The sequence below is a fragment of the Theropithecus gelada genome, unplaced genomic scaffold (assembly GCF_003255815.1).
Source record: "Theropithecus gelada isolate Dixy unplaced genomic scaffold, Tgel_1.0 HiC_scaffold_15884, whole genome shotgun sequence".
Classification (NCBI taxonomy): Eukaryota; Metazoa; Chordata; class Mammalia; order Primates; family Cercopithecidae; genus Theropithecus; species Theropithecus gelada.
In genome coordinates, this window is record NW_020257641.1 from 5,721,877 (window position 1) to 5,793,965 (window position 72,089).

A 72,089-nucleotide genomic window follows, 5' to 3' on the forward strand; every position below is an offset into this window, starting at 1 on the left:
TCTGAGCCACCAAACCTTAAAGCTGGGCATGCACAACTGCACTCCATCATCACATTGAAGTGGTATAGACCAGACAGGACTCAAGCAAGCCCTGAAGGCACACGCAACTTACATGAATAAATGGCCCGAATACCCATGGTTTCTAATCCTGCTATGCTGCCCCTTCTCTCTCCTAGCCAGCACCCATGGCTTCAGGGGGAGCTCCCTAAAGTTAGGTGACAGAGGAAGTGAGAACTCATGCCTTGTTTACAGATGGTTCTGCACAATATGCAGGCACCATCTGGAATTGGACAGCTATAACACTGTAGTCCTCTTCTGAAATATCCCTGAAGGGCAATGGTGAAGGAAAATCCTCTGAGAAGGTAGAACTTTGAGCAATATACCTGGTTGTGAATTTTACTTGGAAGGAGAAGTGGCCAGACATGTGATTATATATTGATGCATGGTCATGGCCAATGGCTTGACTGCATGGTAGAGGATTTGGAGGGAACATGATTGAAAAATAGGTGATAGAGAAATTTAGAAAAGAGGTATATGAATATACCTCTCTGAATGGGCAAAAACATGAAGATATTTGGGTCCAGTGTGAATACTCATCAAAGGGTGACAGGAGAGGAGTATTTTTATTATCAAATGGATAGAATGACTCATTCTGTGGATACCAGTCAGCCTCTTTTCCTTGTCATTAAACCAATTCACCCCCGTCATTACCCAAAAAGCTCATGAAAAAGTGGCCATGGTGGCAGAAATGGAGGTTACACATGAGTTCGGCTACAGGCACTTCTACTTACCAAGGCCAACCTGACTCCAGCTGTTGCCAAGTGTCCAACCTGCCAGCGGCAGAGACCTACACTAAGTCCCTGGTATGGCACCATTCTCCACAGTGATATGTTAGCTACTTCGTGGCAGGTTACTCACATTGGACTACTTACATTACTGAAAGGGCAGCATTTTGTCCTTTCTGGAATAAAAGCTTTCTCTGCATACAGATTTCTTTTATTTGCTTCCAATGCTTATTCACAGTGCCCTAGAGGTTGCTATTATTAACTTTATTCTCTAAACAAAGAAAATAAGATACAGAGGGTATAAGTGAGCTGCCCTTTGCTACCTGGATATGGATAGCAATTTTTTCTTGTCAGCATCTCTCATTAATCTGTCTCTTCATGCAAGAACAGCACTCTTTTCAATTTTGAAAGTTTATATTGTGTTTAATATCACCTAGGATTAATCTTCCCTCTTTACCCTTATTTTTCAGAATTTTTCAAGCCATTCTTGTAGGGTTTCAGTAAGGATTCTGTAAGCATTTTGAAAACAAATTTTACTTCAGAAACATATTGGAAATGTATGAAGAAGCATAAAATTTGTATGTTAACAGAGATCGTTTAAATAGTTTTCTTCTTTAAATACAATAAGACTTCCCATTTGATGATGTCTTTGTTTTTGTGCATCTATGATCATCAATATCAGTTTCAATACCAACCCTATTTCAATACAGACCTCGTAGATAATTTATGTTTCCCACTACTTTCTTCTCATTGATACTCACGATGTGAATGTTGCCTTTTCTCCATTATTTCTTCTAACCATTTAATAAGAAAGTTATTAATTTCTATATGTTTCATATATAGCAACTGTCCTGAGTTTTTTGATCATTTGAATAAATTTGCTCAATTGAATCTAGCAGGTGTTTCATGTTTAAGATTATATCTCTACAAATGATGATTATTTTGCCATTGTTTTCTAATTTTTGTATTTCTGTCTTGTGTGATAGCATTTACTTGCAACTGCAGAAGCAGGTGAAATAATAGTGGTGATAATGAAAACTCTTGTCTTCTTCCTGCTTCTAATGAGAATAATTTTAATTCCTCCTTGTAAAGCCTGAGGGGAGCATTCGAGTTTGACATATTAAATGTGTTTATTCACACACGTGCATGTGTGGATAAAGAAGGGACAGTAATATCTACCTCATGGGGTGTTGGGAAGATTAAGAGACATAATGTATAGAAAGCACTTAGAACAGTGCCTACCTCATAGGAAACTCTTTACAATGATGAATTTCTATGTTCATATGCAAGAGGTATCCCCGTTTACTCTGTAAAACCGCAGCCATAAACAGGTGAGTTAATACACACAAGACATTTGGAATGGTTCCTGGAATATAGTAAGGGCTCAATAAATGTAAGCCATTAATATACTGCATTATGAAGGCATTTTGTCAAGAACTGATGCTGATTTTTATCAAAAGATTCTGCTGAGGTTTTTTCACTTTTGATCTATCAGTCAAATGAATTGGTCTGGCATATTTTCTAGTGTTAATTCGTTTGCTTTCATGGAATTAGCTCGTCTTGTACTTACATTAAATCAGCTGCCAGAGTTTGCAACTATTTCGTTTACAAAATTTTAAAATCAATATTAAAAAAAAAATTGATCTTAGGTTTTTTTCAGTTGAGTTTTAGTAGGAACATTTCAGTAACTTCACAGAAATTATTAGAATCTTTTCCTAAATAGAAAAAGAATGCCATGCAAGAGTATAAAAAATTGGATATATATATATATACACACACACACACACACATAAAATATTTGACTCCCTAAGTATTTAGAAAATCAATATCTTCCTTAAAGAGTTAGTGAAAATCCCCTGTGAAACATTCTGGCCTGCTTATTGTTTTTTGTCTTATTTTATTCTTTGGTTAAGCTTTTGACACTCTTAATGGTTTTAATTATTTTACTAGCTTTAATTGACAGTTTAGGTTTCTACCTCTTTAGATTCCCTGCCTCATCTGGAGTTAGTTTTAATCATTTATATATTCCACAATGAGCATATATTGTATTCTTTTCAGTTTATTTCTATGGAGCTGAACAAAGTGATGTCTTGTGAATTCAATATTTTCATCTGTATCTTCATTACCTTCCTCCCATAAATTTGTATTGTTTTATTTCACTTTGCTTTTTTTTCATTAACTTTGGTTAAATTAAGTAATGGTTTATTTTCCCAGAGTTTTATGTATTTTTTATTTTATTTTTAATTAATCAATATTATCTCCTTCATTATAATTTATACATTTTGTTTTTTCTTTTCCTGATTTTTTTGGGTGGGATGGTATGGAAACCAGTTATTTGCATTCTTTTCTATTTACTAAGTATAAGACTAGTCATGTTTCTCTGAATATTTTTCACTGAACCACTGAATTTGGTTACATACTATTTTATACTAATTGATTTTTGCATTTTCTGTAATTTTAGGTTTAATTTTCTCTTTGATCAAAAGTTGTTTATGAAAGAGTTTTCATTTATTGATTGGTTAGTTTGTTTAATATTCAAATTATAAATAATTTTTTATTAATTTATGTCTCACAGCAGATAAATCAGATAATGCTTTCTATATTATTTCTGCTTTTAATTTTATTTTTTTGCTTACAGAGGTTTTACTTTTGCAAATGTTTCAGACATGCATGAAAAGAATATATATTCTATGATTTCAGTCTTAGTGGTTGCTATGTACATAGTTAAATGTGCCTTAATAATTACTTTAATTGTAACTATCTCAAGTGTTTTACTAATTAGTTTTTTTTTTGTTTTATTCTATACTAAATCACTCACAAACTGTGAAGGATGAATTGAAGTCCCCCTCTACTAAAATAGTTGTATCTCTACTTGGTTTTCTTGCCATGTTACTCATTCCTTTCTTAGGTTATGTTAGTGTAGTTACCGATTTTTTTTAAGTTTAATATTCTACTTGGATTATCCTTCTTTGCTTTATATATTGCCTTTCTTTGTCTCATTTAACGTTTTATGTCCTGAAATATTTTCAAAACACTTTATTGAGATAAATTAATATACAAAGAACTGTACATATTTAAAGTATACAATTTACCAAAAAATAATAAAAGGAATCCAAATAGAAAATAAAGAAATAAAATTATACCTGTTTGCAGATGTCATGATTCTATCATCAGAAAACTAAAAACACCACACATGGACAAAAATACTGTTTGAGAGAATTCATAAATTCAGTTAAGTTTTGGGATACACAGCAAACATTTAAGAATTAGTGACATTACTATACACTAACAACAAGCCATCTGAAAAATAAATTGGGAAAACAATCCCACTTATAGAAGCATAAAATAGAGTCAAATTCTTAAAAGTAAAGCAAAGATGTAAAAGACTTCTATACTGAAAAATAGAGAACACTGATGAAAGAGATTAGAGGAAACACAAACAAATGGAGAAACAATTTTCTATTAATGGATTGGAAGACTTAATATTGTTAAAATGCCCATACTACTCTAAATAGTCTAGATATTCAATTCTATCTCCACCAATCTCAAATGCTTTTTCTATAGCAAAAGGAAATATAATTTTAAAATTTATAAGGAACCACAAAAGTCCCAGAATAGCCAAAACAATCTTTGGGAAAACGAATAAAGCTGGAGACATTACACTTCCTAATTTCAGAATATATTACAAAGCTGCAGTGATTAAAATAATATAATACTGGCATTAGGACAGACATCTAGATCAACGGAAGAGAACAGAAAGTTACAGAAATAAACCCACATATATATGGCCAACTGATCTTTGACAAGGCTGCCATTAATATACGGTGTTGGGGAAACTGGATATCAACATGCAAATAAAAAAAATCTGACTTTTTAATATTGAAATGCCCTTTCTTTCTTTTTTTGTTTCCCTTTAGAAACGAAAAGATTTTCTATCATGTTCCCTTCAATCTTAAACATTTTGCTTGTATTTTTAAAAATAATATTTAAGTTTTGATTTTGTGACCCAACCTTTTTATTTAAACTATTAATTGTCACTGATTAGCACATTTTCGTCTCTGGTTTGCAGATAGTTTTGAGTGTGATACCATTATATTAATTAAAGCTGTTCTTTCTGATTTTAGAGCATTTATTTTGTTTTATCTTTTACTGTGCTCTCTGTGATGGTTTTGCCAGGGAAGTTTACATATACTGAGCTAATTATTAGCTTTATGACAATGAGTTTGTATATATCACATTTGTTTCTCTTTCTTTACACATTTTCTAATGTATACTTGCCAGAGATAATAGAAAAACACATGTTGCCACTTTGCCTGCTTCTACCTTTGAAATTCTTCATCTCTGAAGTTTAGATGATTGTATTTTTTCTGTATGTTTCGGCTTATGCCCTTATGTACTCAATTACTTTATCTCTTTAAAGTAAATTTTTTGACCCCTGGCTATAAAATATGGGGAAATCTCATAAAAGCTTACACCTTCTGTTTCCCATCATACTCCCATTAGTTATAAAATTTTTAACACATCAGAGTTTATAATTTTCACATTTATATTGAAGACATAACACTGCATTTGTTTTAGCTTTTATTCTTGAGTTAAATGGCATCAACCCTCAGCACTAGCCCTTCATGATACTTTCTCCAACCATCTCTCTCTCTTTTTTTTGTTCAAGTTTATTCCATCATTGTTTCCTTAAGAAGGCATAATTAAAAATATTTTCTCTGTTCTTGGAAATTGTAAACAATATGTGTCTGTCATTTTCATTCTTAAACTACTATATGCCTTATATAAAATTCTTGGGACACTTCTGCTCACTAAGGAATTTAGGCATTGCTCTAGTGTTTTCTAGCAGTGCTGCAAAAGTTAGATTAAAATATTCCTTATTTAATTTAATGTTCAGTAACTTTATGAGGATATGTTTCAGAGTTAATCATTATGTGTCATTTTTTCCAGGTCTCAATATGCTTAGTGATATCTAAAAACAAGTTTTGTTTTTTTTATATCTGAGAAAAACATTGAATTACACCTTAATTTCCTTTGTTTCTTTTCTCCTCTTCAAAAATAACTATTTTCCTTCAAAAACAAGTTATACTTTCAGGTCAGATCATATTATCTCTTCAGGTCTTTTTAAACGTATTTTTCATTTTGCTTATTTTCTTTAATTAATTAATTAATTAATTTTTTCTTTCTTTGGCAAAGTCTTGCTCTGTCAACCAGGCTGGAGTGCAGTGGCTCAATTTTGGCTCACTGCAATCTCTGCCTCCCCGCAACCTCTGCCTCCCCAGTACAAGTGATTCTCATGCGTCAGCCTCCCGAACAACTGGGATTACAGGTGTGTGCCACCATACCCGGCTAATATTTTGTGTTTTTAGTTGAAAGGGGATTTTGTTATGTTGGCCAGGCTGGTCTTGAACTCCTGGCCTCAGGTGATCCACCCATCTCCACCTCCCAAAGTGCTGGGATTACAGGCATGAGCCACTGCAGCAGGCCACTTATTTTCTTCTTTTTTTTTTTAGAAACAAGGTCTCATTTTATCACCCAGGCTGGAGTTCAGTGGCGTGATCATAGTCCACTGCAGCACCAACTTCCTGGGATGAAATGATCCTCTCACCTTGGCCTTTGAAAATACTAGGACTACAGGCATGAGCCATCTTTGCTTACTTTTCTTAATCCTGTGCTCCATACGGCATCCTCTGTTTTTCCGCAATGTTTATTCTCCCTCATATTGTTTCCAAGGTTACCTTTATTCTTGCATTTTGTATTGATCTTATTTTTATTTCACTTTTTTTTGGTTCTGCCACTCATATTTCAAGCCCTTCTTCTGCTTCACCATTTCCCTCCTTAAATGTTGTTTGTTGGCTTTGACTCATGTTTTTTAGGAGATTACTCCATTAATGTTTTTCTTTTTCCTTTTATTTTATGGTATTTTATGGTAATGGCAACAGTTTTTACGTATTCAATGGGATCATTTTGGGGGGGAAGTGTGTGTGTGTGTAAATTACAATATATTTTTGTAGATCCAGTAATAATATATTTTTTTTCATTTTGAATCAGATGATGCTACAGGCTAACAGATTTTTATTGTCTCTATGCAAGGGAGTCCTTAGTTAACCGAGTAATATGGCTGTAGGCTCATCACATACACTGTGTTCTCACTCCCCCCACACCTTACCCAATGGCAGTTTGCTGTTAAGTCCAAGTGGAGTGTATGATGCCTCCTATGCCCCCACCTCCTGTGCTTATTGTTGGTACCAAACAGGTTCCCTGGAAGCTTTCACTTTTATTCTCATTCTTTCAAAATGAGCTTTTTAAGTGTGGCTCCTGAACATGGTCCATTGACTTTGTCTTCTACAAAGATGTGCTTTCTACAGACTCTGGACCACCTGGGTGGCCGTGACAGCACTTTCATCTTGCTCTTCACTGAATTACATACCTAGTGTTTTCCAGTTTTATGAAAAAGTGGCTTTCCACTGTTGCTTTCATTTTTCCTGTTGTTTCTATATCATATCTGTGAGAGAGTTAGGGAAAACTAACTTTAGAGTTTTAAAATCAGGTGGCCTGTTATTCTTGTAACTATGGTACCATAATCATATTTCAAAAAATTGGCATTTCCAAAATGACAATTGTTACTGCATAGCAGACATATGAACTTGTTGATCCTATAGCTAATTATGGCAAACCTAGTCAGGAGCAGTTTGTGGGCATTTGCCTAAGGCTCAGTGTTCTCTCATTATTGGGATGGACCCAGGGACAAGTCCAAATGGCCACTTAGCTCCAGTGAACTAAAGACTGTCTCTGCTGCCTTGCCTATCAATGGGACAGTGCCAACCTTTGGCACATAAGTCACTTGTGCATAGAAACAGTTTCTGGTTTTGAAAAACATTGTGGGTAAGTTTTATTTGTGCAACTGGGACCCCCTTTATCTTCTCCCTATTTCCTGGCCTCCTTGGATGTCTCGTGTCCTCTTCTGAGGTCTTGTGAATTCCTCGAATGTCTTGGGTCTCTTCTGATGTCTTGTGGCCTCCTTGGAGGTCTTGTGGATTCTCCTGTGGTTTTGACGACCCTCTTTAGTAATAGGAAGGACCTTGTTTGATGGAATTTCTCTTAAATTAAAAGGATTAAAAAGGTCACTGCTTAGGAGAAATACTCTTGATTTCTGAAATTTGGAACTTGAGTTTGAAAGTCCTTTTATTTGTCTTTGTCTTGTTATGTATGTTTGTTTGTGAAAGGCATCCCTGAAAGAATTGGTAGTGAAAGCTCAGCAGGCCTAACTCAGGGTTACCATCCACTTTTCCACCTTGCCACAAGACCACCTGCTGAACTCCTGGTTTGAGGTCCCCCTTACCTTGAGTAGGTCAAAGGTGCCAAGAGCTAGCCGAGGCAAATGTGAGCCTTGCTAGGTCACCCTTGGGCACTAAGTAGAGTGACTAGTGTGTACATTGTGTTGTGCATGCATTATTTAGACCAGAATAAAAAATGTTGATTTGGTTTCTCCAAGCAGCCCACTGGGCTCTATCTTGCAAAACTGGGAAGACAAGAGAGATCGTTATTAGGTAGTGCAATGGGTAACTTACCCACTAAGGGCAAGAACTCTTGTGAAAAAACCATGGGAAAGTACAAAGGCATGCCAGGTTTTCTAGGATTCCAGTTGGTTATATACCGTGGCTCAGTTTTGTGCACATTTGAAACTGATGGACAAATTACAGTAAAGTAAATTTCAGAGCTCAAATGAGTTTATCTGAAAACATAGAATTAAGAGTTCTCTGTCTCTTTATTTTCTTTTGTGCCTGCTTTGTATCTTTGATAAACCACTGAGTTTGTATTGCTATCTTATGACCAGAATTTCAAAGAAAAACCTATAGCATCTTTGTATGTGTCTGTATGTACATTTAGATAAATGTATATGTATGCACATGTATTGTGTTATATATCATGTCCATATGGTACTAAATTGGCTTATAATTAAAAGAACACTCATAAATAACTCATAAATAAAGTTCAAATATTTTCAAGTTCATGTGACTTAAATCTTTCATTAAAAAGCTGGCTTTAAAACTATTGATAAAATAAAAGTAGAAATGTCTACAGAATTGTCAGCATATATTTTTGTCTGGGCTTACCGATTATTGTATATGTGCCTCTTCTAGATATTTTAAGGTATCAGATTTTGGCACAAAGGTTATAAGACTATAAACCCATCCAAAAACTGAATGATGTTGGTTGGTGTAATTTTTTGACAAATAGGAGTAATTTAATGTTTTTTGTTCAATGAAAACAGCTAAATGATCTAAGTTATCGGCAAAAATACTCATCAGTTTAAGTTTCTTACTTAGGTGAACTAACACAGGCTATAAAAATGTCAAACGGAAATAACTTTAAATGATGACTAGCTTTGTCAAATATCTCAGTTTTCATAACTAGTCTAGATAAACTGTTAAAAATAAATGAGTAAACATGAATGGGCTAAGTACTTAAAGGTAAACTTTTTGTTAGTTTAAAATCTTAAAATTATTTTTAATGCTTGTTAGATATCTGGGTAATTTTCAGTTAAGAAATGGTTATGATATAGGGAAACAAGTTTCTAAACATTGTGAAATCATTTCAACTATAAAATGCTAACATCTAACAAACAGTTCAGGATTTCTTGCTTCCTAGGTTTTCACTAAAACTTAAGGTTACCTGAAATAAGATTTCTAGTAAATATATAGTTCTGCATGTAAAACGTGTCAAAAAAAGATGTGTTTCTCATGAGAAAAAAATTAAAAAGATATAAAGTTGGGTTTTTATTAAGAAAAAGATAATTTTGTCTAATTCAGAAGTTATCTGAAGAATGATTCAAATTATGAACTTGAAAAGATTATGAAACAAGGTTAAAAAGGCCAGTAAGCAGGGGGGAAAGATGTAAAAACAATTTTAAATATAAAAATACATTTTTCATAAGGAGGGTTATAAAAAGAAAGATAATGCTTTTATATGAAAAAATATCTTGTGTGATACATTTTTGTTCTAAAATAAAATGACTAGTTATTTAGAAAAAGGGAAAATTTAAGACAAAAATGAAAGTCAAGACATGTCATAGATGCCCTGTGTAAGGTGTAATAAGACTCATGAAAGGGAATTTATGAAAGAAATTTAGTAATTAATTAAGTTGACTATAATTGAAAATATTATTAATAATAGTCTTTCTAAAGATTGGTTCTCCTCTGATAAAACAAGATTTCCTTAAGGTATGAATTTACTCTTAATAAAATTACAAGAGGTCTACTTTTTAATTGTGTCACCTGTTTCATTTTGAAAACTCAGATTTATATCTTGGAAGTTCAACGTTTGCTGTTTCTCATTGCTTTCACCTTTTTTCTCCCTTTGAGAAGGCCAGAGATGAAAACTCTCTTCTTCACCTTTATTTTATTGCCAGCTCCTGTAACATCCTGTCTCTGTTTTTAACTTTACTGCTATGGCCTGACAATAAAATATTTATCTTAAAGCTCTAGAAAACCTATGTTTTCCTTTGGAATAATTTGATTCTGTATACTTGGCTTTTCTTGATATGTCTGGATTTTTCCAAGTAACAAGAAAACTTCTCAAGGTGTCACTAGGAGTCATGCATTACTAGTTTTGTAGTTTTGTGTTTCCTCTATAATATAGTTTATAACCGTAATCCTGGACACAGTTTTTCTGCTATATTGGATTAATTCAAGTGCCCTTTTCATCAGGGTTGACTTTAAGGTTCTCTAAATGGGCTTCCCATAAGAAGAAGCAATCACGCTTCACTCTGCAGGTGGTTTTCCTTGGTCTTTTTGATAACAGGCCTAAGAAGCAAGATTTTATGTTTTATCAAGATAATTCCTATCTCGTTAGTTTTTTGATTACTTAGGAACATTCAGCTTTAAGCAGGATAAGTTTTTACGTCTGTATAACTTTCTGTAAAGCTTTTAAAGTCTTTTGATTATCACTTTGGTTAAATAAATAACTATTATTTTACAATGACCTGTGGTTCTGTTTTGATCAAATGTTTTTGACCTTTTAACATCTTTGATATACATCCTCAAAATCAAATTCTAAATTAAGTATCTGACTTAGGCTTATTGCTGAGGCTTATCAAAGCTATAAAAACTGATCCCTGCAAGATTTTAGCATCTCTTTACAGCTTCCAGTCAAACCATGAACTCCAGCATCACCAACTCCAGTCTGGTAATTACATGTACTGGAAGAGATATCCATTGAAAGCCTCCCTCTGGCCCCCCCTTGAAAGGGCCTTTCATCAGGTGCTATTCACTAATCCTTATACTGTTAAGTTAAAGGACTTTGATTCCTGGGTGCACATATCTCATCTGAAAAAGGCACTGAGTCCTACTAATTCCTAAAACATTCATATTATTATCTGACACCAAACTCAAGTTAACCGAAGCCTTGTCTTCAGACCCAGAAGAAAGGAAGAATCAAAATGATCTGCTTTTGTGAGACATAAGACTAGAAATTGAAATTATTCAATCCCTCCAGGCCCAGTGACTACCGCAGGAGAGGTAGGCATGTGAGATTTTAAGGGCCGGTTTTGAGGGATACAATTAGTTCAGATGCTCCAAATCAAGAATGGCAGAGAGTTGCCTTAACAGCCAACAAGTTGAGGAATTTTGCCACTCTGAATTCCTTAACTCAAAAAGGTTTAACCAAATGCTTATGTTTCGTATTGCTAATTGCTACAAGTCAGTATCTAAGACCAGAGTTCACTTCTATAACCTTACTTTTCAGCTCTTACATTGCTGAAAAGGTTTTGTAAGCATTAATGAGTGTCTGCCCACCTCCCTTCCCTTCTGGCCTAGAATGTTTAATTGACTACCTGTCTTTTGACTGAAAGTCATTTAGCCATAGGGGTCTCACCAAGGGACAAGATGGACCCGAAGCAGGTGACCACACCAGCCTGGCGATGACACGGAACAAAATAAAAAAATTTGCAATTCATGCTGCCTCTGGCGTATCTTGACCACAATTACTGAACCCAGAACTTTTTGGGGAAATAGATTTGAGGGTCTCCTCCCATCTCCTCACTTGGCACCCTATGATCACGGAACTCTTTCTCTGCTGCAGATCCTGCTAACTCAGTGTAATTGATCAGTGGGCTACAAACCTGTTGGTCCTGTAACAGACACAAGTCCTGTGATGCAAATAAACCTTAGTTGGGGGGACAGGGTTAGTTTGTGTTTGGTGGTTTAAGAGGTTGTCTTCAAAGAGTGAGTAATTAAGATGGGCATTAAATGCTAAGAGAGAGGCAGTTATGTGCAGTTGTTGGGGAGGAACATTCTAAAAATAAGGCCCAGCAAATACAAAGTCCCAACCTTGGAAAGATAAAAGGTACTTGTTTTGCAGGATAAGATGATGAAAAAATACACACGATGAGAGAGATCTGCAGGAACCAGGTAGAGTCAGTCACGCAGGCCTGAGTCAAGGACTTGGGCTTCATTAAAGATTTTTGAGAAAAGAAAAACATTTCTTACAATGAAATCAGACAACTTCAACTGATATTCATAATGATATCCTGTGTATAAAAATATCGACATTCTTGATTGGTCAGGTACTCATAAAAGGTTTTCCATACATACAGTTTTGTTAATTTGAGTTACAACTGAAAACCTATGGATTCCCCTGACCTCACGTGCTTTTCCATCTAGAGAGTTTGAATTGTAAAGGAGAGGTCCAAAACCAGCATTGATGAAGACCTAAATGACCTATCACTCATGAAGGCTTAGGGCCATTGTCACAGGCAGACACGCTAGCCTGATGAAGTGCTTCCCTGAAAAAGTTCTTCCAAACATTGTCTGATTTAATTTTCACAACAATCCATTGGAAATAGGTTTAAATTGCTTCTATTTTACAGTTGAAGAAACACACTTTAAAAGGTTTAAGGAATTTTCCTGAGGTTACTCAGCTAGTAAGTGGTAGAGACCAAAAAAAGAACTTGGGTCTATTCATCGCCCAGCCTGGGCTCTCCCCCAAAGCCTGCCACCCACAAGGCTTGACGTGGAGAGAATTTGGGGTAGGAAATACCTTTCTGTTTTTTTCAAAACCACTCCCTGTTGACAGAACCCTCCTCAAGGTATGCAAGAGGGCTGTCCAGTTAAGCCATTTATCTTTCTCTATCAGAGAACAGGCTCTCTTTTCTCATAGCTGTGTAGTCTCAGCAGTCAGAATTGATAACAGCTGCTGGACACCTGAGCTGTATTATTTTGCCAGGAGATAACAGAGTGAATGACTTGTAGCAGATTCACAATACTGATGAGTTCAAGGCCCACAGCAGAGATTGTGAAAGGTAATTCCCAGATAATTCAAGGGGAAGAGAAGCTAAACAAATCTTGGTTTCACTCTTTGAACTTGTACTATGAGCACAAATGGAGAAATCTGAGAAGAAAAGTCATCTTATGTGAAGTGCTTCAAAGAAATTTTTATCTTCTTTTTCCTTTAGTCTTTGGGGCTTGAACTCCAACATGACTCAGTTTTGAAATTAGAATTTCTCTTCCATTGGGAATGAGATTTAGCTTAAGATAAAATTTGAAGCTTCCTTCAGAGAGAGTAAGTGTCTTAGATACAGGTTAGGGAAGCTTTTGCTACCTACTCATGTGCATAGATGTCATTCTTCGGCTTTGCCTTTTTAGTAAATGGGTGGCGGGAATGTAAAGGTTTTTCGATAACTGAAATGTGGTGTTTCCTTTCTTGCAAAGTGTTAAACACATAAAGTACTTTTGCAAAGGAGATAGTACGTGCCTCAATTTAGGCAGACATTTTACTTTAAAGAAGTTTAATTCATGATGAAATGAGGGTCTATCATGTGCCATGTGTTGAAACGCAGAGATGAGTCAGATGCTGGTCCTGCACTCACCAGGTTCACCTTCACCTTGGGAGACAGATGCGTAGCCAAGTAACTCCGTGTGCAATGAGTGAGGCTCCATACACTTTCTTGCATTTTTAGGAGTCCCCTCCTATCTTTCATCATTACTCCATCTTGTTAGAAAGGAGGCACAGCTGAGTATCATTTTGGAAGAGAGACTTGTAAGTGGATGTATGATGATTTATATAGAGTTACTAAAGGATTCTTAGTGGGCTTTTGAGACAGATTTGAAGGTAAATGTAATGCTTCTGCTTCCTGCTCCTGGCACCTTGTATGTAGTTAACATTTGACTCCTCAGGGAGATGAGAAGGGACTAAAGGGAAGAACACAGACTTTGCGACTGGTTCCATCATGGTAGCCACCGGTATTCTTAGTTATGTGGCTGTCTAGAACTGACTTTACTTATTACATCAGGCACTTCTGTGACTTTCTCAGGGACCCCACACTAGGAAATTCCAGTGGCAGGTCCTGTGATATGGGTGATGTTTTCTCCTAGAAGGCCACACAATGTGGCCCCATTCTAAAAGCCTCACCAGGTGTCTCTTACTGGTGAAGTTCATTTAGACTTGCATCAAAGCTGGATCTTTCCCACATGCCTGACATCAGGTTCATCCTTTTCAAAACTGTTAGTAGAAGTCAATTTTAGTCTTAATCCAGCCCTTTATCTCTCTGTCATGTCATGGGCAGTCAATAGTTACAGTTGAAATTTTGCAATTTTTAGCTCATTGGTTAACAAAGGCATCACATTAGGCTGGGTGCAATGGCTCATGCCCGTAATCCCAGCACTTTGGGAGGCTGAGGCAGGCGGATCACCTGAGGACGGGAGTTTGAGACCAGACTGACCAATATGGAGGAACCCCATCCCTACTAAAAACACACACACACAAAAATTAGCCGGGTGTGGTGACTCATGCCCGTAATCCCAGCTACTTGGGAGGCTGAGGCAGGAGAATGGCTTGAACCTGGGAAGTGGAGGTTGTAGTGAGCCGAGATTGTGCCATTGCACTCCAGCCTGGGCAACAAGAGCGAAACTACATTAAAAAAAAAAAAAAAAAAAAAGACACGACATCAGATATAAAAGACTCAAGACATATTCAATGTGTGTAGGGTCACGAAACGAACACAACAACAATAACGACAATAGCAAAATACAGAGTCTATGGAAGATAAAACAGCAGAAACAAAGTGAAAAATACATCCATATGCAGTACGGAAAAGATCAATGAGGAACCCAGAGAGTAACAAATATTATTTTCAAGGCAGTTTTGGCTCCACAGGACATGTATCAATGTCTGGAGATGTTTCTGGTTGTCACATCTGAAAGGGAATTTGCTCCTGGTATCTAATAGGTAAAAGCGAGAGATGCTGCTAAACATCTTATAATGCACAGGACGCAACTCCCATCCACCTATTCACCCAGCCACAACAAATGATTACCCTGACCCAAATGTCAGTCATGCTTAGGGAAAAAACCATAGTGTAGAGGAATTTAATAAGAACACGGGTGAATAAAACAATGCAATAATGAAGTGATAAAACAAGAGAATGAAGAAGCGGTAATAGGGAGATAAGGAGGCACATTAAGAATCCCTACAATAACATTGCTAGAATAAAATAGACCCGGTTGAAAAAGAGATGCCAACTTTCATTATTTTATTTTATTTGAGACAGAGTCTCTGTTTGTCAGGCTGGAATGCAGTGGTGCTTTAAAAGTGAGCATCCTCCTGATGCTCATCCTCCTGATGCTCATCCTCCTGATGCTCACTTTTAAAGCAAGCAAAATCAGTGAGATGAGAACAAATAACGATACTATAAATGACATGGAGAACAAAATACGAATGATTTGTGTCCCTGAACTAAAAATCTCAATAAATGAAACAAAACATAACATGAAAACTTTTTCCTGTAATGAAGGAAGAGCTGAATCTGATAATCTAAGAGTAGATATTGTGCAAATCTAACTCCTCAGGAAGATGAGAAAGGACTGAGAAAAACCAATTCCAACCATACAAGTGCAGCTATCTTCCATGTCTGCAAGGGATAGGTTATGTTATTAATAGCAAACCTCCTGCTGAGAACTATCATAAGCAACTGGATAAAAGACTCTTTAAAAACCTGAAAGTATAGAACAAACGTTGGGTGAGAGCATTAACCATAGGGATGAATAGTGGTATCTGAAAGGGATGTGGTATAGAAAGAAGAGTCTTTAGTTTTTTTTCTTTAATTTTTAAGGTTGGATGTGATTGGACATGATCGCACATTGATTTTCCCACCTGCATCACCACCACTAACCTGGAAACATGAGTCTTGTCCTTTTCCTCGAGGACTCAGTTCTATAGATTTCTGAATGAGGCCTTGGGGACCAGTCTAGTCCCTCAGGACACTATGTCTGGAACCCCCAAACCTTCCTTGACTCTCTAACAAGTCAAGGGAAGAAAATAACATAATATTAAGGGTTAAATTATTTTTCATTCCCCATAAGTAACTTTATTTTTCTCATCTTGTGGCTACTGCAGTTTTGAGCACCAGCAAGGGACACTTAATAAGTTGTAGATGTGAAGGGGCAGTAACAATGATTTCATCTGAAGTCAACCAGAGTGGGCATATGTTTACTCATAGATGGAAAAGTATGCATTTTGCACTTGTGGAACAGTTGACAACTCTGACTAGAAAACATTCTTTTTTGACTATGGCAAGCATCCTTCTTACTTGGAGGAAAAACTTATGCAAAAGACCTGGCAAAGTTCCTGGAACATATAGTGTGTCTGATCAATGAGCATATTACTTTCTCGCCTTAAACCAGTTTACTATATTTCATTATTTAAGAAAAAGCAGGCCGGGTGCGGTGATTCTCGCCTGTAATCCCAGCACCTTGGGAGGCCGAGGTGGGTGGATCACTTAAGGTCAGGAGTTCAAGACCAGCCTGGTCAACATGGTGAAACCCCACCTCTACTAAAAATACAAAAATTGGGTGGGTGTGGTGGTGCACATCTGTAACTTGGGAGACTGAGGCACGAGAGTCACTTGAACCTGGGAAGTGGAGGTCGCAGTGAGCCGAGATCACATCACTGCACTCCGGCCTGGGTTACAGAGTGAGACTCTGTCTCAAAATTTAAAAAAAAGAGAGAGAGAGAGAGAGAGAAAGAAAAGACTCATTCTGTATTCAAATCTTGTCTTACTTAATATACTTTTCCTAAATGTCCACTCCACTCCTAACTCTTTAATAAGACTAGGTCTCTTTAAAGAAGATAAACAGCAAAGCAACATGTGTGCAGTTAATCCTCAGCAAAGGATAAGATAAGAAGTAAATGGAAATGATATCTTGAAGCAAATCCTTCTTAGACTCCTTCCCTGCCTCTCAGAAGAATGCTAAAATGTGACATTTTTCTTAATTTATATTGCATCACTATTGGTGTAGCGATTCTTCAATTGAATTTGTTTAATCTCTTCTTCTTGCACTTTGATAGGTGAAAAAAAATACAATGGGGACCAAACTGCAGTTGTTTATTCAAGGCACTTAAGGGGGAAATAAGTAGATAATTATAGTATTGTTTGATAATGATAAATTATGCTTAATGAAAAATGCAAATTAAGCATAATGATAAACTACGCTTAAGTATAGATGAGCACATAGGGAGAGTTCCCACAAATTATTGGGCCCCAGAAACTAAAACTTTCCAGAAAAATATACATCATGTGGAGGTCTGAAGGGCGAATAGTCAGGAGGCAAAAGAGGAAAAACCCATGGAGAGGAAGGGTTTACATGTTCATAGCCCAGCAGTAAGTAAGAGCATAGTACAGCTTTCCAGCGTTTCTTTATGCAAATGTAGACAGATATGTGTATACCCTTCTTGCCCTCTCAAAAGACAGCAAACTATGCACACACCTCTTAGTCTTGCTTTATTCAAATAACGATATATTTTGCAGACCTTCCCATAGAGGTACTTTACTTTCCAACTACTTATGATTTTACTATGAGTACAGTAGAATTAAACCAGACCCAATTGATGGTCACTTGGATGATTTGTTGCAATAATCTTGCAAAAATGTTGCTATGAATAAAATTGAAATAGTTTCCTAGCTTGTCATTTGTCTTTATACATGTTTTGGGGCCTAGGCATAAAGGTGTTTGTTTATATACAGTAAAAAACTACTTTGTTTTATGGCTTGAAATGCCTCATTTGTTAGATATAAAATTCTTATAATATCTGAGTCTATTGCTGAACTTTCTCATTTCCTTTGTTTGACTTTCTATTCATTTGCCAGCACTACATGGTGAAATTATTGAGTGTTTATAGTGTATTTAATATCTCTTAAGGCTATATCTCCTTATTGCCTTTTTCCTTTTAGTGTTATTATGGTCACATTGTTCTTCTTTTTAACATAAGATTTAGAATCAGCTTATCTAATCCTGAAGTAAATCTCGATTATTTTCAATGGCTTCAATTATTTTCAAATAATTTTCATATTATTTCAATTATGAATAACAGAGAGAGAATTGACATCTTTATGAGACTGAGTCATTCTATTAAAAACATGGGATATATTTCTACTTGTCATGTCTATTTTCAGGTTCCTTGAGGACTTCTAAAAAAGTTTCTGCATAAAGTTGTTCTTTGCACATATCTTGTTATGTTTGTTCCTAGGCTTGTTTTTGTCTCTTATTAAAAGTGAAGTCTTCTTTTTCATTATGTCTCCTTTTAGATTTATTTTTAATATGAAGGCCATTGATTCTTCTTTATTAGTTCTATATCCTGCTATCTCATTATTTTTTGTAGTTGTTCAATTTTTTACAAACTCTCTAAGGTCTGGTAAGACAATTACATCATTTACAAACTATGTGTGTGTGTGTTTTAACCTCTTGCCTACCACTTTTAATCTAATGTTCTTTACTTGTCTGATACATTGGCTAATGCCTTTAGTAGAAAAGTTTAATAATAACTGTGAAAGCGAGAGAGAGTGTCTTGTTCTTGACTTTAATAATTGACAATGTCACAAAGGTAGTCCCTGAATTAATCTAGATTTGTGTGTGTGTGTCTGTATACACAAGCAGTCACATGTAAGTATGTATGTAATCACTCATTTCTATCATGTTGCATTTGTTGTTGTTGTATGAAGAATGTAGCTGAAAGTTGTCAAATCCCTTTCAGTTTCTGTAGAGATGCTCATATAATTTCTATAATTAAGTAAAAATAACATAATTAATTGTATTAATATATTTGTTAATAGTGAATCATTTTTGAATTCTTAGCATGAGGTTACATAAAAGAGAGAGATGAGTCTTGTAGCTTTTGTTTTTCTTCAATCATTATTTTTTGAATCAATATTTCCTCATTACAATAATTTAGAAATGGCCCTTTTGTCCCTTACTGTCTGGAACCGTTTAAATAGTATGGGAATTATGGGTTGTTCAGCAGGATTCTCCTATGAAACCATGTGTTCTTCATATTACCTTAGCAGTACACCATTGTCAGTTTTCTCCATTCTTTTTGTGGAAATTAATCTATTTCATCTCTATTCCTATGAAGACAGTTTTGGTAAATAATATTTTGTTAAAATATCTTACATTTCATCTAGTTTTCTAGTTATTTGCCTTGAGTTTACCAAAACGAAAACTCCTAACTTTAAAAAAAAAGTTATTTTTATATCAGTGACTGTTTTCCTCTTCCTGTAGCCGTGTTTGTTCCTTTTGTGCTTTTTCTCTTTTTGTCTCAGGTAAATTAATGTTTTATCAATGTTGGAGTTCTTCAGAGAAGTAATTTGTTCATTTATTGGCGAGTTTTAGCTTCAAGAATTCTTTCTTTTCTTTTCCATTAATTGGTTATTTTTCAACCTTTTGTTCTAATTTTTAGTTTGATGCTTAATTTGTGAACTTTTATTATTTTTTGTATATTTTTATGAAGATTTAAAACAATATTTTACTTGAGTATTTGTTTTGCTGCATCTTGATTCTGAACTACAGTGTTTTCGCTATTACTGTTTTTCAGAAATTTCGCAATTTTGATTTATATTTCTCTATTTACCTAAAAGTTGCTGGTAACAGACTAAGTTTTTCATGATGATGAAATATTAGGTTTACATGTATAATATAAATATCAGGATTTTAAACATCTGAGAAAACTTACTCTCCACAGAGCAGAGAATAAATCAGAGGGGATCGGGCTGCAGAACCCGCTTTGTATTTGAAATATGCTTATGTGCAAAGTTTAGTTTGCCTGAGATGGAGCAGTAGTTTGGGCAGCAACAGTAAAACAAGCAGATGGATTTGAGATATATAAAGGGAGTATGATAAACTTTTCATGGCGATTCATTAAAATCGCCTGAAAACCTGAAGCTGAGGAAAGAGTTAAGGCCAACAAAGGTCAGGCACGGGCAACTCCCGGGGTGGTAGATCTACTTACTGAGGTAGGAACTGATGGACCAAGAACAGGTTTGGAAAGAAAGACACGAAGAGGGGCGAGAGTTTGGATTTTAGATCCCTGAGAAACATATAAGCAACAGTGTTATCGAAGCAGTTGGATATATAAAAGACTGTATGGGGAGAGAAAAATCGTGAAGTCATTAGTATTGAGTTGATAATTTCATATAGGGAAGCAGCCGACGGAAGAAGTTTAAAGTAACAAGAAAAAAAAGGGTTGAAAAGGGAATCCTGAGTGCTCCAGGCATTTATGGGACAAGGACAAGAAGTGCAATCTTTGATAGATGCTGAGAAGGAGCCAGTCTCTCATCCCACTGAATTGTGGTTGCCTTGAGGAAAACACAGACTCTGAATTATGGAAGATTGCTGAAAAAGTATTCATTGCACATAAATGAATGCATGGGCAAAGCAATTTTCCAAAACTGATACAGATTATTAAAACCATTATACTCGTTTAATTCTAGAAAACTGCATCATGAAATAAGTGGTGGTTGAGCTGGCACTTCTAAGAATGGACAAGCCTCTGTGTAGAACCCATGGGTCCATCACTGGAGTCCGTATTCAGCAGTAAAACACAACCTCTCTCAGTCATGCTTGCTGTGAGTTGCACCCAGCCAGCAGGATCATCTTGACAGCTAGCTATTTAACTAAGTTATCAGCAAGCAGGTAATAGCCCCTCAGTTCAGTCAAAACAGTCAAATTAGTGGTACATATAGACAGAGCCTTTCTTTGCCAAGATTTATGACATGGAAAGGAATGAATTAGGAAATAGAATAATAGCTCCCTGTATGTGAAAGATGTGCCGTCTGTCTAAAGAGAAAACACGTTGTGTTTATTGAGTGGGAATTGTCACGGAAGCTTTGCATAGCTTTAAAAAATACACACAATATGCTAACTTCATTCCAGTGATTGAAGCATACAATTTTGGAAGCTTTTATGGAAAGAAAGAGGAAAAATGACTAGAGAAGCTGAAGTCCGAAATAAATGTGTGAGTCAGCCCTCATCCAAAGACAAATTATTACCTTTACAGCCTTGCCCTGTTTGGTTTGATATAGGAAAATATCTTCAAGGATTTCAAAGAAAAATCAAATAATCTTTTTTTCAAACAATGAGACAAAAACCCATCTGGCCAAAATTCTACCTAATTGCATTCTCAATGCAACCCAAATACATATTTTTTAAAAATCGGCCCGGCACTGTGGCTCATGCCTGTAATCCGAGCATTTTGGGAGGTCAAGGTGGGCAGATCACGAAGTCAAGAGATCAAGACCATCCTGGTTCAACATGTTGAAACCCCTTCTCTATTAAATATACAAAAATTAGCTGGGCATGGTGGCATGCACTTGTAGTCCCAGCTACTTGGGAGACTGAGGCAGGAGGATCGTTTGACCCGGGAGGCAGAGGCTGCAGTGAACTGACATTGTGCCACTGCCCTCCAGCCTGACCACAGAGTGAGACTCTGTCTCAAAAAAAAAAAAATCGATTATATATGTACAACCCTGTGTTCTTAGGAATCCACTGTCCTATCCTCTGTCGGTGAAAATAAAAACACAAACACAAAAACACTCTACCCATTTAAAGCTGCCTGATTATTTCCCCTCTGACAAACTGCTGCCCCTTTGAAATAACTGTTAAATCTCATGGCCTTTATCTTTTATGTGACATTTTATCATATTTTGCCGGAGGAGATTTATAGTATTGTGCTATGATATTGTGCCATGCTTTAACTATAATGTTGTTGTGCTGTGGTTTGGCTCCAACACTTGATTTCCTCCCGAGTCTCTTCTATGCATGAACTCAGGCTGTTCCGCACATTAAAAGGGCCCAGTTATTTATTGGATGAGTAACTGTTGCTTCCTTCCTCTCCTCCCTGTCTCTCTTCCTTCCCGCCCCACTTTCTGTATGCTTAGCTCTAAATAAATGGTTTATGGATCTCTGCCCACCCCTCTGCATGGGTGACTTCCACGGGGAGGGACTGTTCAGTACTTTGGTCTTCCTACCACGTTTCCCAATTAAATCTGTGACTTTTTCTTTCCTTTGTGCCATCCAGGGCTGCAGTCAGTTAACTAAAATTCAGGACCAGCGTGTGTTGGACTGCTTCGTTTATAGACATGGGGAATTCAATCTCAAAGTACAGTTTCGGTTTTAATTGCTAATATTAAGTGGCTTTTGAATTTCTAATGAGTACCTAATTAGAGCAAATGTTTTCCTTACTAACAAGTAATTATAGCATTCCAAACACGTTTACTTTAATTAAACCAAACTGGTTGACTAATTACGATGGCAAGGCAGGACACAGTGGATTTCTATCTTCAAGCTACTCCTGCAGACATTCTCGTGTGGGTAACTACACGTTAAAGCTTACTTTCGGGTGCTCTCAGGGCGGCTCCTGACGGTACCAGTTACGCAAAGAGAAGCTGTTCAACTGGAGGCTCAAGGCATCCTCCATGTAATAGAGACATCTCCGTGGGGTTCTTCTCAACTCATCAAAATTTCCCCACTGAAGGAAAACAAATTATGCCTGAGTGCATGTGGTGGTTGCCTGAAACAGCTGTCAGAATCTAAAGAGTTTCTGAAGACTCAAGTTTAATTTAAAAATTATATACAATTTGCATTATATGCAATAATAATCTGTTTTAATTCTAGGTTTTAAAGAAATATTTTCCTCAACCCCTTAATCCTCCCAAAGATAACAGACATTTAACTGGAGCTTACTGACCCCCTAGCATGAGGCAGTAGACCGCTATAGTTGTGGTTTGAGAACAGGAATTATGGCGACTGATTGCAAAATCAATTCTTTTAAAGCTGTGGTATATGCCTGTGGGGTATACTCAAAAGTATGGATTCTGTTTGGTGATCAGTATTGTGGATGGCTATACCTCAGTTTCCTCTGATAGATGTTACATATTGAACTACCGCTGAAATTAGAAATTAGACTCTGAAATGTTATTATTGGCCTTTATCTATGCAGTATCTAGCAACTGTGAAAGCAGATAATTAGGTATTTGTTCACACTTATCTCTTTGAATGGAGTCATTGTAGTCTGAGTAGGGAGTCACTTAAAGGAAATTTACTCCTAACCCTTTGAAGAGGCCAATAGTGGTACACAAACCACATGAGTCACCAAAGCTGATATGCAAACATCCATCTGCATGTGCTTGGGTAAAAAATTCATCCTGGAGAGATGTGACTGAGGGAAGATGATCATGAAATGCAGTTGTGAGAGAATGCTTCTGGGGAAAATGGATTTCTCAAGTCCTGAGGCCAGATTCACAACTTAGTAAGAAAAAGAGAATATTCGCCCGGGGGCGGAGCAAGATGGCCGAATAGGAGCAGCTCCAGTCTTCAACTCCCAGCGCCAGCGACACAGAAGACCGGTGATTTCGGCATTTTCAACTGAGGTACTGGGTTCATCTCACTGGGGAGTGCCGGACGATCGGTACTGGTCAGCTGCTGCAGCCCGACCAGAGAGAGCTGAAGCAGGGCGAGGCATTGCCTCACCTGAGAAGCGCAAGGGGGAAGGGAATCCCTTTTCCTAGCCAGGGGAACTGAGACACACAACACCTGGAGAATCGGGTAACTCCCACCCCAATACTGCGCTTTGAGCAAACAGGCACACCAGGAGATCATATCCCACACCTGGCCGGGAGGGTCCCACACCCACGGAGCCTCCCTCATTGCTATTACAGCAGTCTGTGATCTACCGGCAAGGCAGCAGCGAGGCTGGGGGAGGGGCGCCCGCCATTGCTGAGGCTTAAGTAGGTAAACAAAGCTGCTGGGAAGCTCGAACTGGGTGGAGCTCACAGCAGCTCAAGGAAACCTGCCTGTCTCTGTAGACTCCACCTCTGCGGACAGGGCACACTAAACAACCACAAAAGCAGCAGAAACCTCTGCAGACGCAAACGACTCTGTCTGACAGCTTTGAAGAGAGCAGTGGATCTCCCAACACGGAGGTTGAGATCTGAGAAGGGACAGACTCCCTGCTCAAGCGGGTCCCTGACCCCTGAGTAGCCTAACTGGGAGACATCCCCCACTAGGGGCAGTCTGACACCCCACACCTCACAGGGTGGAGTACACCCCTGAGAGGAAGCTTCCAAAGCAAGAATCAGACAGGTACACTTGCTGTTCAGAAATATTCTATCTTCTGCAGCCTCTGCTGCTGTTACCCAGGCAAACAGGGTCTGGAGTGGACCTCAAGCAATCTCCAACAGACCTACAGCTGAGGGTCCTGACTGTTAGAAGGAAAACTATCAAACAGGAAGGACACCTACACCAAAACCCCATCAGTACATCACCATCATCAAAGACCAGAGGCAGATAAAACCACAAAGATGGGGAAAAAGCAGGGCAGAAAAGCTGGAAATTCAAAAAACAAGAGCGCATCTCCCCCGGCAAAGGAGCGCAGCTCATCGCCAGCAACGGATCAAAGCTGGACGGAGAATGACTTTGACGAGATGAGAGAAGAAGGCTTCAGTCCATCAAATTTCTCAGAGCTAAAGGAGGAATTACGTACCCAGCGCAAAGAAACTAAAAATCTTGAAAAAAAAGTGGAAGAATTGACGGCTAGACTAATTAATGCAGAGAAGGTCATAAACGAAATGAAAGAGATGAAAACCATGACACGAGAAATACGTGACAAATGCACAAGCTTCAGTAACCGACTCGATCAACTGGAAGAAAGAGTATCAGCAATTGAGGATCAAATGAATGAAATGAAGCGAGAAGAGAAACCAAAAGAAAAAAGAAGAAAAAGAAATGAACAAAGCCTGCAAGAAGTATGGGATTATGTAAAAAGACCAAATCTACGTCTGATTGGGGTGCCTGAAAGTGAGGGGGAAAATGGAACCAAGTTGGAAAACACTCTTCAGGATATCATCCAGGAGAACTTCCCCAACCTAGTAGGGCAGGCCAACATTCAAATCCAGGAAATACAGAGAACGCCACAAAGATACTCCTCGAGAAGAGCAACTCCAAGACACATAATTGCCAGATTCACCAAAGTTGAAATGAAGGAAAAAATCTTAAGGGCAGCCAGAGAGAAAGGTCGGGTTACCCACAAAGGGAAGCCCATCAGACTCACAGCAGATCTCTCGGCAGAAACTCTCCAAGCCAGAAGAGAGTGGGGGCCAATATTCAACATTCTTAAAGAAAAGAATTTTAAACCCAGAATTTCATATCCAGCCAAACTAAGTTTCATAAGTGAAGGAGAAATAAAATCCTTTACAGATAAGCAAATGCTTAGAGATTTTGTCACCACTAGGCCTGCCTTACAAGAGACCCTGAAGGAAGCACTCAACATGGAAAGGAACAACCGGTACCAGCCATCTCAAAAACATGCCAAAATGTAAAGACCATCGAGGCTAGGAAGAAACTGCATCAACTAATGAGCAAAATAACCAGTTAATATCATAATGGCAGGATCAAGTTCACACATAACAATCTTAACCTTAAATGTAAATGGACTAAATGCTCCAATTAAGAGACACAGACTGGCAAACTGGATAAAGAGTCAAGACCCATCAGTCTGCTGTATTCAGGAGACCCATCTCACACGCAGAGACATACATAGGCTCAAAATAAAGGGATGGAGGAAGATTTACCAAGCAAATGGAGAACAAAAAAAAGCGGGGGTTGCAATACTAGTCTCTGATAAAACAGACTTTAAACCATCAAAGATCAAAAGAGACAAAGAAGGCCATTACATAATGGTAAAGGGATCAATTCAACAGGAAGAGCTAACTATCCTAAATATATATGCACCCAATACAGGAGCACCCAGATTCATAAAGCAAGTCCTTAGAGACTTACAAAGAGACTTAGACTCCCATACAATAATAATGGGAGACTTCAACACTCCATTGTCAACATTAGACAGATCAACGAGACAGAAAGTTAACAAGGATATCCAGGAATTGAACTCATCTCTGCAGCAAGCAGACCTAATAGACATCTATAGAACTCTCCACCCCAAATCAACAGAATATACATTCTTCTCAGCACCACATCGTACTTATTCCAAAATTGACCACATAATTGGAAGTAAAGCACTCCTCAGCAAATGTACAAGAACAGAAATTATAACAAACTGTCTCTCAGACCACAGTGCAATCAAACTAGAACTCAGGACTAAGAAACTCAATCAAAACCGCTCAACTACATGGAAACTGAACAACCTGCTCCTGAATGACTACTGGGTACATAACGAAATGAAGGCAGAAATAAAGATGTTCTTTGAAACCAATGAGAACAAAGATACAACATACCAGAATCTCTGGGACACATTTAAAGCAGTGTGTAGAGGGAAATTTATAGCACTAAATGCCCACAAGAGAAAGCAGGAAAGATCTAAAATTGACACTCTAACATCGCAATTAAAAGAGCTAGAGAAGCAAGAGCAAACACATTCGAAAGCTAGCAGAAGGCTAGAAATAACTAAGATCAGAGCAGAACTGAAGGAGATAGAGACACAAAAAACCCTCCAAAAAATCAATGAATCCAGGAGTTGGTTTTTTGAAAAGATCAACAAAATTGACAGACCACTAGCAAGACTAATAAAGAAGAAAAGAGAGAAGAATCAAATCGACGCAATTAAAAATGAAAAAGGGGATATCACCACCGACCCCACAGAAATACAAACTACCATCAGAGAATACTATAAACACCTCTACGCAAATAAACTGGAAAATCTAGAAGAAATGGATAATTTCCTGGACACTTACACTCTTCCAAGACTAAACCAGGAAGAAGTTGAATCCCTGAATAGACCAATAGCAGGCTCTGAAATCGAGGCAACAATTAATAGCCTACCAACCAAAAAAAGTCCAGGACCAGATGGATTCACAGCTGAATTCTACCAGAGGTACAAGGAGGAGTTGGTACCATTCCTTCTGAAACTATTCCAATCAATAGAAAAAGAGGGAATCCTCCCTAACTCATTTTATGAGGCCAACATCATCCTGATACCAAAGCCTGGCAGAGATACAACAAAAAAAGAGAATTTTAGACCAATATCCCTGATGAACATCGATGCAAAAATCCTCAATAAAATACTGGCAAACCGGATTCAGCAACACATCAAAAAGCTTATCCACCATGATCAAGTGGGCTTCATCCCTGGGATGCAAGGCTGGTTCAACATTCGCAAATCAATAAACATAATCCAGCATATAAACAGAACCAAAGACAAGAACCACATGATTATTTCAATAGATGCAGAAAAGGCTTTTGACAAAATTCAACAGCCCTTCATGCTAAAAACGCTCAATAAATTCGGTATTGATGGAACGTACCTCAAAATAATAAGAGCTATTTATGACAAACCCACAGCCAATATCATACTGAATGGGCAAAAACTGGAAAAATTCCCTTTGAAAACTGGCACAAGACAGGGATGCCCTCTCTCACCACTCCTATTCAACATAGTGTTGGAAGTTCTGGCTAGGGCAATCAGGCAAGAGAAAGAAATCAAGGGTATTCAGTTAGGAAAAGAAGAAGTCAAATTGTCCCTCTTTGCAGATGACATGATTGTATATTTAGAAAACCCCATTGTCTCAGCCCAAAATCTCCTTAAGCTGATAAGCAACTTCAGCAAAGTCTCAGGATACAAAATTAATGTGCAAAAATCACAAGCATTCTTATACACTAGTAACAGACAAACAGAGAGCCAAATCATGAATGAACTTCCATTCACAATTGCTTCAAAGAGAATCAAATACCTAGGAATCCAACTTACAAGGGATGTAAAGGACCTCTTCAAGGAGAACTACAAACCACTGCTCAGTGAAATCAAAGAGGACACAAACAAATGGAAGAACATACCATGCTCATGGATAGGAAGAATCAATATCGTGAAAATGGCCATACTGCCCAAGGTAATTTATAGATTCAATGCCATCCCCATCAAGCTACCAATGAGTTTCTTCACAGAATTGGAAAAAACTGCTTTAAAGTTCATATGGAACCAAAAAAGAGCCCGCATCTCCAAGACAATCCTAAGTCAAAAGAACAAAGCTGGAGGCATCACGCTACCTGACTTCAAACTATACTACAAGGCTACAGTAACCAAAACAGCATGGTACTGGTACCAAAACAGAGATATAGACCAATGGAACAGAACAGAGTCCTCAGAAATAATACCACACATCTACAGCCATCTGATCTTTGACAAACCTGAGAGAAACAAGAAATGGGGAAAGGATTCCCTATTTAATAAATGGTGCTGGGAAAATTGGCTAGCCATAAGTAGAAAGCTGAAACTGGATCCTTTCCTTACTCCTTATACGAAAATTAATTCAAGATGGATTAGAGACTTAAATGTTAGACCTAATACCATAAAAATCCTAGAGGAAAATCTAGGTAGTACCATTCAGGACATAGGCATGGGCAAAGACTTCATGTCTAAAACACCAAAAGCAACGGCAGCAAAAGCCAAAATTGACAAATGGGATCTCATTAAACTAAAGAGCTTCTGCACAGCAAAAGAAACTACCATCAGAGTGAACAGGCAACCTACAGAATGGGAGAAAATTTTTGCAATCTACTCATCTGACAAAGGGCTAATATCCAGAACCTACAAAGAACTCAAACAAATTTACAAGAAAAAAACAAACAACCCCATCAAAAAGTGGGCAAAGGATATGAATAGACATTTCTCAAAAGAAGACATTCATACAGCCAACAAACACATGAAAAAATGCTCATCATCACTGGCCATCAGAGAAATGCAAATCAAAACCACAATGAGATACCATCTCACACCAGTTAGAATGGCGATCATTCAAAAGTCAGGAAACAACAGGTGCTGGAGAGGATGTGGAGAAATAGGAACACTTTTACACTGTTGGTGGGATTGTAAACTAGTTCAACCATTATGGAAAACAGTATGGCGATTCCTCAAGGATCTAGAACTAGATGTACCATATGACCCAGCCATCCCATTACTGGGTATATACCCAAAGGATTATAAATTATGCTGCTATAAAGACACATGCACACGTATGTTTATTGCAGCACTATTCACAATAGCAAAGACTTGGAATCAACCCAAATGTCCATCAGTGACAGATTGGATTAAGAAAATGTGGCATATATACACCATGGAATACTATGCAGCCATAAAAAAGGATGAGTTTGTGTCCTTTGTAGGGACATGGATGCAGCTGGAATCCATCATTCTTAGCAAACTATCACAAGAACAGAAAACCAAACACCGCATGTTCTCACTCATAGGTGGGAACTGAACAATGAGATCACTTGGACTCGGGAAGGGGAACATCACACACCGGGGCCTATCATGGGGAGGGGGGAGGGGGGAGGGATTGCATTGGGAGTTATACCTGATGTAAATGACGAGTTGATGGGTGCAGCACACCAACAAGGCACAAGTATACATATGTAACAAACCTGCACGTTATGCACATGTACCCTACAACTTACAGTATAATAATAATAAATAAATTAAAAAAAAAAAAAAAAAGAAAGAGAATATTCACACACAGGAATTGACTTGGAGGACAGCACTGAGTGGAACTGGTGACGGTGTCGGTGACTAAGCAGGACGAACAAAATAGTGCAGAAGATGAAAATCAAAGATGAAAATGGAAGAGAGGTAGGACAGAGAGCTTAGTAGAGACCAGGCCTAAAATTTGAGGTTGTACAAAACCTTGCCTGTGTGTTTCATTGTGTTATTTAACACACACCCTTCCATGCATTCCATGAGTATTTCACCATCCTTTTTCAGGTGCTGATGGCGTAGGGATAATGATATGTTCCTAAAATGGTGTAATATGAGGTAAGAAATGACCTGCCTTATAAAAGAGAAGCAGACAAATGTAACAGGTATTCAGAGACCCCAGCCCTGGCCTTGCTTCTCAGCTTCTTTGCCTGCTCAATTCTGTTCTGTGACGCTGCTCAGACTGTGTTCATGCTGATTGTTTTCACTAGTCCTGCTTCCCCTTTTCCCCTAAAATCCGCATCACCAACTCAGAGTGTTGGAATCTTTTATTTTTTGAGACGGAGTCTCGCTCTGTCGCCCAGGCTGCAGTGCAGTGGTGAGATCTCGGCTCACTGCAAGCTCCGCCTCCCGGATTCACGCCATTCTCCTGCCTCAGCCTCCTGAGTAGCTGCCACTGCAGACACCAGCCACCATGCCCGGCTAATTTTTTTTTTTTTTTTTTTTTTGTATTTTTTAGTAGAGACGGGGTTTCACCGTGTTAGCCAGGATGGTCTCTATCTCCTGACCTGGTGATCCGCCTGCCTTGGCCTCCCATAGTGCTGGCATTACAGGCGTGAGCCACCGCACCTGACAGAGTGTTGGAATCTTACCCCGGTGAAATACAATGGTGGCCTATGGGCCCTGAACACTCGCATGTGCTTAGCACTGTTCTAAGGGCTTTTCAGATATTAATGAATCTAAATTGACCAAGGGTGAACATCGCATGTGCTTAGCACTGTGCTAAGGGCTTTTCAGATATTAATGAATCCAAATTGACCAAGGGTGAACAGCTAGTACACCAAAGAGCTAGTATCTGACCCAAACAGGCTCATTTCCAAGCTGAAATCTAAAAACAAACAAACAAACAAAAACTCCATAGTGCCTATTTTATGCCCCCTTTGTTATCATGAAGTATCTCTGTTTTATCCACATGGAGGGTTCTCTGTCTCCTCTGAACTCACAAAGCATTCCTTATGCTTCTCATCAAATACCTGTCTCACTATCATTCTATATTTGGGGAGGGAGGTCTTGGAAGTATGACTCATGGAGTTTTCATTGTTTTAAATACATTTTGAACTTTTTAAGATGTTTTAGCAGAAGGTTTTAGAGTAATATCAATAAATATTTATAATGGAATGATTGATCCTATATCTAAAATACAAAGAAAATGCCTAGTCTCAGATTCTCATTTTAATGTTTTTTTAAAAATATTTTTGTTGGTCCTTGGAATGATAAGACTTAGGGATTAAAAACATAGTTTGAATGTTTTGTGATTAATTTGTTTTAGTATAACTTTTTGTTTGTTTGTTTGTTTTTAAATAAACAGAGGCTAAGCAAATCTTTGGAGATTTTCTCTGATTCCTTCTTAGTTCTCTTCTGTGGTCCTCTCCAATGTCCTGGCATTTGCTATTTACTTGGCTAGCGCCTCCAATCTGGTATCTGATCCAGGCCTGCCTTTCCTAAAAGGCCCTACTATACTTGGCTCTTTTTAAAGAGCCAACTTTAAAGCTTTTGTTAGTATTCTAACAGATACATTTATACTAAAGTATTAATTGCCCACTTCTCATTATTGTTATTATTGTTGCAATTATTATCTCAGACAGGAACAATGTTTAGAATGGCAATAGTGGTATTCTTCAGTTAGAGATAGCGCTCCTGCTTGATATTTGAAGTGCCTCATAAAATTCAAAGGAAATCAGACATCCAATTTCTTACTTTAATCAATGTAAATATTGTTTACTTAAAACACTCATGAGTTCTTTTCATGAGTCCTAACTCAGAGGAAACTTTCTAGAGCTCATTAAAACTTCAGGCTCTGTTTAGGTGGCCTATAGGCTGTGTCGGCATATAATGATTTTGTCTTTTGAGCTCCAAAGATATACCGTTAATCTAATGTAATCAAGATTTGAAAAACAGACTTATAAAAAGTAAACACAGCTGAGTGCAGTGGCTCATGCCTGTAATCGCAACACTTTGGGAGGCTGAGATGGGCGGATCGCAAGGTCAGGAGTTCGAGACCAGCCTGGCCAACATGGTGAAACCCTGTCTCTACTAAAAATACAAAAGTTAGCCGGGTGTGATGGTGGCTGCCTATAATCTCAGCTACTTGGGAGGCTGAGGCAGAGAATTGCTTGAATCCAGGAGCAGAGGTTTCAGTGAGATCATGTCTCTGCATTCCAGCCTGTATGACAGAGCGAGACTCTGTCTGATTTTTAAAAAAAAAAAGAAAAAAAAAAAAGAGTAAATACAAGGGTATTATTCTCCTAAGGAATCCTTTAGTTTCTGATATGATATCATTTGCTTATCAGAATTAAGTTTCTGGTATGATGGAATAAATTACAAAGTCAGTGGACAAATTATAGGGTAAATTTTTTAAAACGTGAATTGCAAGGTGTAGATTTCAAGTAGCACAGAACCCAGATGAATTTCATCCACCACCTGCATTATAATCAGGGACAGGAAAATGGAGTTTACTTTAACACTATGTTACTTGAGTGCAAAATCCCAGCTCCACAAAACTTTGATGTCCTGAAATGTGTTCACATGCCTTAGTTGAGCTAATTACTAGAATGAGTTTGGGCAAGTTACTTTCCCCTCAGCAGGCTTCAATTTTCCTCATTATAAAATGAAAGCGTGGGTCTGTGAACCTCTGAGATACTTCCGATTTTGCACATTAGTGATTCCAAGTGAGATTTCCTTCAGCTAGCATGCCATTAAATGCTACATTTTTATTTGCTTTCTGATTTCCCTCTTTTCATTTATGAAAAGAACTCATGAAACCTTTTTCCTATCTATTTGCTCTTGGAAAATTATGGGCTCTTGGAAGTTTTCAATTTAAATTATATTTACTTTTCATTCTTACTCTGTCAGAGGCAGGTGCATATGAAAATGTTTGTCTTCCATCCATACCCTACTGACTCGTTAGGAACAATCAGAGTGAGCTGCTCTTTTTCCCCTGCTAATAATAACAAAGGAACCAAACGTTTACGTCGTATTTGATATTTATTTTCACAATTGTATTCTGACGTAGAAAGCGTCAACACCAATTTCCCAAATGAGAAAGTCTATTATAGAACTGAAATGGGAGCTACTCTGCAAAACCCCTGGGTGCCATGGGTACAATCAGCCATGGCTATGTGCCTTCCCCCACAACCATTTACCCTTACCCTGTCAACAGAAAAACTGTTGTTTTCCTATGTAGTCAAAATACTTCTGACACCAAACATGTGGGTTTTCTAACCAAGCAATTTTCCATTTCTCTGTGGACACCAACCGAGTGTTCTACAATTTAACTAAATTCTGAAACTAACTCCCTGGAGTCAGCGTGGACCTAGAGTTTAAGTGCTCATTCCAACAAGGCTGCTCACCACTCCAGATACCAATTGCAAGGCCCAGATTGTTACCTGTAATTCTCATAAACTGGCTATAAATTTGAGGCTCCTCTAACCCATTATTGTTTGATAGTTGGCTATAAACACTCACAAAATCCAAGAAATGGTTTATTTATGTTTATTGGCTTATTATGAAGGATACAGACAAATCACCAAATGAAAGACATGCACAGATGAAGATGTGGGGCGCAGCACAGAACTTCTATTCCTCTCCCAGTGTGCACTCCCTCAGCACTGACATGTGTTCATCAATCTAGGAGCCCTCTGAACTCCATTGTTTTGTTTGTTTGTTTGTTTGTTTTGGAGGCTTCATTACATAGGCAAGATTGGTTAAATCACTGGCCTTGTGATTGAGCTCACTCTCGAGCCCCTCTTCCCTTCCCGAGGGAGATCAGAGGTGGGGCTGAAAAGTTCCATCTTCTGATTACATGGTTGGTTCCTCTGGCAACCAAGCCCCATCTTCCAAGAGCCACCTCAGTCTCAGGTATGTTTGAAAATGACTTATTAATGACTTATATAATGACAAGAGATGCTTCCCTCACACTGATCACTCAGGAAATTCCAAGAAGTTTAGGAACTTGTATCGGGTACCAGGGACAAAGACCAAATATGTATATCTTATTATGCCGTGTCTTGCACACATACACCCTCAGACACAGACACACAAGTCACAAATATTCAGAATGAAAAGGCAAAGAGTAACATCTCTACACCTGTGTAAGTCAATGAGTTTTGGATGATTGCAAAAATTAAAACAGTCCATAGAACAGGAATGTAGTGAAAGTTCAACAAATATAATTATAGTAATTGAGCCTGTTTTATCATCTATAAATTATGATAGACACTACCTTGATATGGTTGTAAGAACTATAAATGTAAGATTATTTAATACTTGATGCCTGGTGGGGTTTCAGGGAATGATAGCCTCTCTTTCTCTCTTTCTTTCTTTCCTTCTTTCAGCAATTCCAAACTTGCAAACTGTAAGGAACTTTGAATAACTTCTCTATCCCAAAAGTAAGCTTGTGATATTCCATAAAGCACTTAGCTTAGATTTAACTGTGCTGTAAACAAACAAATAAATAAACAAACATATCTGAATGACTTCCAACAGCAAATGTTTACCTCTTGCCCTCTGTTCATGTCTTCTGTAAGTTTAGCGGAGGTTTGGTATACTCTGTATCCAAGAGTCTTGTGAAGAAAAGTCCCCATTTGGGACATACTCGTCTCATAAAACAAGAGAAAAACAGATAATGGCACCATGCAGCTGTTTTTAATATTTTTGCTTAGAGGTGGTTAGCATCATTTCTGCTGCACTGTATTGGCCAAAGCAAATCAGATGGCCCTGCCTGCTGCCAAGAGGCTGGAAGAGTATGATTGTCACACAAGAGGAGATAGCCAACATTTGGAAATAGTACCACAAATCATCACGTTTCTAAACGTATTTTAGTTGCTCTTATACACGTGAATGATTGCAAACTTGGGTTGCTCAGTTGCTCATTTGTTTATGCATCACTCACCAGATAGTTCACTGAAAAATTGCTGTGTTCTAGATATTGTGGCTTCTGATGTAGGTGATAGAGAAAAGAAATGCAATCTACGTGTAGTTAGAAATTTTTTTGTCATTATTTCTTTTTTTTTCAGCTCAAATGAATTCTGATAGAACATTTTTTGGTAGAAAGCAAAGGGAAAAAACACAGTATTGGGGGATGTGCGCGTGAATGTGTGTGTATGAATGGTGTGTGCATGAATGTATGTGTGAATGCGTGTGTATGTGTGTGCATGAATGTGTGTGAATGTGTGTGTGTAAATGTGTGTGAGTGTGTGTGTGTGAATGTGTGTGAGAGAGTGTGTGTGAATGTGTGAGTGGGTGTGTGAATGTGTGTGCATGAGTATGTGTGTGAATGTGTGTGTGTGTGAATGTGTGTGTGCATGAATGTGCGTGTGCATATGAATGTGTGTGTGTGAATGGGCGTGAATGTGTGTGTAAATATGTGTGAATGTGTGTGTGCATGAATGTGTGTGTGCAAATATGTGTGAGAGTGTGTGTGTGTGAATGTGTGTGTGCCTGTGTGGATGTGTGTGTGCGCTTGGAAGAAGAGCATGGTGTCAAACACACTCTTCCAAAAGTAGTGGACATTCCTGCTTAGCCTTTTGAAAGCCATATGGGGAAGAGAGAAAAGAACATGAGCCATGCCTCATGTACTCCCTGTCCAGGGAATGCAAACTTCGTAAAAGCAGAGGTCACATCTGCTTCTGCTCACTTCTGTGTCTAAACTCAATAATTGCTCTTTGGAAAAGAGGAAACCTAAGTGACCCAACACATAGATACACAGAGTGAGGGGACAGCAGTTCACCCCGAAGACCCCCGCAGCAAGACTGCTCCCAAGTAGAGATGGTGATGCCTGCTCAGGGTCACAGGCTGGCAGAGGTTACGTGCCCAGCAAGTACGTAAGGATCTCTGGAAAGTGGGTAGCAGTTGGGGCCATTCTGGAAGGCAACAGGTCCTCTCTTCTGTAAGGACCGACTAGAGGGCCAGAGGGAACTTGGTGTTGAGATGGGGCTGTAGTGGTGGAGGGCTAGGGAGCTCTAATCCAGGAGCAGAAGAGGCAGCACATGCTCATGGGGCTCGTGTGGGACAAATCACATTGGGGAGAGAAGTCAACGGTAATTGAAAGTCCGAGGCTGAGCACGGTGGCTCACGCCTGTGATCCAAGCACTTTGGGAGGCAAAGGCGGGTGGATCACCTGAAGTCAGGAGTTGGAGATAAGCCTGGCCAGAGTGGTGAAACCCCAACTCTATTAAAAACACAAAAATTAGCTGGACGTGGTGGTGCATGCCTGTAATCTCAACTACTTTGGAGGCTGAGGCAGGAGAATCGCTTGAACCCGGGAGGTGGAGGCTGCAGTGAGCGGAGATCGCACCATTGCACTCCAGTCTGGGCAACAGAAGCAAAACTCCATCTCAAAAAAAAAAAAAAAAAAAAGAAAAGAAAGAAAAAGAAAAAGGAAAAGAAAAGGAAAAGAAAGTCTGAGGAGGTTTTCTGGGACTTAGCAGTGTTCCTATGCAGGCTACACATTTACATTTAACATTAATTTCTTTGTGGTTGTGTTTTCCCCATTAATTAATCTTCTTGGTATGATTTTGCCCTACAGCACATGTGAGAAATAATGTGCTGGGCACAACAGTGGCTTGGTAGAAGAAACCCAGCACCCCTGCGTGGAATGCATACTTCAAATACAACTTCAAACCTCCTGCTAGGTTTGAAGATCCTTAAGGAAAGGGATATCTGAGTATCCTGCATATATTAGGTGACTGGTGAGTGCTTGGGGAATGGATATGTGAGTAAGTGACAGTGTCATTGTCATGAGAAAGAGAAGTATTCCTAGCATTTTCTTATTCTATCAATCAAGTCTGTAAGATGTCTATTTACTCTTATACTTTAGCATAGTTCTTGTGAGATGAATACATAGGCATTAAAGAGCCTTCTAGAACATATTAAAACAAATTACTTGCTTTGCAAGCTCAATTTAATTTTATTTCATTAAAAATCCAACAAAAACGCATTGAATCACCTCTAAGCATTAAGTAATGTGCAAGATTCTAGGGTTTCACTGATGATGAATATGTGATTCATACTTTCAAAGACCACTTTCAACTGAAGAAACAGGTTATCCAATTTCAAAAAGGTAGCGTAATTGGTACTCTAATAAGTGTATTTATATAGAGCCAAGAGAGCAGTGTTGTCCTCTCTGCAAAGTTGTTGGGGATGTGTTGTTGACCCAATTGTTAGCTGTGGGGTAAGATTAGCCCGGTGGTCAAAGCTGTGAATGAACCCTATTTTAAGGCATTAGCAAGAATTCAGTTTCTCTCATCATGAGAAGCAATGATCAAGAAACAGATACATTTATAAAGTTGAAGAAAATACTGAAAAATGTATTGAATCTATGTTTTCCCGGGAAGATTGTCTTTTCTTTAATTTATCCATAAAAAATATCTGATTTTACAATTTTACTCTGTGCCTTTAAGAGATAGAAAGGAATGAATTCTATTACATTGCATTTTTTTGGTGCCAAGCCATAAATTTACATAGTTGCAACATAAACAGTTTCAAATTATAACTCTAAAATATCCAAACAAAATGCTATCAATTCTTTTGTTATTGACTTGTTTTATAGTTGTAATGCAGACTCCATATATCTGTTATTCAGTTTTTTATTATATTATTTCTCAGGCAATTACATTTTTACTGCAAATTTGGGGGATTTACTTGATATAATCATTGAGTACATGCATAGTGCTAAGTATTTAAATGAGAATGTTATCAAATGAACCTAATTTTTCTTGTCCTGTTGCAACCAGATTATTTTTACTATGTAAGATTTATTAAAACATATTTTCAATTATGCTGGGAAATTTAAATGAGGCAAGCATTCCACACATAATATTGCCTCCCAATAAGGTTGACATTTACAAGATGGTGAGTAACATTTTGTATGCTTATTTCTTAACTACTTTTGATTTTGTCAATACAAGATAAATTAGCCAAGATCAGGGAAACTATGTTTAGGCATTTGTATTAATCAGGTGCTCCATCTTGTCTGCAATATTGATAGGAATGTTTAGCAACTGCACCAAGTAGACTGAGTGGTAAAAATGAATACAGATTTTGCTATAAATTGCAAATAAGTACAAAATTAATCTGATTGACTTAATCAGGAATACAGAATAGCATTAGCATTTCAAATAATTCTATTTTGATTTGCAGGATTCATTGGCCATGTAAAACAGCAATTCTATAAATCCCCAGTTAGAAGAAATAGCAGAACGGCTTTTACGAATTAATAATGTCTATGTTGTGTAAAGTCATTTTAGCCCAGTCTGGTGTTATTGTTTAGGAAAAAGCTGAGCATTGTATTGAAAAATAATTGTTGCTCTGTCATAGGAGGGGTTTAAGACGTATTTCTTGACTGAATGTTTGATACAGACTCAAGCATTGATGGGAAGCTAAAGGGTTCTCAGTATGACCTCTTCTACTTGTCCCTGTTGACTAAGTTCTTTAACTTGGACACAACTCACTACCCCATAAACCCTCTCCTAGTATTTTGTGTTGGGGTTCCTACAGTAAATATCGGTTACTGGAGAAAAGGACTTTTCAAAGAAGCATGCCCCGTGCTAGCACTCAACATTCATATTCCATATTTTTTAACCAAATTTCTAAATAAGTACAAATATTCAGTTTTAATCTATTCTAATTTTCTCAATTATTATTTGAATTAGCTAGTTGCTATTATTGAGGTGATTTAGAATTAATTGGTTTTTCTGAACACATTTGTAAGAAGAAACAAATTTAATCTTTTTCCCATTTTTGCATCTCAAAATTATCTTAAGAATTAATTTGCTTTCGAGATAGAACCATTTCTAGTTTCAGTACCACTTTTGAAAGAGTACACATATAGGTAGATCAACTTTGAAAAAATAACCCAATATATAGTGTATATAGGATATATTGTATAGAAATGAGAGGAAACTTTCCTGTAATAGGAAAGGAAACTTTCTTCTTCTGTTTGTTAAGAAATATTTGAGAGATCTCACCATGCTGCCTTCTTGCTTTGGCCAAATTGAATAAACCTTTCTTTATCTCTCAGCATCTATGTGTCATGTTTGGCATTAGCACCACACATCCCATAATGGAGCCTGAATTTGGGTTTCTACATGAGGGTAGTCTCTAGAAACAACCTTAAGAGCCTCTTGCAGTAATCCAAACAGGAGATAATAGCAAAATAACTTTTCCCTTTCTAGGATACTTTGTAGAATAAAACATTTAGATGAGTTAGTGATGCGCTGGGAGAAAGAGGAAGCAAGACCACTTCAAAGGATTTATTGCCACTGAAAACCAGGAATGTTAAAGCTGTTATCTACTGTGAGAGGGACTGGTCTGTAATGAGGGTAGGATCAGGAGTTGGGTTTTGGACTTGCAACATTTGGGATGACTACTGCCATCCCAGTGTTATTCCATGAGCTCTACCCATGAACGAACACCGAGTGAAAGGAGGCAGACAGGAGACGGTGCGGGAAGCAGAGGATGCTCTGACAGAGGTGAGAGCAAACAGCCTGAAACTGAAATGTAACTGGAAGAGTCAAGCTGCCTCTTCTCATGATTAATTTTAGTTCTGTGTGGGCTAAGGCTAATTACTAATGTAAGAATTAAATGAGCAGGAGTGAAAAGTATTTCCCCAGCCATGGCATCTGGCTTCTTAAAGGGTTGTATTGGCAGCTCTATGGCGCTCTCCAAATCTGGCATATGGCTGAAATTGGGTTTTGGCAGGTGTGACTTGTGCCCTTGTACCTTTTCATTAATGCATCCTGTGTTTATTGGAATAAAAATGATATTGAACACAATCCATTTCTAAGGGAAAGCAACCTCAAAAAAATTATATGTTTGTGAACATAAATAACATTTAATAATTAAGTGTCATTTCTAACTATTAAAAGTGCTTGCACGTGGATTATTAACCTGTTGGCAATCATTCATGGGATAGTTACTCTGCACATTTCGTTATTGTAAAGGGGTGATAAAAAGAAAAGGTTGAACATTATTGGGTATTGGGTCTGCACACTGATTAGGTAGGAGGGGTCCCAAGGGAGAAGCAAAGTTGGCCAGCAGTGGGGTGAGCATGAGGAGTGCTGGGGCAGTGGCTGTGTCCCAGTCACTACAGTCAGATTCCAACACTGGAGCAGCCCTTGGTTTCTAGTGTTTTCCAGCTAATACTTACACTGGTTTAAGCAAAGTATCTTACATGATTCTCTCAACAATCTTGTGGTTTGTGCTTCTTTGGCAATTGAAGTAGATGCCCAGAAAAGTTGTGATTTTCCTAAGAACATCCAGCTGGTTGTGAGCAGTTCTGAACTCACATCCAGATGAACTGGACTAGGAGAGCAGGCTACATGTTTTTGGAATTTCCAAGGGTTGTTAATATTCAAATCTTCTTTCTCAACCTGGTCATATAATCTCTGATATCACCTCCTTAAACTCATCTAGCAGTATTTCCCACCCTCAAAGCCTAAATAGCAAACATCATCAGTTGTATGCTTTTATCTTACAATAATATAAAATAAAATGACCTTACTCAAACCACATTGCAAAAGCATCTTTTCCCGCATCCTAACCTTTTTTTAATTGTCGATATGGAAGAGTTTTAGTTCAGTCATAGGTTTTATGCATTTTAAATATTTGAGTCTTGGACTGTGATGATATTTTTGGTAAATAAACAGAGAGATGTGCAACTGTGCTGACATTACAGTCTGGAGAAGTGAGAAATTAACTCTGTAGGAAGTCAACACGATGTCAGATCAATGTGACCACTAAATAGATGAGAGTTGCCAGGGCAACTTTTCACATGCTGTAAACAATGTGGTGGTTTGTTTTCCTATTGATGCATATGCTACCCTATTTTGGCTAACATCCAATTCAATTACGCAAGTATTTACTGCACCCTTTCTACGTATCCAGCATATTTTATCATTTTTCTGACATCATTCATATATCTATTCAAAAACTAAGGCTTATACATAATGATCTGGCTTAGACTTTATCTACTTTTAAATTGATTCTTTTTGTAAAAATGACCAGTTCCACTGGCCAGGATCTACACCAAATTGTGGAGCCAACAATATGTTGGAAAATATTTTGACACACCGGCCTTTACTTGATCTGTAGTATAAAGCAAGAGTTTCTAACTTGCCCACTGTCTTTTTTTGTGCCTCTGGCATAACATATATGGTTTGCCATTATGGCCTCTTTAACGATGAGCATACCAAGGGCAGAGAGGTAGAAGAGAGTACAAGCAATTTAGCTAAACATGTAGTTGAGTTGAGTTGAGTTTAACTTTTGGTTTAGTTGAAGTGCTTGTACTTAATCAACTAAAAGTTGGTCTGCTTTTTGTTATTACTGTGCATGGTCAATCCAAATCAGTGATTTAACTTGTAGACTCATAAATCAGTGCATTAACTCATAGACAACTGTGTATCTTGTTTTATTTATTTATTTATGTATTAAGAGATGGAGTCTCACTCTGTTGCCCAGGCTGGAGTGCAGTGGTGCAATCTTGCCTCATTGCAACCTCTGCCTCCTGGGTTCAAGTGATTCTCCTGCCTCAGCCTCCCAAATAGCTGGTACTACAGGTGTGCGCCACCACCCCCAGCTAGTTTTTTTCTTTTTGTATTTTTAATAGAGACGGGTCCACCATGTTGGTCAGGCTGGTCTCAAACTCCAGATCTCAAATGATCCACCCACCTTGGCCTCCCAAAGTGCTGAGATTACAGGCATGAGTCACCGCACCCGGCAGTGTCTTGTTTTTAAATTTTTTCCTTAACTTTCTAAGTATGCAGGAAGCTACGATTATTCTTTTGAAATTTGTCAGGTCATTCCATTCCTCTGCACAAAACCCTGCAATGATCCCCTTCTCCGTGCAGGAAAAAAAAACACCCAAAGTCCCTTCAATACATTCAATATGCTGTGTACCCTGCCCTCTGGTTTCACCTCCTCCCCACTGCTCCTTTTCTTCCTGTGCTCATTTACCGCCCCTCAGGCCTTTCACCATTTAAACAGCTGTGCCCACTTGCCCACCTGACCACTTTGTAAGGATGGTTTCCTCCACCTGAGTCACTCTTTCATCTAAAATCCATGCAGCTCCACAGCTCTTCCTTCAGTTTTACACAAATACTGAATTTTCATTATGGTTGCCCTGGCTGCTGGGTTCAATACTTCAGATCCCACACCTAGCATGCCCAGCTCCTCGCACCCTGTTTCATGATGTTAGATCACTTAACATCTTCAAATACACTATGTATTTTGCTCACTTATGGTGTTCACTTTATTTTCCCTCCCACTAGACTACAAGACCACAGGGGATAAAGATGATTGTCTGGTTTGCTTTTTTCTCTCCCTGATGTATGTCAAGTGTCTAGAAGGATGGCACAGAGTAGGTGCTCATTTTTGTTGTTAAATCAAAGAGTAAAGGAATGAAAGTTAATCCTGAATCTTGTATTCTGTCCTATTATTATTTTAAATATCTTAAGGAGACTCTTACAAATAAGTACTAAAAAATAGCAGGAGAAATCTAAGCCATTCAAGAAAATCTGTGACAAGCTGTCACATGTTTGGATACCTTTAGTCAGCTGAGGAAGAAGGGGAGCTGCGGTCTTCTGGGTAAAGAAGATGCCATCAGCGGTGACCAGAGACCATCTTATGCAAAATAACTTGCCTTAATGCAAGGGAAGCCAGAGCAATGGATAGTGCTTTTCAGATCAGGTCAAAAGACCACCTACAACCAAATCTCCAGTCAGAGAGAGGCGTATTACATACGGCAGATGCCAGACGCCCACTATTTAATCCAAAGCAGAGCAGAGCTGGACCAAGTGTACTAGAATATCTGCAGATGGGACTTGGAGATCTGCACTTCCTAGCAACCCAGGAGACCCTTGCTTAACCTGAACTTTGCCCTGATCATTCTTTTCTATTTATTTATTATTTATTTATTTATTTATTATTTTTGAGGCAGAGTTTTGCTCTTGTTGCACAGGTTGGAGTGCAATGGAGTGGGCTTGGCTCACTGCAACCTCCGCCTCCTGGGTTCAAGCAATTCTCCTATCTCAGCCTCCTGAGTATCTGGGATTACAGGCAGGTGCCACCATGCCTAGCTAATTTTTATATTTTTAATAGAGATGGGGTTTCACCATGTTGGCCAGGCTGGTCTCAAACTCCTGACCTCGTGATCCACCCGCCTTGGTCTCCCAAAGTGCTGAGATTACAGGTGTGAGCCACTGCACCCAGCCTGCCCTGAGAATTCTTACCAATGGAAATCCACAAAGCATCAGATTGTAGGGAGAAGGGATAGTGTTAAAAACAGAAGAAAAAGGAAGAAGATGGGAGGGGCATAAATCATAAATGGGCTGAGAAGCTCTATTGTTATTGTTATTATATATATTATTTATTATTATTAGCTTCATTTTGCGAATAAAATAAAGCTCACCACCAAGCTCTAGCAGTAAACCATTTGCTGAGCACCACTGTATGCTTGGCCCCAGGCACAGTGGCTTACACCTGACATCTCATCTCTATTGACACAGATTGCTCATTTTGCAGATGAGAAAAGTTGATAATAGGAGAGATTAAGCAGTTTTCATAAGATTGTTCTCCCATTTATTAAGCAAATATTTATCAAGCACCTTCTGTGTTCTCTGTGGGTGGGGCATCCTGAGAGGAATAAGGGAGACGAGGGTTCTGCTCTTACGGAGTTCACATTCAATCGGGAGAGGCAGATCACAAAAAGCAACTAATCAATGATGAAGATGCCTTGAGGTCATGGAGAAGAAAGTGCGTGGAGAGCTGGCATGCAGTGTCTGGAGCCTGGCTCTGGCCTTTCCTCGCCTCTGCTAGGCTGCAGTTCTGGGCAAGAGCAGACTTCCCTGAAACCCGGGCTGATTGTGTTAACCAAGGTGTTGATGGCATCCTGTTGAAAGAAGTCACTCAACACTGCATCAGTGTGAAAAGTGGAAACCTAATAATCTCACAATGTTCACGAAAGGCTAAGGACATCGCAAGGAATGACGCAGAAAAGTTTTTCCATTGATGTCATCTTTGGAAGTAGATTTTGCTCAATTCTTATTGGAACATGTACACAGCTGAACTTCAAGATCCTTGGATTCTCAGCTCAAATCTATTTAAGCGACTTAACCAATTGCTTAACTTTCTGAAATTCAGATGCCTTAACTGTAAAATAAGTTTGGAGCTCTGAACAGATAATTTCCAAATTACATCTAACTGCAAAAATTCAGTGACATAGACCATTTAGGATGAAGAGGAAAAAAATTAGCCTAAATAACATACAAATGAATAAAAATTGTAACAATTTATTAAGGTGAGGTTTAAAAGAAAAAAAGACTGCTATTTTCTATTGCTAGTGAAAACTACTCTTGGAAGATTTCCAGGTACTTTTTAAGTGAAACGTTGTGTGCATGAGATGTCTTTGTATCTTTTTCGAGTATATAGATGGTCTATATTCAAAAAAGGACTCTCTTTTCTTCTTATGCCCACCTGCCATCTGAGCAACTGTATCTATTTTTTACTGGGCTACATGGAATGATTGTTCTTTTTATGTTCTTGCCTAAGAACACACACAACCACGCCACTCCTGACACTTAGAAGGAGATTAATTATATTTAACCAAAAGGACACTTGCTTAACTAGGACTGCTAAATGTGTTAGCCGCAGGGAAGGCCAGCTGCCTCGTTGGCCATTGGACATGCCCAATCTTCTCTCACTGAGGCACAGATGTCTGAGGCCTTGCGGGTGAATCCCAGTGTGTTTGCAGCCAGGGAAAGGTATTGTGAGGTGGTGCTGAGCGTGTGAGGTGACATATGGTTCTTCTCCGTTTGACAACTTTATCAGTTTCTTTCCGTAGTTCAAGTTTGTAGCTCTGCAGAACCAAGGGCTGCTATTCAAAATAGCCTCATCACCTATTCCTTACTCCCTCAACCTTCAGCCCTTCTCCAATTGCCTGGATTGGGAAAGTTCTGCAGTGGTTTGAACAATCACTTAATAAGATGGCTGTCAGTGGTAAAACTGGAATTGGTTGTTGCTATTGTTGCAGCTTTGGTGAGTATCACAAGGAAGCATGGAAAATTAGAAGCACCTAGAGGTTTTAGATAACATATATGTAATGGACAAGCATGTCAGGGACCCATTGATTCCTATATAGAAACACTCTGTGCCGTAAGTCTCTTTACTTGTATGTATTATAAATAGTTAGAAAAGAAAAGTGTGTAGTGTGTGTGTGAGGGGCTGTGTTTTATACTCCAAATGAATTTTTTGATCACTACAAAATTCATTTGGTATGGTAAAATTTAGAAATATTCTAAAGATTATATAGCAATATTAAAATAATCATCTAATGTTCAATGACAATGGAAAATATAAAATATTGATACTCATTGTATCTCTAACAGTGTGTGTATATGAACAATGTGTGGAGAGAAACACATTGAATTGTTGACATGTGATAGTGGTAGGATTCTTGTTCTTATCTTAAAGCTTAATTTCATTAGAATAGCATCTGTAAGGCATATATCAAAATATATGTTTATAAGGTTTTAATAAATAAGAATATCAAATAAGGTACATTGACCTCTTATCATGTGTGAAGTCTTTGTGCATTTAATGCTCACAGTCATGTTGTGAGGCAGACAGTATGCCCATTTTACAGATTGACAGACCAAGGCCAATTAACCAGGTTAAATTAATTGTCCAACTGTAGCTACAAAGTTACAATTAGAAATAAGTTCCAGTGTTCTATTGCATACTAGGGTAAGTGTGGTTAACAGTAAGGTATTGTGTATAGCTGGAAGAGAGGCTTTTGAATGTTCTTACCCCAAAGAAATGATAAAGACATGAGGTGATGAATGTGCTAACTACCCTGATATGGTTTGGACATTTGTCTTCTCCAAATCTGATGCTGAAATTTGATTCCCAATGTTGTAAGTGGGACATGGTGGTAGGTAGTGCATTATGAGGGTGGATCCCTCATGAATGGCTTGACACCGTCCCCTTGGTGATGCATGAGTTCTTAATCACATGAAATAGTTCTCACAAGATCTGGTTGTTTAAAAGTCTAGGACCTCCTGTCTCTCTCTCTCTCGCTCCCTTTCTCACCATGTGATACTCCAGCTTCCCCTTCACTTTCTGCCACCATTGAAAGCTTTCCGAGGCTCCCACCAGAAGCCCAGCAGATGTTGTTCACAGCCTATAGAACCATGAGCCAAATAAACCTCTTTTCTTTAAATTACCCAGCTTCAGGTATTTCTTCACAGCAATGCAAAAAGGGCCTAGTACATACCCTGATTTGATCAGCATACACCACATATACAAATGAACGTATCAAATCATACTCCACAAATAAATAAAATTACAATGTGTCAACTTAAAAATAATTACATATTTGATTTACAAAATTTTTACTCATTTTAATTGTATCTCAGTATTTTTTACAATCTTTGATTGCTTTCTCATTTTTCTAATTCCATCTTTGCTTTAAATGAATATTTTAACCAAAATTATTAAAAGAAGAGCAATGTGTACCAAGCTAAGTTCAGTGCTCTTTCAACAACATGAAATTCCCATTATGCAAAGTACTGAAATGAAGTATACAAAAAACACTTGTTATCTTAGAGTGAGTCTATTGTCAATGTGTCTGGAGAGAAAGAGAACAAAAATCCTATGTCTCAAATAGATGATTCTTTTTTTGGAATAGTTTACTCCTAAACAACTGATATACATGTTTTTCTATTGTATTTTAAATGGGAATGGGTGAAGTTATTTTCACTAATTCTGTTGGTGCTCACGGCTAAGTCCTGCAATGACAGCTCATCTACCAGTAATCTAGAGAAAATCAGTTTTGTGTATAGAGAAATAAGTTCCCCTGGCCCACCACGGCCAGCTTATGACAAGGCGATGACAGAGGGGACTGACTCTCTGGGCCAGGGGAACAAAGGGAGGTTTGCAGAGACTCTGAGGGAACAAGCAAGAGAGTAGGGAGCATTTCTGCAGTGAGAGGCACTTGGCCATGGCTAGAGCAGACAAGGGATGGTGAGGAATACTTTAGCCACAGCGTTAGCACAGACCTTAGCAGAAAGGTAAATAATGGGATTCACCATAACCAGAAGAATGCTACATCAGTCCCACCTCAGCAAGGACTGGCAAGGACCCCTGAAACAAAGAAAAAAATTCAGTGGCTCTGTAACTCCATACCACAAGGTCACAGGAGCCCTTCATCCTCTAAACAGTGTGATGCCACACTGGGGACATACAGAGGAGGGCAGAATCGATCAGACTGATAAAGTGTCTAAAGGGATTGTTTACAATATTGGTGTGGACACAATTTTGAATCAAATTAGACTAAGTAAATTTCCATTTTTGTCATCAAATAAAGGATCATGAAGGAATACCAGGTCAGTTTTAGACAAAATGCATTCTATATTGGCATATAGGGATCCCCTTCCACTGTGTGTGCTTACTTATATATAGTTGTGTGTACATGTGTAGTCATATACCTTATTGACATTACAACTATCACCACAATGGTTTTCACCACACTACAGCACAAATATTTTTATTTTATTTTTTATTTTATTTTTTATTTTTTAGTTTTGAGACACGGTCTTGCTCTGCTGCCCAGGCTGGAGTGCAGTAGGACCATCTCAACTCACTGCAGCCTCAACATCCTAGGCTCAAGTGATCCTCCCACCTCATCCTCCCAAGTAGCTGGGACTATACATACATACCAGCACACCCAGACAATTTTTGCATTTTTTGGTAGAGACGGTTTCACTATGTTGCCCAGGCTGGTCTTGAACTCTTGGGCTCAAGTGATCTGCCTGCCTCTGCTTCCCAAAGTGCTGGGATTACAGGTGTGAGCCACTCACGAAGCCAAATCTTTTGATTATAAATCTATTTGCTCAATTCCTAGTTCTGTATTCAACACTGATATTGTTGTTGTTTTAGATCACACATAATTCACATTGAGCCAGTAATGTCTTTGAACTATTACTGAAATAAAAATTCTAGCATATTCTCAATATTTTTGCTGCTCCTCCCAATTTAATCATTATATAGAATCTTTATTTACACTTTTTAAAATGCACTAGCCATCTCTTCCCTCACCTTTTTTAAAACTGTACAAAACTGAGAAGGCTGAAGTTGTATTTTTCCTATAGTTTTACAAACATACATACTTTTTCTACCGAAAACTGTCCAGAAAGTGCTATATTCTCCATATGTTGTATGGAAAGGGTTCTATATACCTACCTTTGAAGAAAATAGGTCACTTTCACTCAATTGTCTGAATTTTTTTTCATTATTTAAAAGCCTACGATCAGTTTTTTAACTGAATAATTACTTCCATAGCAGTTTGGTTAAAATTTCTATAGTAAAAGTGGTAAGTGTTGGCCACTTACCACTTGTAAAGTATATGTGTATAGCTGTATGTGTGTGTTTATACATCTATATACAGATGTGTATATATTGAATATGTAAGGTAATATAATACAAATGGTCTCTGACTAATGAAGGTTAAACTTACGATTTTTTTCACGAGATTGGTGCACATTTAGTAGAAGCCATACTTTGAGTACCCATACAACCATTCTATTTGTCAGTACAGTATTCAACTAATTACACAAGCTATTCAATATTTTATTTGTATATTTTATACACATATTTATTTTAATAAAAACATATACAACTTTGGTGAAATGTTTAATATTCAAACTGGTGTGTCATTTTATGAGTGACATTAGCAAGATCTATTTATCTAAAATCTCTTTCTTACATAAAAAAAATCCCACTTTAAATTCTCAAATGACCCTCCATATGATTTTTTAAAGTTTCTAATAAATATAAAACATATTTTTAAAAGAAGAAGAAACGCTGCAAAAGATCAGAACAATACAACTGGTTTTACCAAATTGGGGAATTTAGAAATTGAGAAAAGAGGTAATTTTAAAAATTATGACATGACAACAGGCATAAAACAGCCTGCGATGGACAAAGCAGCAAGTGTAGTCAGCCTGCTAAAATTCAGCGTCTGTGAACACAGCACTTAATTTTATCTCTTATTTTTTCATTGAAATAGGATCTCAGAAATCACCGGACTTCTGTGTTGGTCTCGCTGGAAGCTGCAGACCAGAACTGTTTCTATTTGGCCATCTTGGCTCCTCCCCTCATTCTATTGTAAAGACACACGCATACATATGTTTATAGCAAAGACTTGGAAGCAATTCAAATGTCCATCAATGATACACTGGGTGAAGACAATGGGGCACAGATACACCACAGAATACTATGCAGCCATAAAAAAGAATGCGTTCATGTCTTTTGCAGGGACATGGATGAAGCTGGAAGCCATCACTCTCAGCAAACACAGGAACAGAAAACCAAACACCGCATGTTCTCACTCATAAGTGAGAGTTGAACAATGAGAACACATGGACACAGGGATGGGAACAACACATAGCGGGTACTGTGGGAAGGGGAAGGGAGAGCATTAGGAGAAATGCCTAATGCACGTGGGGCTTAAAACCTAGATGACAGGTTGATAAGTGCAGCAAACCACCATGGCATATGTATACCTATGTAACAAACCTATGCGTTCTGCACATGTATCCCAGAACTTAGAATACAATTTAAAAAAAGAGAGAGAGAGAGAGAGAAAGAGAATTGCACTATGTTTCCTAGGCTGGTCTTGAACTCCTAGCCTCAAGTGATCCTCCTGCCTCAGCCTCCCAAAGTGCTGGGATTACAGGCTTCACCCACCATGACTGGCCCAATATGGCATTTAAGAAGAAACTGAGCCAGCCACACCTGTTTCCTGTGGTTCTGGTGCTGGCCTATATTTTGACAACATATTTGTAAGAGTTTTAGGTTCTGTCAGCATCAGCAGACACAGCCCATTCTTCTCTCCAAATTACTGTTCCCTCAGGCACTTGAGTCACTTTTCATTAAACATGTACATCAAATCCTGTTACTAACATTTCTGTCTCCAAAATGTATTCTCCAAACCCCAAACCCCACACACTTTAATGCAGGCCTGGTTCCCAAGCTGAAATAGATGGAAAAGGGGAAATAAATGATGTCACCATAGTTTATCACATGACCTAAATTAACTTTTCACGAAGAAACAACAACAGTCCAAAAGTGATTCTACCTGTATGGTAGATATAGGTCTGTTTATCTTTTAAATGTGTTTTTCTTTGTACTTTTTCATTCTGAAACTCTTGCATTTCCATTTAATATTACTCATTATAAAGTTTATCTCTGAAAAAGGATGTATTTTCTGATCATATTTTCATTTCTTAGAAAAAATACTGTATTTTAATACCTCAATTTTACCACTATTTTTATATATACTTGTTTGCTTGGGGGAAGATATGAGTGAGAGAAGCTTTGCACTTCTTTCTCTATGGGTAAAAAAATAAAAAGTTAATTTTAGTATTAGAATTTATTTTAGCTTACTATATTCAGGGGAATGCAAATAGCAAAATTTCTATTCTTCTTAACACTCTTCCCAAGATGAAATGTGCTCAGATTGTTCAAACCTAACTTAATAGTTATTATTGTCTGTCTTGTCAAAAGTCTCAGATTCTTTATTTTACTCTTTGTAGCAGCAGGACTCTTTGGTCCAACTGCCCAAAAAACTATTGCCAAGAAAATGCTTAGTGACCTCCAAATTCCTGACCTTTCAATTACCTCAGTGGATGGACCAAGAGAAAAGTCACCTTTTTTTTTTTTTTTTTTTTTTTTTTTAGATGGAGTCTCGCTCTGCCTCCCGAGCTGGAGTGCAGTGGCCCCATCTTGGCTCACTGCAAGCTCCGCCTCCCGGGTTCACGTCATTCTCCCGCCTCAGCCTCCCGAGTAGCTGGGCNTTTTTTTTTTTTTTTTTTTTTTTTTTTAGATGGAGTCTCGCTCTGCCTCCCGAGCTGGAGTGCAGTGGCCCCATCTTGGCTCACTGCAAGCTCCGCCTCCCGGGTTCACGTCATTCTCCCGCCTCAGCCTCCCGAGTAGCTGGGCCTACAGGCACCCGCCACCTCGCCCAGCTAGTTTTTTGTATTTTTAGTAGAGACGGAGTTTCACCATGTTAGCCAGGATGGTCTCGATCTCCTGAACTCGTAATCCATCCGCCTAGGCCTCCCAAAGTGCTGGGATTACAGGTGTGAGCCACCACGCCCGGCCGAGAAAGATGACTTTTAATGGACCACAAATAAGATCGAAAAACCATCAAAAATTGAATCCCAAGGCAGTTTCTCATCAAATTTTATTTTCCCCGCCTCCCTCAAAGGAACAGTGTATTGAAGTTGTCCATCTGCTGATGAACTCTTAGGCTTATCTCGGTGTACTACATCCATTTAACAATGCAGATAATTGGCATTTGCAGAATGGCACTCAGGTTTGCAGCTGAAAAGGTTAGAGTATACAATCCACCATTCATTCCCAAGGGAAGGAGTCACCGCATTGAAGCAGTCTAATTACCGCCATCAGTCCAAATGGCCTGGTGGCCAAGGACCAACCCCACCAGCACAGGCCGTTCCAAGCTCAAGAAAGCTCAGAGGTTTTGGAATTAGTGAGCTAAGTGAGTTTGCCTCATTCCCACACACCTTGCTCCTCACTTCCTTTACCGTGCCCTGTGGTTGGTGACATGACTGCATAGCTGCCTCTCCTCACCACTTTGTAGACTCATCCTGCCTTGTCTTGATTTCTCATCTTGGTAATTCTCCCACCTTTTGCTAAAGACACTTTTAAACAACTCTCAGAGTAACATCCTTCTCGACCCTAGTGAGCTTTTGAAATGTGTTCTATATTCTAAAGATCCAGAACATGTGGGCATTTTCACGATCCAGCCTGTCACCATGTGTTGTTTAGCCACACGTGTTCAAAGCAGATTTCGATGTGAGTTATTTCTAGCTGGGCACAAACAGGGTTCCGTTTTCATAGGCCTCACTCTTCCCTACTGCCTTACACTGCTTCTTCTTCTACTACACTCCTCCTTCTTTAAATTACACAAGCTTACACATAAATAAAAGTAGAACAAAGTGGCATAATGAAACATCACAGATCCATTACTTTGCTTCAAAATTTCTTAATGCAAAACTATTATTTTTCATACCTGCATGACTGTGCTGTAAATAGATGGACTGCTCTGAGCCAAATGAAAGACATCATATAACTTCATCGGTAAATAGCTGGTATTTATAAATAGGTAAGAGATGTTCACTTTCAAAAGTACAAATAAAATATCAATTATACATTCAAATCTCAAGAATTCTCATATCCCCCCACCCCCCATCCTCCTCTGTCTTCTCCATCCCCATTACACTATCACTCTTCATTTGACTGGTTCAAATCAGAACTCAAATGAAGTTGGCACGTTGTGTTTCGTTGATATGTCAACAAAGTCACTTATAATTTATCATTTCTCATTTATTATCTTGTAATTTCTTCTTGAAAACGTTTGAGTTTATCACATTTGCCCTTTTCCCAGCAAAAGGCATCCCAGTGTCTCCTCACTATAGAGTGGAAGAAGCAAGAGGTTTATAATAGCATCTTCTTATACTGAAGTCACAAGCTATCAGCATCTTCTTATATTGAAGTCACAGGCAGGATTTAAATTCATCTTATATGTGCGTATGGTATCCCAGTGTGTCAGTGAAGAGACAGATGTCACTGAGATCACCTTGCCCTGGGATGCATCTCCTAGTATCTACAAGGATGTCCTGTATACAAAAAGTATAGCTTCATTCCCTCTAATCCCAAAGACTCTCAAATAAAGAAAATCTGCGGGAGGACAAAGACGATGGTAAGCACGGAGGGGAATGGGTATCAATCACTTACATCATCAGGAAGGAGTGAAAGCTTACAATGATCTTTCCCTTTGCTTTCTTCCTTTCAGATGATCTAACTTCCTGTGTCAGCATCATCATTTTACAATAAGATTTGACCTTGATTAACGTTTGAAATTCTCCTCTGAGGAAACACATTTCAGGACATTATCTTTCATGCATACCTTATCATGAAGAAAGGATCCAACCATTCACAATCTAGATTTCCACTGATTTCTTTAACCACACTTTGATAACAGCCACCAGTGAAATAGTCAGGTCCAGGTCTTATGGAACTTTATTCTGTTCATTGGGAATGTGGGTTTCATTGTTAAGGGAGTGATAAACTATTGGGGAATTCTCAATTGTGGTGTCATGTGGCCTGATTTACACTTTTACAGGAATGATTCTTGTTGCTCTGAAGGAACGAATAGATGAAAGCAGGGAGGCTGGTAGGTGGCTGTTTTCATACTAGAGGTGAGTCAGAGAGTTTGGGAGTTTGATCTGGGCCTTAGGGGCCCTAAGTCTTACTTTATCACTCTTACAAGGAAAGAAAGCAAGGTCCATTGTAGTAAAGTAGCCTGACCCCTTTAAGAGACCATAGTAAAAGAATCTTAGTCCTCGAATATATAAAATAGTATATGTTTTTTAAAAATTGTAAAAACCTTCACCATTCATTTTTTGACTTAAAATGCCGGATGAGGTTGTCTTAGTTCTCAGATTTCAAATCTTCTGATCTGTGCGTGGCACACAAGTTCCTCAGTGAGCAAGTGATGATTAATTATAAATACCAGTGATGGTTACTGTTTATGAGGAGATGACTGTGGAGATGAAGAAGTGAACAGAACACTCTCCTTTCTCTCTGTCTTCATTTAACCCATTTTTTTTCAAATCATTTTCTGGTAAGAAGCCACATACAAATGTCCAGAGGATTTATGCCTTATTTGAAGTCCTATACAACTTATTTCATATACATCACGTGATTGTGACACGAAAACTTTTCTCAGCTTTGCCTAGTCCATAAAATGTGAAAATGATAAACATATTGTTATTTTCGTTTAAGAAATAATACAATTAAAAACCAAGAAGTCAAAGACTCTGCTAATAAATAATAATATCAAATTTAAGGAAGATATTTTGCATAAATATTAGGTTTAACCAAATGAAATTGCCAACATTCAAAAGTTTTTAACCTTCAAAACATCGGTTTCATATGGTTCTGTCTATTACATCTTGCTCCTTCCAAACCACTGTGGCAACTTCCGGAAAGATGGGGGATATTAAATGTCCTTTTGTTCTCACAGAGTATCCTTTATGTTGTGAACATGGACTTAGTTATCACTGCCACTGTGTGGGCTTTTATGATCTATTACAACTTTTACTATAGTGCAAATCTATATAAACATATATATATATAGTCTATTAGACTGTGAATATCTTAAAGCCAAGCAAGTCTCTTATTTTCCTTATATTACAAGTAACTGGCACAGTGACAGACTAGAATGGATGCTCCATATGTCTTTGTTTAGAATGGTATAAATGCAGGGGTTGATGAATCATATTCTTTTAATAATCTTATAAGAAGCAGTCATGAGAAGCCATTTTGACAACAGGCTTTTAAGTGAGACTCCCTGGGTTTAGATGTGGCTTCAATATTTACTTCCTATGGAAGTTGGGACAAATTACTCAAGCTTGCAGTGCCTCAGCTCCCTCATACATGTGACAGACAATACCTACCTCACAGAAATGCAGTGATGACTCAATAAGTTGGAATAGTGAGTGGCATATAATAATTGCCATATATGCATGTTATATGTGTTTGATTGTTATTTTTAATAATTGTTTATTGAATTGTGATTCCTGTATGTGTGCACATGTGTGTGTGTGCCTTGTGGAGGTAGTGATGGCGATAGAGGCTGTTCTCACTAGCACTGCTTTCAGAATTCGTCAGCACTAATTTGCCAGCCAATTACCTCGGAAGTATGGCATCTGGTTGAATAAAGGAGTCATCATTTTTATAACTTTTGTTTTAGTGACCCTTTGCAATTTTTTGAACATCCACAGTGAGTCTGAGCAAATAAAGCATCTGGAAATGAATATTAGTTGCAAACTAATTGAAGCAATCACACTAAAAAAGATAAAAAAGGATAATTGTCATGTTTGAGATCCCACACAATAGTGCCAATATCTGGTGCTGAATCTTTTCTGAGGCCTGAAAACAAGGTAAGGGGTCATTGCAGGCATCATATGATTCTTTTTCACAGGAACTTCAGGACTGAATCCTGCAGCAGAAGCAAGAAAAGGCTATTGGGAGACTCCAGTCCTCAACTGCACAAAGAAAAGCCCATATCCTAAACTCTGCCACAGACCTCTTTGATTCCAGTTGGAAGCCTGGGCATTTCACTGCTACTGAGGAGGGTTCCAGGGCCTGGGAAACCTAAGGTGTGAGCTGAGCTGGGGTGATCTGTTTCCATCTGTGATCTGGTGCTGATGATTTCCAAGGTAGGGATCAAGTCGGTCCTTGAAGAGCTACAACAGACCAAGAGTGTGGGTATGAGAGCATAGGTGGACAAAAAAAGCAAGTAATGATAATCAAAGAAGAGCTGGAGCAGCTAGGAAATGTAGAAGAGAACAGGTTACAATAGGCACCGTGAACACAGTGATGGTTCTAAGACTATGCCCATCTTGTTTACTTCTGTGGCTTCAGTGCCTGGTAAATACATAGTCAGCATTCATCAAATATTAAATAAATACATGAATGAATTGTCAAAAGGAGGTGACACTATCCAACCACTTAAAGTATAAATTTTTCCAGATAGATACAATGCTACAGATACATTATCAAATAGGATGGAGAAACTAGAGGATTAAGAGAAGCATTAGATTGCTGTACTCTGGAAGCAATCTCCAGCAAGATAAAGTAGCAATTCTCTTTGCACATTTAATTACCATATTTCCTGAAGATTTAGGAATATTTTATCTAGCTCCCTGATCCTAAGATTTGAGGAATCTGTGATTTGATAAATGGAACAAATGCCTTACAGAGATATGATATAGCCAGGGTTAGTGTCTTTGGCAGAAATACGTAACTGGTAAAGTCAAGATGGTGGAAGGTAAGCTCTGTTCCTGAAGACAAGTCACATCCCTGTGCTTTAGACTTGATGGTGTCTATGAGCAAGAATGTTGTCTCTACCTGAGCCTCAAGGTAAAAGACAAGACATGGAGCACTCTGATGTATCCAATCGAGTCACAATACCTCATTTTAAATATATTTTTTTCATACTACATGCACAAGTGGGAAAGAAATTATGAGGTCACAGATCCCTTCCTTAGGAAAACCAATTTTTTACATTTAGGAAGAAATTGAATAAAACTGTCATTTGTCCAAATTAATATACCTTGTGGACCTCCGCTTTTTGTTAAGAAAACAAAGTGCTGTGACCTATTTTAAACAACAGAAGGGAGACATGACTTCTGACTCGTAACTTCTCTTAGGCTTGAGGGTCTCTGAAAGGAGAGCTGGAGATGCTGAGAGACGTGAAGATGCTTTGGCAGGGCACAGCTTCCCTTTTTGCCTTATGGGAGATCATAAAGTTTTACAGACTATCACCACTTTCCTTTAGAATTTTTCTCAATACTTCCCTCTAGAAGTTTGCAGGGAAGATCTCTTCTTGATTATTAATATGTTTCAGAAATGACAGGCTAAAGTTCTACCTTCCCAGATGGAAGCAAACTAATTTTTGGCTTCTCTGTTTGAGTGGCAGCCAGTGTAACCCTGGGTTTCTGGTTGAAATTCCAATGCAGAGATTCCCAAGCCATCGGCTGAAAGACACAACTTTTAGCATCGACTCTGTTTGTGCCAATCAGGAAGATGGATGAAATAATTTTAAAATATGGATATCTGTACATCCAAGTATTTTCAGACAAGTTCAGAAAGATTATTTCATAAGGATTGCAATTATAAAAACAATGATTATTAAAATTGTACTATATTTAATAAACCTCCTCCTCTGTTTCTCACAGTGTGTGTGTGTGTGCTTATCAGATTGATGGGAACATTACTGAATAATCAGATCAAGTGAATTTGAGTGGTGAGAAAAAAAATCTGCTCACTTATGAGATTAACAATTGGTCATGACATGGAGTAACAAAGATTTTATTTATTATTTATTTTATTATACATTTTAAATGTATACTTTTATGTAAATTATGTATTTTACATAAATTCTGTTATGCAAAATATAAATTCTGTTCAATTCTATAGAGGGAAGATGTTTGATTTAAGACAAATATGAGAAAAATGTTCTTTCATGACTGGATACTATGATTCTGGTAAAATAAATGTCTCTGGGAGAAGCCTCAGACTTGTGTTTTTATGGGAAGAGCGAAACTCTTCTTGCTTGAGGGCAACCTTCTGCAGAGAGGAAAAATAATAGCGAGAAGGAAGGGTGAGGACTACTTCTTGATAGTGGAAATCAATCTGTGATTCATCACAAAATACAAGTCATCTTGAGTTACAAATTTCTGGGTAGTTTAAATAGCAAGAAGCAGAAAGTGTATATGTGGGGAGAACTGGAAAGCAGATCAGAGATGACCCAAGTTTCAGGAATTGGACTAAAAAGATGGCTGGAATAAAACTTTTTCAGTGGAAAAGAAGAAGAAGGGAAGTGATTCTTATTGTCTACTTTACAACATGCTTAGCCAACATTATCTCACTTTAATCCACACCATAGCGTTTCACAGGAATATCATCCACATATCACACATGGATAAATGGAGTTATGTTACATAAATTGTCCATGACCACCCAGCGAGTAAGCAACAGAGCCACAACTCAAACCTAGCTTGCCATCCAATGTCGGGCATCTTTCAAGTTTGGAAAAAGGGTCTATACTTCTAAATATATAGAGCAATATTCTGAAGAGAAGGTTAAATAATATGTTGAATAGAGAAAGTTTTATCGTGTCTGAACAACCTCTTTCAATCTATTTAGATTACATGTGAAGATAAAAATGTTCTGTTTTTTCTCTATATGATAAAGAATAAAAGTAAATATGTTTATCAAAGTGTACAATATTGTAAATCAGCGTTCTTGGAGAAATTAATTACTGCATGCTAGAATTCTTAGAAATTTAGATTATACACTTCGTTTTTATAAACATATATTTAAATAACATCAGTCTTTGTATATCTATGCACACGGGATGTAGAGGATATTTTCACCAAATGTAGGTGGGATGGAGAAGGCAGTTTGTTGACTTTTCCTCCAATCTTTCTTTATTCTATTTTAAAACCTTTAGGGAACTCTTCCTTCAGAAACAACTTCAGATACTGTCTCAAAGAAGCTTTTCTGGAAAGCCCTGATGTTAAAACACCAAATGAGAGCCACAAACAACAAAAAGTCCAGGATGTCCAAGAAAATGGTGCATCTTCAGGCATTCCTGAAAGCAGACTATCACCAACATTGTCATCATTGCTATTATTTGCTCAGGCTATTCTAAGGAGATAACATTATATTTCCCAGGATCTACTTCAAAGGCCCAATCCACACAAGGAAGCCCTGTGACAAATTTTCAATGAAAATGCATTGCCTAGAGTAAAGATGGAGCATTAAGAGAAGATGGAGGCAGAAGTCAGGGTCTATGAGTAAATCATTGGCCATGAGAACTGGAGGCACTAAAAGAAGCTGGAACAAAACAGGTTGAGGTCAAGATCAGAGTTAGGGAATGCACGGGTGAAATATACCCCTATACAAGCTATAGCTTTAGATGGTTCAAAGGAAGGTCTTTTCATGCAGGGTTGTACCTAATTGTAGACTTAAAATTGAGGCTTATGGAATCACAGTAGAGGTTGACCCTAAATAATTATGTTATTATTCTTATCCCCTCATATGAATTTTTTAAATGACTTTCTGCTAAAGACGCATTTCTATTTCAAAATTTAGTATCATTATCTAACTCTGACTGCTTTCCTATTTCTTGTCCTTCTAAATCATTTTTGAGAGCTAATTAGGTTGAGTGCCATTTTCAACTGCTAGTTTGGAAGATAAGGTATGTGCCTGCATATTGTGCACTTACTGCTGTGCACATCTGTGCTCAGTATCAATCTGCAGGGATTTTGAACATTAACATCCCTTTAAAGGCAAACAGGATTACAAGGAAAGCTATGTACTGTTACTTGGCCTTTGGTTTTACAGATACAGTCTGGACTACAATTGAAAATATATAGTAAGAAAATTAGAAAATATTCTCTCTTTTTAAAAGATACTCCGCTCCTCCACACACACACCTAGAAACACAGAATTGGAAAAAATCATATCTTAAAAAGCAAATATGTGCTTTAAAAATATATTCATAGCTTTCAAAGATGCACTATGTCAATATAAAATTAAATCCATTTATAGTGTCAAGAAAATGGGCTAACAGAATTTTCTACCAATTTTGAGATGGTTGGCATATGGATCAAACAGAAAAAAACAAAACAAAACAAAGTCTTGATTAGAATTACTGTATCCGGAGGTTTTAAGTTAGGGGGGAAAAAGTCAACTTTGTTTTTTTCCCTTCTCTCTCTAACGGTTTATCACAAGCACAGTTTTGCCTCACCACTTTCAATTTTATATTCTAGGTTTTAGACCTCTGAAATCTGAGAAGATCTGTGCCTAGGGGAAAGAGACTGCCTTGAAGAAAGATGCGTTTGCACTGAGTCTTATCAGAGTGTAAATAACACAACTGTTTCCAAGAAGAAAAGATCAGATAACGTGTAGTCAACTGTAGCCTGGAGGGTTGAAAGAATTGACAGGTTTTATTATTTGTTCAAATGAATCTTTAACCCTTTTTTTTTTTTTTTTTTTTTTTTTTTTTTTTTTGAGACAGGTCTCGCTCTGTCGCCCAGGCTGGAGTGCAGTGGCGTGATCCCAGCTCACTGCAAGCTCTGCCTCCCAGGTTCGTGCCATTCTCCTGCCTCAGCCTCCTGAGTAGCTGGGACTACAGGCACCGGCCACCATGCCTGGCTAATTTTTTTTTTTTTTTTTTTTTTTGTATTTTTAGTAGAGACGGGGTTTCACTGTGTTAACCAGGATGGTCTCGATCTCCTGATCTCATGATCCGCCTGCCTTGGCCTCCCAAAGTGCTGGGATTACAGGCATGAGCCACCGTGCCCGGCCAATACTTTTAAGATAATAAGAAAAGGAGCAAGATCAGTAGTTAAAAACACCAGAGAATGTTGCTAGGGTAAGCTCCACAAGTATATGTTGCATTCTCTGGTGCTACAGTTGGGACAAGAGTAGACAGAGGAAATGATTAAAGAACAGAGACTTACACACCGGAGAATGCTTGTTTGTGCCATGCTTTACATTCTTCATTTAACTTATCACACACATACCTACTATAGTATAGACAGAAACTAAGACAATATGCTATAAGGTTGAGTAAAAAGGAAAGTGATTTAAAAAAATAAGAAAGCCAAAAAGGAAGCAGTGTGCGGTCTCCTGAGATATTTGTGACCATAAAGCAGGGCCTGGTGAATATTTTCTGCAAATATCCAGATTGTAAATATCTTAGATTGAGCAACTATTCAATTCTGCTTTGGTGGCAGGAAAGTTGCCATAGATAATATATCAACAAAAGGGTTTTGTTCCAATAACATTTTATTTAGGAAAATTGAAATTTGAATTTTATATTATTTTCATATATTACAAAATGTTTTTCAACCATTAAAACATATGAAATCCATTCTGTCCTCCTGGGTTACACAAAGGCGGGAATTGGGCTGGATTTGTCCAATGGGCTACCATTTACTGATCCCTGCATTAGGGCCTTGTGCTGGTACCTTGACTTCAGGTATCTGCATGGATAAAGAGGAGGAAGCCTGTAACACCCTCAAGTTCTCTCTGACCACTGTGATTTTTAAAACACACTTTCTTTGAATGGCTATATTTTTTTTCCTTTAAGAGATGACCTCCACACTTAGAAACATAGACACTAGAAGGTCTGGCAAATGAATGAGAATTGTGGATTATTTTTCCACTGAATGATTTAAAAATAAATACAACAATTTTGATTGACATCTGGTAGATTAAAAAAGCAAGATTTATTTCCTACAAAATAAAGAGACTGACACATATGTCAGACACACTTGGCATTTCTGATGAGGAAAGAAAGAAAGACATCAATAAGGCCAATTAATTTACTTTCTTTGGCTTTGTGGCACGTCACCTAACTCATCAATCTGTGTGCAGGCAAATCTGTATTACATTGTTCTGTGCTAGGATGGTATTAAACATTGCCACATTTTAATTTACGCTTTATTATACTGACAGGTAAACAAAGCAATATGAAGGCTAAATAAAAGTCATTTCCCCAAGATAAGTTTACAATGGTGGTTCATTTATAGTTTAGTGGTCTTGAAAGTGAAGAGTTTATTTTGTATTGTTCAGCTAGCTTGCTTTGCTGTGGATACACTTGCTCAATATTAGTTATAAATGTAATTGACGTATCTATATAAGAATGAGTATAGGTCCTATCATGTTTATTTAGCCAGACTGAGTAATGAGAAACATCCTTGTCATCTATCACACCCTTCAAATAAAAAGATAAGCAATTAATAGTTCCACCTTGAGGGCGCATTGCTTTCTTTTTTTTTGAGACAGAGTCCAGTCTGTCACCCAGGCTGGAGTGCAATGGTGTGATCTTCACTCACTGCAACCTCCAACTCTCAGGTTCAAGCGATCCTCCTTCCTCAGCCTTCTGAGTAGCTGGGATTACAGGCACACGCCACCATACCCAGCTAAGTTTTGTATTTTTAGCAAAGATGGGTTTCACTGTGTTGGTCAGGCTGTTCTCGAACTCCTGACCTCGTGTTCCACTCGCCTCGGCCTCCCAAATAAAGCTCAGGGGTACGTCGCTTTTAACAACATTAAATTGCAAGGTTTTTGTCTCATAAGAGAACAGGTTAGGACTCATCTCCACAGGTCCAGTGGTGATATCCTTAATATCATAAACAATACACTGAGATCATGAAGACATACTGGATATCCCAGAAACAACATTTTGGTTGCAACTATTTCCACTGATGTGTACCAAAGACATATGAAGACACTTTTACACAAGTTGCATAATGAAACCAAAGCAATGAATAAACTTTGAACATTTGCGACTAAATGATACCTACATTGTATTTAATTCTATTATACATAATATACTGCATTTTGACTCTCACTCCAAATATGTCAGAAACTTTTCATATTAAAATATACAGCTCTATTTCATTCATTCAATAGATTAAGTCAATGAGTCTCACTCATTGATGAATTGTTTGCCTTTTGTTTTGTGTTAACTTTTCTGTCATTTTATTTTCTTCTCATGAGTTTTGTTACCTGATATGATAAGCTTTCTCAGTGAAATATTTTAATTTTATCTATCTATACATTCTTCTAGATCTTTTGTGGTTATAGGCATTTTTAGTTTTCAATCTGTGATTTTTCTGTAATTAATTTTTGTAAGAACTTAAGTAAATATTATCTGTTTAAAATAGGTAATTATCGTAAAGTCCCAACACCACTTATTGAATAGCCTTTCTATCCTCACTAGTTTAATATTACTGCAATTTTTACAAATTTTATATCCATGTGTCTTTGTGTCTGTTTCTACCTATAAGTTCTACTGAACTGTCCAGATATGAAATAATGACAATAAACAGGCCATTACAATATTAATAAAGTATCTTAATTGTTTTGTTACTATTTTTTTCTGTTACACCAAAATAAGGGTAAGGAGCTTCAGATGAACAGATTAGCCTGGATTATGCAGGTGAGCCCAATAAAGCACGTGAGTTATTGATGCTGGTGAACTTTTTTCTGGCTGGAAGAAAGAGATGCAAGGATGGAAAAGGTCAGAGAGATGCTATGTGAGAAGACTCAATATTCTGCCTCTGGCTTTCCAGATGGAGAAGCCGAGGATTGAGGATCTGCCCAGGAGCCAAGGAATACTGCTACCTCTAGAAGTTGAGAATGGCCTTGAGTTTACAACCAGTAAGAAAAGGGGGATTTGGGCCCTCTAGCTGCAAGGAATCTAATTCCACTTGAATTAACAAGGAATATCCAGGCAGGAATGTCACCCTGACAACACCTTGATTTAGGCCAGTCAGACCTGGACAGACTTCTGACCAACAGAATTCTAAAATAATTTGTGTTTCTTAAACCACCAAATTTGTTGTAATTTGTTATGGTAGCAATAGGAATCAAATATACCTGTCTACTTTTACAACAAGATATTGTTGTCTGCAGTCTGTTTGAGGTCAGCGACTAAACACAGCTGGTTACTATGGCAGGTCCATTCTGAAAAGTTGCAGGACACCCTCAGGAATACTTTGTTTTGAAGACTCCTCATCACCTCGGCTGCTGTTTCTGGGATCTAGGCTGCAGTCTGAGGCTCGTTTTTCCAATCCCAAATATTTCCTACTGATGATATTCTTGAGAGTAAGGATTTATCAAGAGAGAAAAAGGACTTCCAAATTTTCAAACTCCTTTTTAAATATCAGAGATTATTTTGGCATACTTTGATTACAGGTCCTTACTTATAACTCTCTCTTTCCTAGGGAGAAAATAGAAAGCTTTACGAGACAGATTGCACTTTACCTGACATTCGTTTTTGCAGGCCTTATTGAGCATGAAAGAATGTGTGAAAGCCATTTTTTATTGTTTAATTTGTTATTTTGACTTCGGGTGTGTGTGTTTGTGTCAATTATCGTTTAATCTACTAGAACACTTATTAACCTTTTTATTTTGGAAAACAAGGATGAGAAAGGTTACATGATCTGGAGGTAAAAATACACCATTATGTAAAGTTGAAGTGTCTTGTCATCCCCTGAATCCACATTGCACATCTATAAAGTAGAATTTGTCTTTCTCCAGTGTTTAGTATTCCTTAGATTAGTGTTTTTCAGACAAGCCTGATAGTAAGAAGCATTTGAGACTTTTGTTTAAAATACACCCCCCTCTACCTCTGAAAGTTTAATTTGGTAAGCTTGTTTGGACATACGGAATCTGTATTTCTAAGAAATATTTAGATGATTTTTATCAGACTTGGAGACGCTCTTATGGAAAATAAAAAAGTAGGCATGCTCAAGATGAAGTTTACCTTTTCTTTCTAGTCATCTGTTTTAAAAGATATTTATGAAAAATGCTTGCATGCTGCCTAGCTTGATTTAAGAGACAAACTGTCAGAGATAAATAATCAGACAGAATGTCAAGCCAGCCAGCATCTCCTGGTCTAGACCAAAGCCTTTCCTATTTCTTTCAAACAGTGAAGGCACCAGGATAGAGTGTAGGATAATTCTGCTTTCTACTCTGGTTGTATAGAATCTAGTTTATTCCTACTAGCCTGCCAGAGAAAAATGCATAAATTCATTCTATTTTCTCACATTTTCCAGCATGCTGCTGCACATCATGTATCATTCATTCTTTCATTTCTTTAAAATATTATTATTGGATACTTATTCTGTGACAGATACAGGAGTTATAAAGGTGAGATGAATACTTTTTCTGCTTTCTTGTATGAAAGAGACAGACACAAAGGCAATGAATGAAATCATGATTAATGCTTTCAAAAAGTAAGTATATTTCCTACTCTGTGAACTATAGAGGTACAAGCAACTAACTCTTTCTGGTAAAGTCAGGGATAACTTCAGGAGCACAGGAAACTGAGCTGTATTTTCTGTTTTCTAGAAAGTGAAGAGAAACGTAGAAGGCTAGGGGAAATGCTCTGCAAAGAATACTGTACATTTCAGTCCTCTGGCCATCAATAGCTTCCTTACCATACACCTTCTGAATTTAGTGTTATTTGCCTCGATGACCACTTAGGGAACTTGTAAGATTGAACTAAGTAATATTTGTAATTTGAAGAGAAAGTAAATGTTGTAAGTGGACAGATTTCCTGAATTCCTTGCTCTGGGCTGAAAATTGGGCTTGGAGTAAACTTCATGATTGAAATAGAAAATGCTTTATAAATACCATATCTGGAATCTTCCAGATGAATCATTATATAAAATGAAGATTTATTGAAGACTTCCAGAAAACTATGAAAGTGTTCATGCATTTAAAAAACATTTATTGCATTTATAAATGTATTACCTGTGGCATAAATGAGTGAACTAAATGGAAGAGAAACATATTATGAAGCAGCTTGTTAAAAATCTGATATTCAGGGCAGGTGCAGTGACTCACGCCCCTAATCCCAGCACCCTGGGAGGCCGAGGAGGGTGGATCATGAGGTCAGGAGATCGAGACCATCCTGGCTAACACAGTGAAACCCCGTCTCTACTAAAAATACAAAAAATTAGCCTGGCTTGGTGGCGGGCGCCTGTAGTCCCAGCTACTTGGGAGACTGAGGCAGGAGAATGGCGGGAACCTGGGAGGTGGAGCTTGCAGTGAGCGGAGATGGCGCCATCGCACTTCAGCCTGGGTGACAGAACTAGACTCTGTCTCAAAAAAAAAAAAAAAAAAAAGAATGATATTCAGTCACAGCAGCCACGACCCTTGTTCTCAACAAAATCATTTCATAGAGCCTTGAAAAAGAGATTTCAAACTGATTCCCTGACACAGGTCAAGAAAAGAGAACCTCTTTCTGTTTTATGATAAATGTGATGTATTTGGTCATGCCATAAATTTTCAACAATGTAGGATTCTCCAAAAAGTAATCAAAGAAGTAAAGAGCTTATTTTATTTTCTTCATATTTTAAAAGTCTCCTGGAAAAACAAAGAAAAACTAATAAAGACAGGATGATTAGCTAGTTAAATCCAAATGCTCAAAGGATAAGGTTAGTTCATTTTTGGGAAATTGCATTTTCTTGCGATTCTCCTGCACTGATATTTAATTTGTACTTTTTTTCTTTGTCAAGATGTAACAAAAATCCTATTTCAGAAAGGCTTTTTTTAATAGGGCAGGATTTTTTATTTCTTTTCTGTAGGTTGTTATTTTGGTTGTTTTTCTGGCATCCAATGTTTGCTGTTTTCTTTAAAGACAGAGCCAGCATATATTTCAAGTTAAACACATATTTTAAAATGAAGGAAGTTGCACATAATATTACTAAATGACGAAAATAATAATGTGCCTCAACAATGCAAATGAGTTGCAATTTAATCAGATGAAGAGTGGAAAAATACAGCGTTATGGAGAATCTTCTGTATGGGAGAAGAGAGAAAACTGGACTAGAATCACAGGATCTGTATCTTCAACCTGCTAATGTTGGGGAAACCATTTCCCCTCTTGCCCCTCTGTTGCTCTCACCTTATCCAGCTGCTACTTTGTTTTTCAAACTGTATTTATGGAAACCTGGGGCTTCTGTTGAGGATGCTGGGATTTCCTCAAGTTCTCCCACAAGCAGAGAAGAGAGGAGGCAGAAATCCACAAGGCTGTTTCACTCCCACATCAACATAGGCATCTTTGTTTTGAATCATTTTATATCTATTTAACTTCTGCATTTAATTGTATTTGAAATAATAGTTCTGTGCTTTAAGAGGTATGAAAATCAAAGAGATAGGCATTGAAGGAGTTTGGGTAGATTATTCCAAAATTACTAGCAAATTAATACTTTGATTGATTTCCCATTGGATTCTCTCTTAACTATTAATCATGTGAAAATACCTCAGGATTTAGAAAGTCCAAGTTCAAATTCTGGTTAATAATAAAAACATTGAATTAAATCAATGGAAATGAGGAAACAAGAACCTCCAAAAATCCCTTCCTCCTTAAAAAAGCAATGAGAACACTGGCAAACATTGTAAAAAAAAATCCACTCTTTTCAGAACTCTGTAAATTAACCAAATGCTTGGAAAAAAATCTAAGGAACACGTATTCAAGAAAAATAGCAGAATCTCAGAAAGAATAGGAAGTTTTATGACATTTTACATGCCCTTTTCTCATAACCTTCTCCCCAGCTACACGGTAGCCTTGAAAATGAACATTGCCACAATCACACTGAAAGTCAACAACCTAGCATGTGCTAGAGGAGGCAGATGAGTTTGGAGTCTTCCCAGAAGCAAAATACTTGAATAATTGTCATCATTTGATAATTTGTAACTGTAAATAGCTACATTAAAAAAGAAAAATGACCTCCAATAAATAACAAATCTCTGACTTAAGAAACTAGAAAAATAAGAGCAAAGTAAACCCAAAGCAAGGAAAGGAAGAAAAATAAAGATTAGGGTGAAATAAATGAGATGAAGGCCAAAAATCCCACAGAAAAATCAACAAACCCAAAAGTTGGTTCTTTGAAAAGATCAACAAAATTGACAAACCTTTAGCTAGATAGCTGAAGAGGAAAAAAAAAAAAAAAAGAAGACTTGTTTTACTAAAATCCAGAATTAAAGAGAAGGCATTGCTACTGACATTGCAGACATAAGAAAGGAAATATTATGAAATATGTCAAGAAATTAGACAATCTAGATGAAATAGATAAATTTCAAGAAGGACACAAACTACTGAAACTGACTCAAGAAAAATCAGAATAGACTTTAACAAGTGAAGGGATTGGTCCAGGAACATTCCACACACACACACACATACACACACACACACACACACACATACACACGCACACAAATACAGGCTTAGATGATGTAGTTAATTCTACCAAACATTTAAAGAAGAGTTGGCACCGATCCTTCACAAACCCTTCTAAAGAGCCGAGGAGAAGGAAGCATTTTCCAACTGATGTTACGAGGCCGCTATTATCCTGACACTGAAACTAAACGACATGAAGGAAAACTAGGGACCACTACCTCCTATGAATATCCACACAAAAATGTTCAACAGAATACTAGCAAAGTGAGTCTGGCAACATATAAACTATAAAAATCGTTTAAGGTAATAACCACGTAATAAAATAAAGGCAAAGTACATGTGACTATTTCAAGTGATGCAGAAAAAGCATTTGATGAAATACAATATCTTTTCATGTAAAACAACACCACTCAGTGCTATGAACTGATTGTAGCCTTCCAATATTCATATATTGAAGCCCTAACCTCCAATCTGATTATACTTTGAGATACGGTTTTTAGGAGGTAGTTAAGGTTAAATAAGATCATACTGACGGGTTCTTAACTTGATATGATAAGTGGCATTATTAAAAGATAGGTCTCTCTCTTTCTCTCTCCCGACCCACCTGTCCCCACACCACATGCATGCACTGAGCAAGGGTTATGTGACACACAGCCAAAAGATAGCCATCGGCAAGCCAGAAAGACAGCTCTTGCCAAAACCTGACCGTGCTAGCACCCTGAATTCAGATTTCCAGCCTTCAGTACTGTGAGAAAATAAATTCGTGTTATTCAAGCCACGTAGCCTATGGTATTTTATTACGGCAGCCCTAGGTGACGAATACACCTGATAATAAAGAATAGAAGGAAACTTCCTCAACCTGATAAAGGGATCTACAAAAAACTCACAGCTAACATCACAGTTAATGACGAAACACTGAATGTTTTCTCTGTAAGTTCAGTAACAATATAAGTATTTCTGTTCTTGACACCTCTATTCAACATTCTACTGGATGTTTTAGCCTCAGAAAAAAGGAAGGCATAAATAAATAAATAAATAAATAAATAAATAAATAAATAAATAAATGGTGTCCATATTGGAAAGTAAAATTGTCTCTATTTTAAAATGACATGACCTTGTATGTAGAATATTCTAAGGCAAACCACACACACATTGTTAGAGCAAATATATTAGTTTAGCAAAGATGCAGGACACAGGATCAATATAAACAAATTAAAGTGTATTTCTACCAACTATCAATTTATAACCCAGAAATGAATTTAGTTAATAATTCCATTTACAATATCATTAAAACAATGAAATACTTAGGAATAAATTTAACAAAAATGTGCAAAACATTGTCAAAAAATTATAGAAGATCTGAATAAATAAAATGACATTTTATATACATGACTCAGAAGATTTCACATTGTTAAAATGGCCATAGTCACAAATTGATCTACTGATTCAATGCAATTCTTATCAAAATTCCGACTGCATTTTTCTTCAGAAATTGGCAAGCTGATTCTAAAGTTTACATGAAAACACAATGGACCCAAAACAACCTAAAGATCTTGAAAAACACCCCAAAGCATGGAACACTGACAGTTTCTAATTTCAAAACTTACTTCACAACTGTAGTAATTAGGTCAGTATGGTACTGGGATGTGGACAGAGACATGGAAATATGAAATAGAATTGAGAGTCTAGAAATGAATTTTTGTATTTTGATCAATTACTTATTAACAAGCGTTTCAAGACACTTTGATCAGAAGCAAATAGGTTTTGATGAACAAAAAATGGTGTTGGGTCAAGTGGATATCTTCTTGAAAAAACAAAAAGTTATGCCTGTACTTCATTCCATATACTAAAATTAATTCCAAATTAATCAAATATCTAAAAGTGAGAATGGAATAATAAAATTCTTAGATGAAAACACAAATATAAACCTCCGTGACATTAACTACGCAATATCTTTTTAGAAATGACACTAAAACCACAATCAACAGAAGAAAATAAATAGGTAAATTGGAATCCATTGAAAATAAAAATTTTGTGCTCTACAGGCACTACCAACAAAATAAAACTGTAGTTCAGAATGAGAGAAAATATTTATTACAAATAAATAATATAAAGACTAATAGCCTAACTAACATTTGGACAACGTATTTGAATAGACATTTCTTCAAAGAAGGCACACAAAGGTCAATAAACAAGAAAATATGCTCAATATCATGTGTTAGTAGAGAAATACAAATTCAAATTACAATGAGACACTACATCGTACTCTCTGTGGGGGCTTGAAATAAATAAGATGGACAATAAAAAGTGTTGGTAAGAAGTTGGTAATCTTACACATTGCTGGTAGAAATGGAAAAATGGTGCAGTCACTTTAGGAAAAAGTTCAATAGATTCTCAAAAATCTTGTATTGGAATTACCATTTGAATGAGCAATTTCATTTCTAGCAACTTCATGACACACTCAAGAAAACTGAAAATCAATACACCCACAAAAATTTGTACATTAATATTTTAACATTATTCATATTAGCCCAAAGTGGAAGTACTCCAAGTATTCATCAATTGATAAATGTATAGACAAATTATAGTATTTCTAAACACTACAATATATATGGCTTTAAAAAGGGATGAAATACTGATACATGCAGTAAGATGGGTGAGCCTTAAAAATATTATGTTATGTGAAGGAAGTCAGACATAAAAGGCCACATATCATATGATTCCATTTACATGAAATATCTAGAATAAGAAAACTCAGAGAGACAGAAAGTTGATTGATGTTGCCAGGGGCTCACATGGACAGAGACTGGTGAGTGAATACTAATGGGTATGTGCTTTATGGTGGAGATATGAAGTATTCTCAAATGAGATATTGGTCAAGGATATATAACTTTGTGGATATACTAATAACCACTAAATTCACATTTAAAAAGGTGAGTTTTATAGTACATGAATTATATGTCAAAATGTCATATAAAGTATTAATAGTATTAATAATAGCTAATAGTATTCTTGTTGCTTTATATCTTTTAATTCTTTGAATGATAAAAGCCCTTTAAAGCAGATACTATTGTTAGCCTGTTTTACAAATAAGAAAATAGAGAATTGGCTAGTTTCATTAACTTCCCTAAGGTCACTTAAATACTTACACCAAGTGGGGAATTAGGAATTAAATTTAGGCAATCTGGTTTAAAAGCCTGAGATTTTAACAACTATGCTACACTGTAAATGATTCTCTTCATTTCTACACCCATAATGTGAAATTAATATAATAGAATAGACTAGATGATTTTTACCGTCTTTTCTAGTACTATGATACTAATAGGTGATGACACAGTTAACCAAATGTAAAAGTAGATTTGTGGTGGGAATAAAAAGAGAACGACTTTGAAATAAAGTGAAAAAATGATATATTGCGATATATTGCCTTTGCTAAGAGAATAGTGCGCTATCATATGAAAGCCTGGGCACTTGAATCTTGGTGGCCAGGATTCAAACAAGTTTCATTCACCTCCTAGCATGGTGAGTGGAGCAAATGGCTTCAAGACTTTAGTTTCCTCGTACGTAGAACACAAAGAGTTATGCTTCATAATAATACTTCATAGTATGTAAGACTAAATAAAGTAATGTAAGATTAAATAAAGTAATGTAAAGAAAGACCTCAGCATTTAGTAAGTGCGCTGTAGTTGTTAATACTCCATTCTGCCACATTTGTCAGTAAAATGTTAAGCTCCACACCTTCCTCATTTTCTACCTCTGGTTGTTCATTCCTTTTCTTTTCTTTTCTTTCCATTTCTTCTTCCTCTTTTTTTGACACGTTTAGTTCAAATGGCCCAGAACTCTGCCCTGAGATCTCTTTGTTCGCCTAAGTTTTCTCCTTTTACTTTGACTGGACTGAAATGTATTTCTCTATATGCAACAATTCCTCTTACCTCATGCTTAAAGATTCAACAGCTTCCTGCACTAATAAGCCTGACTTCACAACTTTCACCATCTCAGTTAATGAATTGAACTGCTTTCGCCAAAACTCTGGAGTCATTCTGATCTCCAATCTCTCTCAAGCCCTACATTAGCTCCATTAGGGAGTCACGGTGGCTTTTGCTTCTGAATAAATCTAGAACACGACCACCTCTTACCACTGGTACTGCCACCACTCATGACCCAGCCATCATCCTGTCTCATTTGTCTTGTCATAGACATCTTCTAACCCATCTTCCTGCTTTTTCCTTGCCCTTATTCATTCAATGTTTTACCACAATAGGCAAAGTTTTCCTACTGAAGCATATGTTATGTAAGTTATTTTTTTGATTAAAAAAACTATAATGCCCCCCAACCTTACCAAAACTAACATCTGAAGGCTTTACAATGCCTACGAAGCCATACGAAATCTGGCCCCATTACCTATGTGATCTCACCTCCTAATACCCTCCCTTTGTTCACTTTTCCCCAGTCCTCCACTCCTTACTGGATTGCTTCTCTTCCTTGTCTCAAATCCCTACAACTTTACTGGTGTTTTCCGGAATCACCTTCTGAATAAACACATTGCACCGGAATCCTCATCCCAGTTTTTTTTAGGAAGAACCAAAGTCATGATTTTTGGTAATAGAAGTAATTTTAGGAAGTAAATCCTTAAGAATCCTTTCTGTTTTAGGATGACCTGCTTAAGAATCCCTTCTGTTTCAGGATGACCTGCTATCCAAATAGCAACAATGCCTTTGATGTTGATGACAGAAAAAAAAAAAAATGCTGGTTAATTCCTGACATGTTATATCATGAAAATTTCTAAGAGTTTTACCTGTGGTGAATTGGGATGGCATAGGAATAGGGGTAGTTGCACTAGTCCATAAACTAGCTTTAGCATTTGAGAGGTCGAAAGTCAATGGCAAGTACAAGACGGTGGTCTACTGCTGTCAACTGCCATT